Source organism: Choloepus didactylus, chromosome 3 (genome assembly GCF_015220235.1).
Source record: "Choloepus didactylus isolate mChoDid1 chromosome 3, mChoDid1.pri, whole genome shotgun sequence".
Classification (NCBI taxonomy): Eukaryota; Metazoa; Chordata; class Mammalia; order Pilosa; family Megalonychidae; genus Choloepus; species Choloepus didactylus.
In genome coordinates this window covers 204468253-204540341 of record NC_051309.1, presented here as the reverse complement: position 1 = coordinate 204540341, position 72089 = coordinate 204468253, and the positions used below count along the sequence as shown (strand labels likewise).

General features: G+C 36.9%; 1 pseudogene; it reads left to right on the top strand.

Annotated features, from left to right (window-relative positions):
- Positions 1-52619: 52619 nt before the first annotated feature.
- LOC119530623 lies at positions 52620-53295 on the top strand (annotated as a pseudogene).
- Positions 53296-72089: the final 18794 nt, after the last annotated feature.

Genomic DNA, 72089 nt, shown 5'->3' with positions numbered 1-72089 from the left:
AGGATTTTTTGTAGCTGATCTTTATCAGATTAAGGAAGTCTCCTTTTATTTCCAATTTGCTGAGGGTGTTTACATGTATGTCTGTTGGATTTTACAGCAGCTTATTCTACAACTACTGAAAGAATCATTTTTTTTCTATCCTTTATTCTGTTTATACGGTGAAATACATTCATTTAATCATGAATGCTAAACTAACATGAAATTCCTCGGCAAAAACTTATGTTGCTGTAACATATTTTAAAGAGTTGGATTTTACCTGCTAATATATTGTGAAATATATCTGGATTTATGATCATAGGGGATTTTTTTATTAAGATTTAGTCACATACCACACAATCATCCAAAGTATATAATCCATTGATCACATTACCATCATATAGTTGTTCATTCATCACCCCAATCTATTTTTTTTAACATTTTTCTTGTACCAGAAAAAGTGAAAGAATAAAAAGTTAAGAGTAAAAACAGAACACTGAAATTCTCCCCCCCGCCCTATTTTTCCTTTAGTTTTTTTGCCCCCATTTTTCTATTCATCCATCCATACACTGGAAAAGGGGAGTGTGATCCACATGGCTTTAGCAATCACATTGTTATCCCTTGTAAACTCCATTGTTGTACAATTGTTTACAAGATTCAAGGCTACTGTGTTGTAGTTTGATAGCTTCAGGTATTTAGTACTAGCTATTCCAATTCATTAAAAACTAAAAAGTGTTATCTATATAGTGCGTCTGAGTGCCCACCAGAGTGACCTCTCGGCTCCTTTTGGAATTTCTCAGCCACTGAAACTTTATTTCATTTCATTTCACATCCCCCTTTTAGTCAAGAAGATGTTTTCCATCCCATGATGCCAGGTCTAGATTCCTCTCCGGGGTCATATTCCACATTGCCAGGGGGATTTACACCTCTGGGTGTCAGATCCCACGAGGGCAGTGATTTCACCTGCCAAGTTGGCTTAGCTAGAGAGAGAGGGCCACATCTGAGCAACAAAGAGGCGTTTGGGAGGAGGTTCTTAGGCACAATTATAAGCAGGTCTAGCCTCTCTTTCGGGGCAACAGGCTTCCCAAGGACAAGTCCCATGATAGAGGGTTCAGCACACCAAACCACCAGTCCTCAATGTTTGAATGTTTGGATCACAGGGACTATTGATCTCTAACTTTCTTTTCTCATTTTTTTTTTTTTTTTGCTTTTTTGTAATGTCTTTGCCAACTTTTGCCATCACAGTAATGCATGCCAAATAATATACTTAGGTAATACTTCCACATATCCAGTTCTTGAAAAGAGAAATAATAGTGTTTTTTTTCCTTAAGTATTTGAGAATTTTACCAACAAAACCATCTGGTCCTGGAATGAAATCTGTGGAAGGTTTTTAATTTCAAGTTCAATTTATTTAAGATCTAGAACTATATTTCACATTTTTTTCTTATATTTTCTCTTACAGTTTGAGTAAGTGGTATTTTTCAAGGAATTTGTTTATTTTGGCTAAGTTATCAAAATTGGGGAAATAAAGTGATCTTAATATTCTCTTATTATCATGTTGATTTCTGTAGAATATTTAGCCTTAATTCCTCTTCATTCTTGATATTAGTTATTTGTATATGAATTTTTGTATGCTACTTTTTTTTCTTCTTGATTAGTCTAGTTGGGGGTTTTCCAGTTTTGTTGATCTTTTCAAAGGACCAGCTTTTGGTAATGTATTTCAAAGAAATTAGGAATATTTCTATATTTTTAAAAGTTTAAGCTTAATTTTGTATGTTTATATTTCTATATTTACCACATATTTCTGGTGTCTGATATTCTTTGTTCTTTCCTGAAAGTTTGAGTTTTCCTATGATATCAGTTCCCTTGTCATTTAATTATTATTACTATTATTTATTGATTGATTTTTTTTGGTAGGGAAGATTTGTAGTCAACACATTCTCTCAGCCTTCATTTTTCTAAAAATTAGTATTTCACTTTTATTTTCAAATGATATTTATGTTTTGCTGGGCATAGAATTCTAGATTTTCTTTTTTTTTTTCCAGGACTTAATAAATGTTGTTCCATTGTCTTTTGGCTTCCATGGAGTTCTGATAACAAGTCAGCAATATTTGAAATTATTGCTCCTCTATGTGTAATACGTTACTTTTCTCTTGCTACATTTACAGTTTTCTGTTTAACTGTGGTTTTGCCAAGTTTGAATAAGATGTGTCCATTCATGGATTTCTTCATATCTAGACAAGTTTGAGGGTGGCTAACATTTTTAAAACAAACAAAAGTCTGTTTTGGTTTCCTAGACTGCTTAAAGCAAATACGGTGACGTGGGTTGGCTTTCAACTATGGGAGTGTACTAGCTTACAGTCGGAGGCCATGAGAATGTCCAAATCCAGGCATCATGAAGGCAATGCTTTCTTCCTGAAGACTGACAGTTGGTGATCGTTGGTTCCTCTGCCACATGGCAGGGCGCATGGAGGCATTTGCTGGTCTCTCCCTTCTCTTCTGGGTTTTGTTGTTTTCAGCTCCTTCTTTCTGTGACTTTCTCTGCATTCATTCCATTTACAGAGGACCCCAGAAAGAGGATTAAGACCCATCCTGAATAGGTGGGCCATATGTTAGCTGAAGAAGAAGCATCATCAAAAGATCCCACTTACAATGGGCTTATAACCCACAGAAATGGATTAGACTTAAGACATGTTTTTCTGGGGTACAAACAGCTTCAAACCACAATAATATCTCACAAAACAATTGAGAAATACTTGGCCATTATAATTTCACATGTTTTGTCTAATTCTTACCTTCTCCCCTTTTGGAAATACAATTACACATATGTGTCAGACCATTTGATATTATCCCATAATTTTTCTTAGTCTCTCTTCATATCTTTTTCAAGCTTTTCTCTCTCTCCAGATTGGATAATTTAAATTGATTACATCATGTATACTGATGATTTCTTTTGTCATCTCCATTTTGAGCTTACCTCCATCCAGTTAAATTTTAAGTTCAGGTGTTGTATTTTGGCTCTTGAATTTCCATTTAGTTCTTTTTTACAGTTTTTCTTTATATGCTGAGATTTCCTATGTCTTTCTTCATTGTGATAATTTTTCTGTTCATGTCATAAAATATAGTTATAATAGCTCCTTTAGTTGCTTTGTCCAATATCTGGGTCATCTTGGGATTGATCTGCATTAATTTTCTTTTATCTTGAAAACAGTTTCATTTTCCTAGTTCCTTATTTGTCAAATAATTTTCTACTGGATCTTGAACATAATGATTGCTATAATGTGGGGAATCTATATTCTGTTATATTCCACCAAACAGTCTTTGGGTCTTTATTTTAGGTGGCAATTGCCTTTCTTGGACACAAACTTCAAATTTTGTTGCTTGGCCAATGGCTCAAATCCCTCTGTTCATTTATTTCTGTTGCTTTAAAAGTGTGGCCTGCAAATACACAATTCAGGACTCTCTGGCTGCACAGACTTAGAATGATTTCCTAAACTGAGTTTTGGCCCCTGTCTCTGAGTCTTTACTTTCTGGAACTCATTTTTTCATTACTGTCAGGTTTTTTGGTGTTTTGTTTGTTTATATTTTTAGAGCTTGTTGTAATTCCCAGCAGGCGATTCAGACATAGAGAGGGCTGATGCAGCCATACCATGTGTAGACCTACAGAGCTTAAACATTTTTAACAACTAAGCCAAACAGACTAATCATTGTGACTAGTGTGCATTGAATTCTTATGATGTTCCAGGTGCTATGGATGGTGATTTGCTTAGCAATAGGGGATGGTTCCAGCACTGCCCACAGCCTTCCCCCATGACCCACACCCACAAATAAACCCTGCACTCAGGACTGTGAGCCTGGCTCATAGGACATATAATAAATATGGTCTGTTGCATTCTCAGGAGTTCCTGGAGAAGAAACATAGCCCTAACATAGCACAGTCCTTCTCCTGTTATCCTAAGCATATGTAAATATTTGCTGGAGACAATCAGGCTAAGGTGGGCATGTTTCATGACATCCAGCCCATCACACCCTCCTTCCCAGTGGTATATCTGTTTCTAGTGAGGAAGGAGCAGCTTGCCTACATTACATCACAAGTTTTGTGTAGAACAGCTCCCTTGCATCAGCTGCAGATTAAGACCTATTGGCCATGGGACACTGATGCCCTGTACTGAAGCTGACCTTGCTTTGTCTCTTCACCATGTGAGTAAGTGCTTTACCATCCAGTGCCTATGTGAGTCATGCTTTTGCTGCACACCAGAAGTGGGTTAGAATCCCAGGATGCTGCCTCTGGTGGCAGGCACTGTTATGCCCTTTGCTACACTCCATGCAGTGAGACCCCTGCCCTGGGGTGGTAACACGTGTCTCTCTTTCTGATCAATTTCTAGGCACCATTACTAGTGTGCTTATAGTCTGAAAGTCTGACAGGCCACATTGTCTAAAGTTATCTGTACAATTATACTATGTGGAAGTCATCAGTGTCCCCTTTTTATTGAGTAGTAAGTTGAAGAAGATAGTAATTAAATGACTTGTCCATGGTAGCACAAATACATGAAAGAATGGGTTTTTAATTTGTGTTTGTGTGATTTCAAAGCCTATACTTTTACATATACAGTTTCATTTATTTGATTACTAGTTAAATATTTTTAATTCTATGACTAGAAAATTCCAAAAAATATTTTGGGAAGATATATTTCATTAGCTTTTGTGGTGATTTGAAACATCAAGAAAAAAAAATCAAGTGGTTTACAACGTTAGCTAGCACTTGAGGGGAGGGTCACATTGTATATCTTTGTAGGGCTATAATCTTCTAGAATAGAGAATTGAACAAAATAGATGGCTTTAAAAGCAGTACAATAATTATAAAATCATAAAATTATAAAATCTGTAAAAAGAAGCATATTTAGTGGATTTTGAGATCTACCATTTACTAATTTGTGAGTGGCATGTATTTTTATATACATATATATATATATATGTATGTATGTTCCTCAACTTCTTAAGGTAGATATATGGATTACATAAAATAATATAAAAAAGAACAAAGGCCAAGGAAATAGGTCTTAATAAATATACCTTCCAAATTCTATAATAAATGAACTTTCCTTCCAGTTTCTCCACTGCAATTTATATGAGGGAGAGAAATCTTGAGTTAATCATTATCTGACTTTTCCTTAAAACCAATTCTTGTTCAGTTTGATCCACCATTGTGTCAGTCTCTGGAGAGTAAGTGAGAGGCAGTAGCTTCCTAGACAATCGCCATGCAGTGAAGCAGAGCCAGGGAAAAAGGAAAGCCAGCAAGAAAGCCAGAGAAGAGGAAAAGGAAAGTTAAAATCTTATCAATGCTTTGTAGGGAATACTGGCATGATTAGAGTTTATTGAGTATGAAAAACAGCTTTGGGAAGGAAGTTGAGGGAAAAAAAGAAAATTGAAAGTAAGGAGAAAAATCAGAGAAAAACAGGAAGCAATTGTGTAGGGTGATGACAGGGAAAATGGTGTGATTCTGGCAAGGACTGTGTTTAAATTATAGTGCTTTGATAAGAAAAAAACATACATGATGTAATTGAAGCAAAAAGTTCCTGCCTTCCATATATTATGAATTATTATTTTGACACTTATCTATTTATCTGTGATTAATATATTTGGAAATTACAATAAATCACTGCATTCTCTCTATCTTCTTGGTGATACTGTTTCCCTCCACTTAAAAGCTGCTATGATAAATTTTTAAAAGTTCTCCACAATGAGGTACCATTTCACACTCATTAGAATGGCCACTATTAAAAACAACAGAAAACAAAAATTGTTGGTGAGGATGTATAGAAATGAGAATACTTGTTCATTGTTGGTGGAAGTTCAAAATGGTGCAGCCACTGGAAAACTACTTGGAAGTTCCTCGGAAAGTTAAACATAGCATTAAAAATATGACTCAGCAATACCATTACTAGGCACACACCCAAAAGAATTTAAACAAAGGACTTGAATTGATATTTACACACCAGCGTTCATAGTGGTATTATTCACAATTGCCAAAATATGGGAGCAACATAGTGTCCATCAACTGACGAATGGATCAACAAAATTGATACATACCTACAATGGAATATTATTCAACTGTGAAAAGGAATGAAGTTCTAATACATGCAACAACATGGACAAACCCTGAAGATATCATGTTGAGTGAAATAAGCCAGATGCAAAAGGAAAAATATTGTATGATCTCACTCATAAGAAATAACTAGAATAAGCAAACTCATTGTTCTAGTTTGCTAATGCTGCCAGAATGTAAAACACCAGAAATGGATTGGCTTTTATAAAAGGGGTTTTATTTGGTTACACAGTTATAGTCTTAAGGCCATAAAGTGTCCAAGGTAAGTCATCAACAATCAGGTACCTTCATTGGAGGATGGCCAATGGTATCCACAAAATCTCTGTTAGCTGGAAAGGCACGTGGCTGGCATCTGCTCCAAAGTTCTGGTTTCAAAATGGTTTCTCCCAGGACTTTCCTCTCTAGGCTTCAGCTTCTCTCCAAAATGTCACTCTCAGTTGCTCTTGGGGCATTTTCCTCTCTTAGCTTCTGCAGAGCATAAGTCTGCTTTCAAAGTCCATCTCCAAAATATCTCTGAAAATTGCAGTTCCTCTCTCAGCTCCTGTGCATTCTTCAAAGTGTCCCTCTTGGCTGTAGCTCCTCTTCAAAACGTCATTCACAGCTGCACTGAGTTCCTTCTGTTTGTCAGCTCATTTATATGGCTCCACTGATCAAGGTCCACCCTGAATGGGTAGGGCTACGCCTCCATGGAAATATCTCATCAGAGTTATCACCTACAGTTGGGTGGGGCACATTTCCATGCAAACAACCTAATCCAAATGTTCCCACTTAATCCCCACTAATATGTCTGCCCCACAAGATTGCATCAAAGAATATGGCTTTTTCTGGGGGACAGAGTACATTCAAACCAGCACACTCATAGAGTCAGAATCTAGAGTACATGTAACAAGGGGCTGGAATGAGGTAGAGAGTAGAGAGTTAATATTTACTAGGGAGAGTTTCTATCTGGGGTGATGGAAAAGTTTTGGTAATGGACAGTGGTGATGGTAGCACAACATTGTAAATATAATGAGCACCACTGAATTTTATATTTGAATATGTATAAAAGAGGAAGTTTTAGGTTGTATATATGTTACTAGAATAAAAACTTAAAAAAAACACAAACACATAGGACTGTACAACACAAACAGTAGTGAGCCCTGATGTGAACTATGGGCTATAGTTAATTGTACTAAAATTACAATAATACTCATTCATCAGTTGTAACAAAGGTACCACACTAATGCAAGGTGTTAATAATATGGAGAGTATATGAGAACTTTGTTATTTTCTGTATGATTTTTCTGGAAGCCTACAACTTCTCTAACAAAAATTAAATGAAAAATATACGCCACAAGTTGTAAAACATGTGTCATTATCTATAATAGTCCTACAGTTAACTGGTGTAAAGTATATATATTAAAAAAATTTTTCTATTTGAAAATAATTTTTAATTTTGTTTACATAAGTAAACTAATTATTGCAGTGTCAAATGAGATTTTATTTTACTGCACTTCCCTCTACTATATTTTAGCATTCTTGGAAAATTATACATTATTTAGTGCAGTAAATGTCTAGCTCTATAAATCAATATTTTTTTTCAAAAAATCTGAACAGCTTCTATTTTCTTTTTATACAGCATCCTTGCATATATATATATTTCAAAATCACAGACTAAGAAAACTCTCATAGTTACCTCATGGTTTTCCTAATATCAAAATAGAAATTGACTACATTAATAGAATATTTTAAAAGGAAAAATATGTATTGACACAAATTAATCTAAATCTACAAAGAGAATGATTGAGCTCTTTCAAGTTGTTTTAATTGCTTTCATTTTGAATTAAGGGCCTTATAATTAAAAAGGCATATTCTTGTGTTTTGTTTTTCAATTTCCCTAACCTAATCTTTCAGTTTCTTAACATAAAAAAGTTAATTTTCAGCGTGCAATAAATTAGTATTATATCATGGGAACATTTATTTTTGTATATCGTAAGTTTAATAGAAATTCTCTTTTCCCAGGTTTCTATTTACAGAACTACCAAGGACTAAATTGGCAGTTTGGATATATTTTAATATCAAAATTACCCAAAAGGGATAAATGAGTATAAATGAGAAAACATAAGACATAGAACCTTGGGGAGAAAAACAGAGTAGATATGGATTCTGAGAAGCAAACATACTTCTACCTATAAGAAAACACAAGAAATATTGAGGTAATTACAGTAATAAGATTATATTAAGCACCAAGTACCAACATATTGTAACCAATAATGCAAAGATAACCTTGTTTTGTTTCAGTGAGCAGAAGTATCTATTAAACAGCCTGCCGGGCTTTTGTTGTTACTATCACTGCTGTACTCGTGGTGGTAGTTTCCTTAATAAATCTGTATGTATACACGATCACTTTTGAAAAATGACCTAATTTCAAACCAAATGGAACCATAAAATCTGCAGATTTAAGAAAAAATGGAATTTTTGAAAATACAGCTCAGTTATGGTTTTCTTTGAAGGCAAATAAGATTAAAATAAGAAGGCACATATTCATTATCTTAATTGTGATAGTTTTGTGGGTGTACAAATATATCAAAAGTTTTCAAATTGTACACCGTAAATATATATGGTTTATTGTATGTCACTTTTGCCTCAATAAATCTGTGAAAAAAAGAAAAAATGCACACCAGAGTCTAATTTTAATATGAAACTGCCCTGAGCTCTTGACCTTCATAGTCTTGCCCTTCCTTGCCTTTGAAAATATAACAGAAATCTTTGTTATTCACCTATAAAGATCTTTTGACCAGCTTTATACTGAGTTACACATCATTGTGAAGTTTTATAGTTGTGATGAATGAATAAATAATACGGTAATTTGAATACCTTTTTATATGAGGTAATAGTGTCTTGAGTAAAAGTCAGGAATTTTAAAGATTTTATAACAACTTCAAATTCTTTTAAATGAATTATAGTCAGCATGGTCATCTAAAGGCAGATTAGCCAGTGTGCAAGTTGACAACAGTAAAACAATGAACATTTCATTTGTGTAAATAATTTAAATTATTAAAACCCTTGAAGGTATCATGTTGAGTGAAATAAGTCATACACAAAAGAAAAAATGTATTATCTCACTGATAGGAAATAGAATAAGCCAAACTTATAGGGTCAGAATCTACAATACAAGTTACTAAGGGACAGGTTGGGGGTAAGAAATGGGGGTTAAGGCTTAAAATGTACAGTTTCTATTTGGGATAATGCAAAAGTTTTGCTAATGGTTGGGGATGATGGTAGCACAACATTATAAATATAATTAAGAGCACTGAAAAATACACTTAAATATATATATAATATTTATCTATTAAATATATATTACTAAATATATATAATAAAAGGGAAAATATTAGGTTGTATATTATGGTATTAGAATTAAAATTTAAAAGAAATCCATGGAACTGCATAACACAGTGACTCTTAAGAGAAACCATGGACTTTTATTGATAATACAATTATAAAAATGTGCTTTTGTAAGTTGTAACAAATGTTCTACAGTAATGCAAGGTGTTAATAGTAGCTGGTATAATGAAATACTGTATTTTATGCAATAATTATTCTGAAACCCACAAATTGTCTACCAAAAAAATTAAAAATACAAAAAAAAAAACCCAGGGATAATAATTAGTAGACAGTATCTATTGCTACAAATTAGAGAACAGTGGATGATAATAAATTGTGTTTATTTCAACATAAGAGTATTTCTTGAACTGACCAACTTGATTTATGGTGGACTGCAGGAACTCTTGATGAATTTTTTCAGTTTTATGGAGGAAGACAATAAAGCAGGGTTTGATAGACACATTTGTTCTTAGGAAAACATTAACCCTGTATAGAATCTGCTTTATGGAAGTTGGGGATAAAGGGAAGATAGAATACAGGGCCTGAAAGAACATAATGCTATTTTGCAGGTTACAGATCCTGGAACTCATAAATATTGCCTCAAAATCATTTAATTAAGCACACAATTTATGCTTCATGTAAATTTAGAAGATCATATCAGAGATTATGCAAATGGGATTTTAATGTAATTTTGATCAAAATATCAGAATGAACCAAAAAAATTGCCACTTTGGTACATCAAAAATGGTTGGATATTGTCACAGTTCTCCTATGTCCTTGAGATTTAAGAATGACTTAATGACACAATGTGCTTCTTTAATGAAGAACATGACTTCACATCTCCATTTCTATCCACCTATTCATTCTTGCTCCCTCTTACAGAATAAAAATGTGTCCCTTTTTCTGTTTAAGTCTATATCCATTTGTGAATCCTATTCCATTTTGTTTATTCAAGAATATCCTTACACAAGTGCAGGGGACATTTGTCTTCCTTTCTTCGTGGTCACCTAATCTCTGAGTTCCTTTCAATGTTTTGGAAATCCCCATCTTATGAGACAGAGAGTCTACTTCCCTACAATTAAAGATAGTTGCTTTCCAGCCCACAAGGAGATTCTGTAAGGTACTTATAGCTTTTCTTTTTGAAAAAATAATATGTATTTTTAAAAATTTTTCATACATTAAAATTTTGGGTGCATGATTTTATGAGTTTTATAAATGTGAAGAATTATGCATTAACTATTACAAAAAAGAGTCTTAATGGTTCTATTAGCTTCAAAGATTTCCCTTATAGTACACCTTTTTAGTCAAACTCTCCTCCATTCTTAGCCCCTGGAAACCAGTGACATCATTTCCTTCTCTATAATTTTGCCTTTGAAGGAATGTCAGAAAAAACTGGAACCCTGATGTTGTAGTTTGAAGATGTATGGATCCCAGAAAAACATGTTATTAAATTTAATGCATTCCTGTGGATGTAAACCCATTGTAAACAGGACTTTTGATGAGGCTACTTTGGTTTAAGGTGAGACCTACCTCATTCAAGATGGGACATAATTCTCTTATAGGAGTCTTTTATAAATGGAATGAACACAGAAAGAGAGAAAGCCACAGAAACAAAAAGCTGAAAGCAAGGAAACCTAGAAGAGACAGGAGAGACCAGTAGATGCTACCATGTGTCTTGCCATGTGGCTGAGGAGCCAAGGATTAAAGGCAGATGGTCTACACAAAGAAAGCATTAGTTTGATGAAGCCTTGATTTTGGACATTTTCTTAGCCTCAAACTGTAAGCTTATAAATCCTCATTGTTTAAGCCAACCCATTTCATGGTATCTGCTTTCAGCAGCCTATGAAACTAAAACACATACAGTATCCAGCTTTTTTATTCTGGCTTATTTAATTAGAATAATTCATTTGAGATTCACCTACGCAATGGTGGTTATCAGTCATTTGCTCCTTTTATTTCTAAATAATATTCCACTGTACGAGTGAATTATAGTTTCAGTTTTTTTTATCCATTCCCTAGTTAGAGAACATTTGGATGATTTCCAGTTTTTGACAATAATGAATAAAACTCTCATAAACATTCATATACAAGTTAGTATTTGAATGTAGGTTTTCATTTCAGTTAGATAGATACCTAAGACTGGGGTGACTATTAATAAGGTAAGTGTTTGTTTAGCTTTATAGAAACTACCAAACTGTTTTTCAGAGTAGCTGCATCATTTTGCATTCCATCAGCAACAATGAGAGTTACACTTTCTGTGCATCCTTGCCAGCACTTGACATTGTCAGCTTATTGTAGGTGTCCTTATTTTTTGCCATTCTATTAGGTATGGAGTTCTGTTCCAGTTTGCTAATGCTGCTGTTATGCAAAATACCAGAAGTGGATTTGCTTTTATAAAGGGGGTTTATTTGGTTATAAAGTTACTGTCTGAAGGCCATGAAAATGCCCAATTGAAGGCATGAGCACAAGTATAACTTCATCGAAGGAAGACCAATGTCGTCCGGAAAGCCTCTGTGAGCTGGGAAGGCACGTGGCTGGCATCTGCTAATCCCAGGTTGTGTTCCAGCTCCTCTCTCAGCTTCTGCACATTCTTCAAAGTGTCCCTCCTGGCTGCAGCACCTCCCTCCATCTGTGAACACTTTTATAGAACTCCAGTTATCCAATTAAGACCCAACCTGAATGGGGTAACACCGCCATGGAAATTATCCAATCAGAGGTCTCACCCACAGTTGATTGAGTCACATCTCCATGGAGACACTCAATCAAAGGATTCCAACCTGATCAACATTAATACATCTGCCCCAACAGGATTGCATCAAAGAACATGGCATTTTGGGGGACATAATACATCCAAAGTGGCACAAGTACTATCTCATTGTGTTTTTTTAGCTTTATTGAGATATGATTTACATACAATAGAATCCACAAAATTTGAATTGTGTAATTCAATGGTTTTTAGTATATTCACAGAATTGTGCAACTATCATCACAATCAATTTTTGAATATTTTAATCACTCCAGAAAGAAACCATGTACCCATTATCAGCCGACCCCCATGTCCATCTAAACTCCCTCAACCTGCACTAGGCAACAATTTCTGTACAGATTTGCTCTTCTGGACATTTCATACATCAGGAATCATAGGTCTATGTCTTGTGACTGGCTTCATTTACTAACATTGTTTTCAAGGGTCATCCGTCTTGTAGTGTGTATCAGTATTTCATTCATTTTTATTTCAGAATAATATTCCATTGTACATTTTTGTCACTATTTTATCCATTCTTCAGTTAATGGACATTTTGATTGTTTGTGCCTATGGTTATTATGAAAAATGCTGCTATGGATATATTTGTGTACACATTTTTGCATTGACATATATGTCTTCAAAACTCGAGGAGAAGAATTGTTGGATTATATGGGAACTATGTACTTAATATTTTGAGGAACTTCCAAACTGTTTTCCAAAGTAGCTGCACCATTTTATACTCTCACACACAGTGTATGATGGTGTATTATGGTTCCAATTTCTCCATATCCTCACTAACACTTTCTATTACCTATCTTTTTATTATACTAATTTTAATGGATGTGAAGTGGTCTCCCACTATGGTTTTGATTTGCATTTCCTTAATGACTATGATGGCAAGCATCTTTACATGTGCCTTTTGACCATTTACAAATCTTCTTTGGAGAAATGTCTACTCTGAAGCTTTATCTATTTTTTATTTGTTTTTTTTTTTGGGGGGGGGTGTATGTGTGTGTGTGTGTGTGTGTTTAATGAGTTTTGTTTTTCTTTGTACATATTCTGGGTGCCAGTAAGATAAAAAGATATACATACTAGTATATGTGTGTGTGTGTTTATAATATATAATTTGAAAATATTTTCTTTCATTCTATGACTTGTCTTTTAACTTTCTTCATGAGAACCTTTAAAGCATATTTTAATTTTATGGAGTCAAATTTATCTATTTTTTCCTTTATCACTTGTCCTTCTGCTGTCATATGTAAGACAGAATTCCCTAATCCAAAAGGAATTGAAGATTTATGCTTGTTTTCTTCTAAAACATTTATAGTTTGAGCTCTTATACTTAGTTATATGATGAATAGTGAGTTAGTTTTTATATAAGATGTGAGGTGGTCCAACCTTATATTTTTCATAGGGATATCTAGGTTTTCCAGTACCATTTGTTGCAAAGACTATTCTTTCTTTGTTGAGTTCTCTTGGCATATTTGCCAAAAAATATTTGACCATAAATGTGATGGTTTGTTTATGGACTCTTAGTTCTATCCCATTGCTCTCTACATTTATTCTTATGCCTGTACCACACTCTTGATTATTATAGCTTTGTAGTAATTTGTGAAATCAATAAGCCTGCGTCCTCCAACTTTATTCTTTTTCAAGATTGTTTTGGCTATTCTGGGTCCCTTGCATTTCCAAATGAATTTTAAGGTCAGCTTGTCAAATTCTGCACAAAAAAGTAGCTAGTATTTTAATAGGGGTTGCATTAAGTATGTAAGTCAACTTGGGGAATATTGCTATCTTAAAAATATTAAGTCTCCCAATTCACAAAAATGAAATATCTCCATTTATTTAGGTCTTCAACTTCTTTCATTGCTTAAAATTTTCAGTGTACAAGTCCTCCTTTGTTAATTCATGCTTAGTATTTTATTATTATTATTGCTATTGTGAATTCAATTGCTTTCTTAATTTCATTTTCAGATTGGTCATTGCAAGTAAATAGAGATGCAGTTGGTTTTTGTACATTTATCTTGTATTTTGTAACATTTAGTGAACTTGTTTATTAGTTTGTTTTTTCATTAGATTTCTTAAAGCTTTATATATACAATATCATGCTAGCTGCAAAGAGAGATGGTTGTGCTACTTCCTTTTGAAACTGGGGGACTTTTCCTTCATTGGCTTGCCTAATAACCCTGGTAGTACCATTAATACAATGTTAACTGGAAGTGGCAAGAGGAGACATCTTTGTCTTGTTACTGATCTTTGGGAGAAAGCATTCAGTCTTTTATCTTTCACCACTAACTATGATTTTAGCTGTGTGGTTTTGTTTTGTTTTGTTTTGTTTGTTTGTTTGTAAATGTTCTTTATCAGGTTGAGAGAGTTGCCTCCTATACCTACGTTTATTTTTTAGCATTTTTATTAATTAGAGTGTTGAATTTTGTGAAATGCTTTTTCCACTTCTACTGGGATTATCGTGTGGTTTTGTACTGTATTCTATTAATATGGCATATTGTACTAATTGATTTGTGGATGATAACTAACCTTCCATTCCAAGGATAAATTCCACTTGGTCACACATGGCATATAATCACCTGCATACAATACTGGATTAAGTTTTTAGTATTTTGTTGAGGACCTTTTCATCTTTGCTCATAAGAATTACTGGTTTTTAGATTTCTTTCCTTATGATGTCTTTGTCTGGCATTTGATTTGGGGCAATGCTGGCCTAGTAACATGAGTTACAATGTTTTCTATTCTCTTTTATTTTTGGAAGAGTTTATGAAGAACTGGTGTCTTGGTTTTCCAGAGCTGCTATAATAAATACACATGTATTACAAACACACACATATAATAAATAATACACAGTGAAATGGCTCAAACTATAAGCACTTACTTCCTCATGGCTTTGAAGGGTAGAAGTCCAAAATGAAGCTCTTGGCCAGGCCATTCTTCCTCCTGGATTTGGCTGCCTTCTGGTGATGCCAATCCTCCATCACATGATGATCTCTCCCTTTTGGCTTCTTCTGACTTCTGGCTTCTTCTGACCAACTGTGTCTGAATTTCCTCTCTTTCTAGGGCCTCCAGCCATATGAATTAAGACACACCCTGATCCAGTTTGGTCACATCTTAGCTAAAATTATCTTTAAAGCACCTATTTATAAATGGGTCCACACTCACAGGGATCTGCATTAAGACTTAGACATGTCTTTTTGGGAGTACATGATTCAACCTCCAACAATTAGTCTTAATACTCTAAAAAATATTTGGTAGAATTCACCAGTGAGGCCATCTCTGTCTAGAGTTTTTTCTTTGTGGGAAGTTTTAAAATTACTAATTAAATCTACTTAATTATTATAGATCTATCCCAATTTCCTCTTTCTTCTTGAGGAACATACAAATATGGAATGGAGAAAGGCAAGAAAAGTCCTGTTGGGCTGGATTGGAATCAGATTGTATGTTCAGGTTTATATGTGTGTGTTTGTAATATGTGTGTATTTCTGAATGTGCTTGCTTATGCTTCCTAGCTCTGTCCTCAGAAGGCCCTCTGACGCAAATACACTGCTGTGCTAATGAACACACCTCAGGCCCAGATCTTGACCTTGAATACCCAATAAAAGATATCACAGTTCCTCAGAAAAAATGACTGATGCCAGGGCTTGGATAAGATAGGTATAAATAAGGCTGAGAAAGCTAGTTCTGCCAACAAGTAAGAAAGTGCTCAAAAACTGATGAGAGTTTATTACAGAAGCCAGATTGAAGGAGCTCCAGCTGGCCAAATCTGGGGCAATTTGGGCATCAAAATAAGTACGTATGAATCATAAACCTTTGATAAACAGCACTCATGGGTCAATACCAATAAATAGATAAATAAATGAATGGGGGAGAAGTACAGGCTCTTGCTTATAAGAGAATGCTGCAAGGTGATTGGTAATTGTGAAAAAAAGGGCTGGGGTGGAAAATCATTTTGCAATCACCAAGGCAAAGACTGGATTAGGCAAGACTCATTGATGGAAGCTAAATCTAGGGGAAGATTTTGACAAATATAAGGATATTTGCATTGCTTAAAAATATCTCCCCTGTCTGTTTATTATGTTCAAGGAAGAAAAATCAAATAGTAACTATTCAGTGGAGAAATCTGACAACACTTTGACCAGGTGATAAAATTAACATCACAATGAAAGACAGATGTAAATAATGGGCCCTCAGATGTTGTACACTAAGAAAAAAAGCAACACTAATTATTCAATATTTGAGCCAAGAATAAATAACTTCAATCCAATATGGAAAAAAAATTAAGCAAACTCAAAATGAGAAACATTTTATTTCAAATGGGGGAGGGTAAATGCATTCTTCAAAAATGTGAGTGTCATGAAAGCAAAAAAGGCTGTGGAAATGCTCTAAATTAAAGAAGGTTAAAGAGACATGACAAATAAATGCAGTTCCTGGTTCCAACTGGATCCTGAGGGAAAAAATGCTACAAAGTACATCATTATGTCAACTGCCAAAAAATGGAATATGGATGATAGATTAAATTAAAAATGTTATATCAATATAAATTTATGAACTGTATAATTGTCCCATGGTTATGCAAGAGAATATCCATGTTCTTTGGCAATACAAACTGAAGGATTTAATGGTAAAGGGCTATGATGTATAACATTCAAATAATTCAGAAGAAAAATAGAGAGCATGAGCAAATGATAAAACAAATGGGATAAAATATTACTAATAGTTGATTCTTGGTAAAGATTATACAAGGGTTCTTTTTAGTAATTTTATTTTTGAAATATTTGTAAGTTTGAAATTTTTACTAAATAAATTTTTATAGCAGGAACACATAACATGGTCCTGAATGCAAATAATAAATATTGTGAAGATGTCCATTTGTTTCAAATTAACATATAAATATACTACAAACCCAATATATATCCTTTATACTTAAAAAATTTTGCAAAATGATTCCAAAGCTTATCCATGAGAGCAAACAGGCAAGAATAATTTAAAATGTATGTGAGGAGGCGGGGCAAGATGGTGGACTGGTGAGCCATATGTTTTAGTTACTACTCCAGTAAAGTAGGTAGAAAGCCAGGAACTGCGTGGACTGGACACCACAGAGCAATCTGACTTTGTGCATACTTCATACAACACTCATGAAAATGTGGAACTGCTGAGATCAGTGAAATCTGTAAGTTTTTGTGGCCAGGGGACCCGCACCCCTCCCTGCCAGGCTCAGTCCCGTGGGAGGAGGGGCTGTCAGCTCCGGGAAGGAGAAGGGAGAACTGCAGTGGCAGCTCTTATTGGAAACTCATTCTACTGATCCAAACTCCAACCATAGATAGACTGAGACCAGACACCAGAGAATCTGAGAGCAGCCAGCCCAGCAGAGAGGAGACAGGCATAGAAAAAACAGCACGAAAAACTCCAAAATAAAAGTGGAGGATTTTTGGAGTTCTGTTGAACATAGAAAGGGGAAGGGCAGAGCTCAGGCCCTGAGGCTCATATGCAAATCCTGAAGAAAAGCTGATCTCTCTGCCCTGTGGACCTTTCCTTAATGGGCCTAATTGCTTTGTCTCTTAGCATTTCAATAACCCATTCGATCTGTGAGGAGGGCCCCTCTTTTTTTTTAATCCTTTTTTCTTTTTCTAAAACAATTACTCTAAGAAGCCCAATACAGAAAGCTTCAAAGACTTTCAATTTGGGCAGGTCAAGAAAAGAGCAGAGCTAAGAGAGCTCTGAGACAAAAGGCAATAATTCAGTGGCTGAGAAAATTCACTAAACACCACAACTTCCCAAGAAAAGGGGGATGTCCACTCACAGCCATCATCCTGGTGGACAGGAAACACTCCTGCCCATTGCCAGCCCCATAGCCCAGAGCTGCCCCAGACAACCCAGTGTGACAGAAGTGCTTCAAATAACAGGCACACACCACAAAACTGGGCGTGGACATTAGCCTTCCCTGCAACCTCAGCTGATTGTCCCAGAGTTGGGAAGGTGGAGCAGTGTGAATTAACAAAGCCCCATTCAGCCATCAGTTCAACAGTCTGGGAGCCTCCCTACACAGCCCAGCAGCCCAGAACCGCCCTGGGGGGACGGCACTCACCTGTGACATAGCACAGTCATCCCTCAACAGAGGACCAGGGGGTGCACAGCCTGGAAGAGGGACCCACTTGCAAGTCTCAGGAGCCATACTCCAATACCAAGGACTTGTGGGTCAGTGGCAGAGACAAACTGTGGCAGGACTGAACTGAAGGATTAGACTATTGCAGCAACTTTAAAACTCCAGGATCACCAGGGAGATTTGATTGTTAGAGCCACCCCCCTTGCTGACTGCCCAGAAACACGCCCCATATACAGGGTGGGCAACACCAACTACACAAGCAAGCTTGGTACAGCAATTGGACCCCACAAGACTCACTCCCCCACTCACCACAAAGGCAAAGCAGGGGAGAACTGGCTTGTGGAGAACAGGTGGCTCGTGGATGCCACCTGCTGGTTAGTTAGAGAAAGTGTACTCCATGAAGCTGTAGATCTGATAAATTAGAGATAAGGACTTCAATTGGTCTACAAATCCTAAAAGAACCCTATCAAGTTCAGCAAATGCCAAGAGGCCAAAAACAACAGAAAATTATAAAGCATATGAAAAAACCAGACGATATGGATAACCCATGCCCAAACACCCAAATCAAAAGACCAGAAGAGACACAGCACCTAGAGCAGCTACTCAAAGAACTAAAGATGAACAATGAGACCATAGTACAGGAGACAAAGGAAATCAAGAAGACCCTAGAAGAGCATAAAGACGACATTGCAAGACTAAATAAAAAAAAAGGATGATTTTATGGAAATTAAAGAAACTGTTGAACAAATTAAAAAGATCCTGGACACTCATAGTACAAGACTAGAGGAAGTTGAACAATGAATCAGTGACCTGGAAGATGACAGAATGGAAAATTAAAGCATAAAAGAACGAATGGGGAAAAAAATTGAAAAACTCGAAACGCACCTCAGGGATATGATAGATAATATAAAACGTCCGAATATAAGACTCATTGGTGTTCCGGAAGGGAAAGAAAAGGGTAAAGGTCTAGGAAAAGTATTCAAAGACATTGTTGGGGAAAACTTCCCAAATCTTCTAAACAACATAAATACACAAATCATAAATGCTCAGCAAACTCCAAATAGAATAAATCCAAATAAACCCACTCCGAGACATATTCTGATCACACTGTCAAACACAGAAGAGAAGGAGCAAGTTCTGAAAGCAGCAAGAGAAAAGCAATTCACCATATACAAAGGAAACAGCATCAGACTAAGTAGTGACTACTCAGCAGCCAACATGGAGGTAAGAAGGCAGTGGCATGATATATTTAAAATTCTGAGAGAGAAAAATTTCCAACCAAGAATTCTGTATCCAGCAAAGCTCTCCTTCAAATTTGAGGGAGAGCTTAAATTTTTCACAGATAAACAAATGCTGAGAGAATTTGCTAACAAGAGACCTGCCCTAGTGGAGATACTAAAGGGAGCCCTACAGACAGAGAAACAAAGAAAGGACAGAGAGACTTGGAGAAAGGTTCAGTACTAAAGAGATTCGGTATGGGTACAATAAAGGATATTAATAGACAGAGGGGAAAAATATATATGACAAACATAAACCAAAGGATAAGATGGCTGATTCAAGAAATGCCTTCACGGTTATAACATTGATGTAAATGGATTAAACTCCCCAATTAAAAGATATAGATTCGCAGAATGGATCAAAAAAAATGAACCATCAATATGTTGCATACAAGTGACTCATCTTAGACACAGGGACACAAAGAAATTGAAAGTGAAAGGATGGAAAAAAATATTTCATGCAAGCTACAGCCAAAAGAAAGCAGGTGTAGCAATATTAATCTCAGATAAAATAGACTTTAAATTCAGGGGTGTTTTGAGAGACAAAGAAGGCCGCTACATACTAATAAAATTGGCAATTCAACAAGAAGAAATAGCAATCATAAATGTCTATGCACCCAATCAAGGTGCCACAAAATACATGAGAGAAACACTGGCAAAACTAAAGGAAGCAATTGATGTTTCCACAATAATTGTGGGAGACTTCAACACATCACTCTCTCCTATAGATAGATCAACCAGACAGAAGACCAATAAGGAAACTGAAAACCTAAACAATCTGATAAATGAATTAGATTTAACAGACATATACAGAACATTACATCCCAAATCACCAGGATACACATACTTCTCTAGTGCTCACGGAACTTTCTCCAGAATAGATCATATGCTGGGACATAAAACAACCCTCAATAAATTTAAAAAGATTAAAACTATTCAAAGCACATTCTCTGACCACAATGGAATACAATTAGAAGTCAATAACCATCAGAAACTTAGAAAATTCACAAATACCTGGATGTTAAACAACACACTCCTAAACAATCAGTGGGTTAAAGAAGAAATAGCAAGAGAGATTGTGAAATATATAGAGATGAATGAAAATGAGAACACAACATACCAAAACCTATGGGATGCAGCAAAAGCAGTGCTGAGGGGGAAATTTATAGCACTAAACGCATATATTAAAAAGGAAGAAAGAGCCAAAATCAAAGAACTAATGGATCAACTGAAGAAGCTAGAAAATGAACAGCAAACCAATCCTAAACCAAGTAGAAGAAAAGAAATAACAAGGATTAAAGCAGAAATAAATGACATAGAGAACAAAAAAACAATAGAGAGGATAAATATCACCAAAAGTTGGTTCTTTGAGAAGATCAACAAGATTGACAAGCCCCTAGCTAGACTGACAAAATCAAAACATGAGATGATGCATATAAACAAAATAATGAATGAAAAAGGTGACATAAATGCAGATCTTGAAGAAATTAAAAAAAATTATAAGAGGATACTATGAACAACTGTATGGCAACAAACTGGATAATGTAGAGGAAATGGACAATTTCCTGGAAACATATGAACAGCCTAGACTGACCAGAGAAGAAATAGAAGACCTCAGTCAACCCATCACAAGCAAAGAGATCCAATCAGTCATCAAAAATCTTCCCACAAATAAATGCCCAGGGTCAGATGGCTTCACAGGGGAATTCTACCAAACTTTCCAGAGAGAACTGACACCATTCTTACTCAAACTCTTTCAAAACATTGAAGAAAATGGAACACTACCTAACTCATTTTATGAAGCTAACATCAATCTAATACCAAAACCAGGCAAAGATGCTACAAAAAAGGAAAACTACCGGCCAATCTCCCTAATGAATATAGATGCAAAAATCCTCAAAAAAATATTTGCAAATTGAATCCAAAGACACATTAAAAAAATCATACACCATGACCAAGTGGGGTTCATTCCAGGCATGCAAGGATGGTTCAACATAAGAAAATCAATCATTGTATTACAACACATTAAAAACTCGAAAGGGAAGAATCAAATGATCATCTCAATAGATGCTGAAAAAGCATTTGACAAAATCCAACATCCGTTTTTGATAAAAACACTTCAAAAGGTAGGAATTGAAGGAAACTTCCTCAATATGATAAAGAGCATATATGAAAAACCCACAGCAAGCATAGTACTCAATGGTGAGAGACTGAAAGCCTTCCCTCTAAGATCAGGAACAAGACAAGGATGCCCGCTATTACCACTGTTATTGAACATTGTGCTAGAAGTGCTAGCCAGGGCAATCCGGCAAGACAAAGAAATAAAAGGCATCCAAATTGGAAAGGAAGAAGTAAAACTGTCGTTATTTGCAGATGATATGATCTTATATCTGGAAACCCCTGAGAAATCGACAATACAGCTACTGGAGCTAATAAACAAATTTAGCAAAGCAGTGGGATACAAGATTAATGCACACAAGTCAGTAATGTTTCTATATGCTAGAAATGAACAAACTGAAGAGACACTCAAGAAAAAGATACCACTTTCAATTGCAACTAAAAAAATCAAGTACCTAGGAATAAACTTAACCAAAGATGTAAAAGACCTATACAAAGAAAACTACATAACTCTACTAAAAGAAACAGAAAGGGACCTTAAAAGATGGAAAAATATTCCATGTTCATGGACAGGAAGGCTAAATGTCATTAAGATGTCAATTCTACCGAAACTCATCTACAGATTCAATGCAATCCCAATCAAAATTCCAACAACCTACTTTGCAGACTTGGAAAAGCTAGTTATCAAATTTATTTGGAAAGGGAAGATGCCTCGAATTGCTAAAGACACTCTAAAAAAGAAAAACGAAGTGGGAGGACTTACACTCCCTGACTTTGAAGCTTATTATAAAGCCACAGTTGTCAAAACAGCATGGTACTGGCACAAAGATAGACATATAGATCAATGGAATCGAAATGAGCATTCAGAGATAGACCCTCAGATCTATGGCTGACTGATCTTTGATAAGGCCCCCAAAGTCACTGAACTGAGTCATAATGGTCTTTTCAACAAATGGGGCTGGGAGAGTTGGATATCCATAGCTAAAGGAATGAAAGAGGACCCCTACCTCACACCCTACACAAAAATTAACTCAAAATGGATGAAAGATCTCAATATAAAAGAAAGTGCCACAAAACTCCTAGAAGATAATATAGGAAAACATCTTCAAGACCTTGTATTAGGCGGCCACTGCCTAGACTTTACACCCGAAGCACAAGCAACAAAAGAAAAAGTAGATAAATGGGAACTCCTCAAGCTTAGAAGTTTCTGCATCTCAAAGGAATTTCTTGAAAAGGTAAAGAGGCAGCCAACTCAATGGGAAAAAATTTTTGGAAACCATGTATCTGACAAAAGACTGATATCTTGCATATATAAAGAAATCCTACAAGTCAATGACAATAGTACAGACAGCCCAATTATAAAATGGGCAAAAGATATGAAAAGACAGTTCTCTGAAGAGGAAATACAAATGGCCAAGAAACACATGAAAAAATGTTCAGCTTCACTAGCTATTAGAGAGATGGAAATTAAGACCACAATGAGATACCATCTAACAACGTTTAGAGTGGCTGCCATTAAACAAACAGGAAACTACAAATGCTGGAGAAGATGTGGAGAAATTGGAACTCTTATTCGTTGTTGGTGGGACTGTATAATGGTTCAGCCACTCTGGAAGTCAGTCTGGCAGTTCCTTAGAAAACTAGATGTAGAGTTACCATTCGATCCAGCGATTGCACTTCTCGGTATATACCCGAAAGATCGGAAAGCAGTGACATGAACAGATCTGCACACCAATGTTCATAGCAGCATTATTCACAATTGCCAAGAGATGGAAACAACCCAAATGTCCTTCAACAGATGAGTGGATAAATAAAATGTGGTATATACACACGATGGAATACTACACAGCAGTAAGAAGGAACTATCTCGTGAAACATATGACAACATGGGTGAACCTTGAAGACATAATGCTGAGCGAAATAAGCCAGGCACAAAAAGAGAAATATTATATGCTACCACTAATGTGAACTTTGAAAAATGTAAAACAAATGGTTTATAATGTAGAATGTAGGGGAACTAGCGATAGAGAGCAATTAAGGAAGGGGTAACAATAATCCAAGAAGAACAGATAAGCTATTTAACATTCTCTGGATGCCCAAGAATGACTATGGTCTATTAATTTCTGATGGATATAGTAGGAACAAGTTCACAGAAATGTTGTTATATTAGGTAACTTTCTTGGGCTAAAGTAGGAACAGGTTGGAAGTAAAGCAGTTATCTTAGGTTAGTTGTCTTTTTCTTACTCCCTTTTTATGGTCTCTTTGAAATGTTCTTTTATTGTATTTTTTTTTTTTTTTTTCATACAGTTGATTTAAAAAAGAAAAAAAAGTTAAAAAAAAAAAAGGGAAAAAAATATGTAGTGCCCCCTTGAGGAGCCTGTGGAGAATTCAGGGGTATTGGCCTACCCCACCTCAATGGTTGCTAACAGGACCACAGACATAGGGGACTGGTGGTTTGATGGGTTAAGCCCTCTACCATAGGTTTTACCCTTGGGAAGACGGTTGCTGTAAAGGAGAGGCTAGGCCTCCCTATAATTGTGCCTAAGAGCCTCCTCCCGAATGCCTCTTTGTTGCTCAGATATGGCCCTCTCTCTCCAGTTAAGCCAACTTGAAAGGTGAAATCACTGCCCTCCCCCCTACGTGGGATCAGACACCCAGGGGAGTGAATCTCCCTGGCAACATGGAATATGGCTCCCGGGGAGGAATGTAGACCTGGCATCATGGGACGGAGAACATCTTCTTGACCAAAAGGGGGACGTGAAAAGGAAATGAAATAAGCTTGAGTGGCAGAGAGATTCCAAAAGCAGCCGAGAGGTCACTCTGGTGGGCACTCTTACGCACAATTTAGACAACCCTTTTTAAGTTGTAAAGAATTGGGGTAGCTGGTGGTGGATACCTGAAACTATCAAACTACAACCCAGAACCCATGAATCTCGAAGACTGTTGTATAAAAATGTAGCTTATGAGGGGTGACAATGGGATTGGGAAAGCCATAAGGACCACACTCCACTTTGTCTAGTTTATGGATGGATGAGTAGAAGAATAGGGGAAGGAAACAAACAGACAAAGGTACCCAGTGTTCTTTTTTACTTCAATTGCTCTTTTTCACTCTAATTATTATTCTTGTTATTTTTGTGTGTGTGCTAATGAAGGTGTCAGGGATTCATTTAGGTGATGAATGTTCAACTATGTAATGGTACTGTGAACAATCAAATGTACGATTTGTTTTGTATGACTGCGTGGTATGTGAATATATCTCAATAAAATGAAGATTAAAAAATGTATGTGAAATATATAAAGCAATAAGAGAGATGTTAAAAGATATCATAAAGGCCTCATATAAAGACAAGGTTGCTAGCTGTAAATGGAACAGATATTGAGCACAACCGAACGTGTACCTAGCATGTAGAAATAATGTATTCTAAAATTAAGAATGGGCACCATTCATTATCCATCCATTGTGTTTGTGAACTGGATAATTAATTTGAAAAATTTCTAAAGGATTTTTAATCTGTCTTCATAAAATACCATTATTGACTACTTTTTCTTGTAGAAAAGATCATTATTAAACATGAAAAAATCTTATGTGAATTGACTCTCTCTTGTAAAGCATGATGAAAATTTTAATACTTATCTAGTGATAAATACTGCAGCTTCATTCCTAAATAACCATCAGAAATACAGTGACAGAAATAGGTGTTTACCAGAATAGGTAAGGGGGTGATTATGCTATGCAAACAATTAAAAAGTAATTTTCATTAATGATCATGAAAAATCATCATTAATACATATGCAACATAATTATTCTGATAGCTAACCTAGGTACTCCTAGTCAAGTTTGTCAGAACATTATAATTTATCTCAGTAAACATACATTAGTGTCAAATCAATCTTAGGAAACATCCTTATAATGAAGCATTTTAATTAAAAATAGGATGGACCACTTCTCCTTATCTGTTGGTAGATATAGAATTTGGCTAGATTGTTTTTTTTTAATTTCTGGACATGTTTAATATGAGTTTTTTTAAAAAAGTTTCTCTTTATTAAAGTTTAAAGCATAACAATTGAAAAAAAATGAATTTTAGTGTAGTGTCTTACATTACCACTTCAAAGAGGAATGAAATTAACACTTTCAAAATGCTCGGGAATCTAAAGAATTTTCCTTTTCCCCTTTCATTATGAGAAATGATAGGTAATTTACTTAAAATAGCAGCTTTTGTTGTGACTTAAGATTTTTAGTGGGTAGAAATCAACAGTACACATCATTATACTGCAAAAATAATGATAGGTTGTATTCAGTTTTTTACTTGTCATTAATAATGGCCTTTTATTATATGGTCAGGGCTTGATATGCATAAAAGATTTTTCTTTCTGCTTTCAAATTTTTCAAACATATACATGAAAAGGATGCAAAACTGGCAAAAAAAATATACTTATCCCTTTCTTCAACTCCCCCACCCTCGATTATTTTTTCTCTAATAAATATTGAGAGCACAAAATATATTGCAGCTGAAAAGAACTTCTCAGGAAATGGGCAATGTGATACATTAGAATGAAAACCAATAAATTAAAACAGATTAAAACAGAGACTGAAGAAATGTGGGTTCATTTGTTTCAGAAAACATTTTTTAATATTATAGTTTATAATTTAGATGGTTTGCTGTTCAAAAGATTAATGGGCCTGATGGGTTGAGAATAATGGTAATTTTTTCCTCAAAGTAAAATAATAGATTTTTAAAATTGAGTTTGAACTGGGTTTTAGTGGAGGAGTTAAGTAAGGACAGCCCTCATCTGAAAGAAGGAAACATATCCATTAGCTTTGTGTATTTGCCCCAAGTCTTTTTTCCTATTACTGAAGTGTAATGGAATAAGCACACAAGAACACAACTTGTGAGTTTGGGTGGACTTGCTCTATTACCCAAACTAGTTTTCTTTGTTCCCTTAGTTTCATATTTTAGACTAGCTTCAAAGGCCATTGGAAGCTCCTGTCTGCTTCATTTTAATGTATTCTTCTTAAGTATTTGTGTAAGCTTTGCTCATATACTCTTCCTTAGGAGAATAACAAGTTATCTCATTTTAGGGACCTTTGGGAATTAACAAAGCAAATTGTAAATTGGAACTATTTTCCTGAGCATAGTAGAATTAGGAAACTTTTTTTTTATTGTTTTTATTTTTTTATTTTTTTCTAAGTTAAATTCAGTTTTATTGAAATATATTCACATACCATACAACCATCCATTATGTACAATCAACTTTCACAGTACAATCATATAGTTATGTATTCATCACCACAATCTATTTCTGAACATTTTCCTTACATCAGAAATAATCAGAATAAGAATAAAAAATAAAAGTAAAAAAAAACACCCAAATCATCCCCCCACTATCCCACCCTATTTTTCATTTAGTTTTTGTCCCCATTTTTCTACTCTTCTATCCATACACTGGATAAAGGGAGTGTGATCCACAAGGTTTTCACAATCACACCATCACCCCTTGTAAGCTACATTGTTATACAATCTTCTTCAAGAGTTAAAGCCACTGGGTTGGAGTTTGATAGTTTCAGGTATTTACTTCTAGCTATTCCAGTGCATTAAAACCTAAAAAGGGTTATCTATAGAGTGCATAAGAATGTCCACCAGAGTGACCTCTCGACTCCATTTGAAATCTCTCAGCCACTGAAACTATTTCGTCTCATTTTGCATCCCCCTTTTGGTCAAGAAGATGTTCTCAATCCCACGATGCTGGGTCCAGATTCATCCCCAGGAGTCATATCCTGTGTTGCCAGGGAGATTTACATCCCCGGGAGTCAGGTCCCATGTCGGGGGGGTGGGGAGCGCAATGAGTTCAAATTTTGGCTTTCTCTGATCCAGACCCCACCCTGAGCTGGTTCTTAGACTCTAGAGATGATTAGAGTTTATTTATTTGAGCCACTATTTTACATTCGACTAGATGAATGTAGGTACTTGACTTGGACAACAGAGGTCAGTTATGCTAGTGTGATAAGCAGACTGAGGCTGGAAGTTTTGTCATTCTCCTTTTTTCTTACACATATCAAGAAGTTAAAATTATATTTATGTTTTATTTAATAAAAACTAGTACTGTTTTCTGATTAAATGAAAGCCCAGTCATACAGATGAGAATATTTTACATGCATGTGAGTGTAATTCACTGGATTAATCAAAAACAGAAACTAACTCTGTTGTTACCTGAATCTCAGTACATACAAAAACCAGCCTTGATCCCTGCTTGCCCCGAGCGAACTCTCTTCTAATGCTGGAAATGTCAACTCTCCTATATCAAGCACCAAATCCTATATGATCTCACTTGGTAAAATTGTGTTCTATGTACATCATTTAAAAATATGAGTATCTTATTAATATGGAAAAGTCCATAATCATGAGAAAGAAAAGGAAGATCTTAGGGTACCAGAGTGGAGTACAAAACAGTGTTTGGTTAATGCCTTAAGGTTTACTATTTTTTTTTCCCTCCAAGGATTGTAATCCTTAAAGAAGTGTCCAAAATTTTACCAATGAACTAGTGCAACAAAGACACCAAGAAATCAGGCTGAACATGGACCATAAACCACTGATGAGGCCACAACATGCATTTCAGCTAAGAATCATCCCAAGTTATGACTTAAATAATATATCATATTCTCAAATGAGGTGGGGTTTATGGTTTTGTTTGTGTCTATTTGTTTAAGTAGGCTACTTAATGTCAACATCTTAACTACTCTTATTAATTACAATTAGTTTAATTAAATCACTTATTCTTCAACAGCCCTGTTGCCAATTATCTGCTATATGATTGGAAGAAATAGAAGAAAAGGGGGATGTCATTGATCTTGAGAATGTATTATCCTTTTATAGGTACTAAGGTATGTTTATCTATAACAATATGAAAATAATCATTATATGAAAAAGAAATGCCTGGGAAAGAAAGGAGATTCTTATTGGGAACATGAAAAAGGGCTTCACACTGGAGGTGAACTTTGAAACAGGAATTAATCAATGGGTATTTGATTAATCAATTGTATCCACTAGGTGAAGAAGGGAGCATGGATGACCTGGGCTAACAAAAGTAACTAAGTTAAAGGAATAAAATAGTGGCTATAAGAAGATGCCTAAAGAAACTCAATGCAAAACGAAAAATGAAATACATTTTGTGGTAAGATCATAGGTGATTTTGAATGTCATACTAAAGGCTCTGACTCTATTTTGAAGCAATAGGGGTTCTGGAGATGGTGCATATGGCTGTACTGGGCAGGAGAATATAGAGTGTGGATGTGTTCCCTCTTCCCTTTGTTTGGTAAATATGTAATCTGAAAAATGAATCCATATTAATATTAATTAACTAATATCTTATTTTACAGCCCCTGTCTAGTAAAATTTATTCAGTCATCCATTGATTTAATTCATTTATTGAATTCACAATATTGTCCACTGAGATATTATTTCTGTACAAAGAATAATATATTTGTTGCATGTGACTATATATTTATGTGTATTCAATTATGATAAATTTTCTTATATTAAAAAGAAATCAAAGAATCCCATCAATTTTATATGATAGTTGATATATTAAAGGAAGTTAGTTTCCTGAAGTCTACAGTCAATGTGCATGTACAAAAGCATGTAAATATGTGTTTTAGAGAGTTACGCTAATGCTGCAATTCAGTATTTATGTATATCAAACAAGGAGATATGCTGGGGAAGGATTGTTAAGTAAATATTTGTAATAATGGCTGTTACCTAGTTCTCTGTAGATAAAGACAAGTAAAGCAATTGGTGTTTCATTAGTCTGAGAGTACAACAACAACAAGAAAAGCAACGACAAATGCTATAACAACAACTTGAACATTTGCTTTCTTCATTCCATTCTTTTTTGCATGAAAGAAATGGAATAACATAATGCAAACAGCCACATTAAAGACTTTCAAAATGAGACTGGGTGTTAATAAATAGATCAATAACAATAAAAACAGCTCCAAACTTATTTATAAATATTTTTATTACTAAACATTTCACATTTTCCTGTTAATTCATAAAATATGCATTTCTCTTGTGTATCATTAGTTGGATTGAGAGTGCAATGTGCACAAAAGAAAACAGGACTTTGATTGTTTTCCAAAGAAATGTGAGTCACTGTTCAAGTGGCTAAGAGAATATGGATGCAGATGCTGAAATAATAAATACCTTGCATTATTTCATTTAAAGGAGGCTGCATAAATGCCATCATAAAATAATGCACTGTGAAAAATATGTCATAGTCAAATGAATGACTTTTTTTATTACTAGCAGGAAGAACACAGATGGCTTGATAAGCTCATTTTGATATTTATTAAAATAAATTTACCAAAGGGCAGGTAGGTGACTCATTACTTTCAAGATGCATTCACTGTCGTACAAATGTACTGACATCTCTCGCAGAAAACCTGGTCATGACCTACATGACACCATCATCTATTAGGAAGATGTTTGATGGGAAAATGTTTTCATCTGCAAATAATCATAACAAACAGTATGGTTAAAATATTCTGACACCTTCAAATGGAACTAAGGTGAGAAGTTCCAGGAAAAGTTTGTGAAACATGTTACCCTCTTGTGGAGCAGGTTGCTACTTGGTGCTTCATGGGAACACAGGCTCAGGCAAAACAAAGACTATCAGCAAATGACAATTTTATTACTTACACTGGATAAAGGGGAAGTGATCACAGCATGGCCCCTGCCTTGGGAAGGCCCAGGGTCCCTGGATGGTGGCTCCACACAGCCCACTTTACATCAGAGATGAGATGATCTGGGCTCCCCAGGACCTGAGTTTTACACAATCCAGGAGGTGCCCTACTGCTGAGAGTTCCCACTCTGATAAGCAGCTAGAAACGTTTGTTCCCAGTTATGAGTTCAGTCAGGCTGTTTCAATAGACTCAACATCTTCCCCAGATGGCAGAATGAAGCATTTGTACACAGTGGAAAAGGAGGGCAATACACAAGGACTGGGAGATGGCTGCTAAGTGTGTCCCTAAGTTCCCCAGCTGTTCATTCCTTGGCCTCTTAGGCAGCATTAGCTTAGTCCTCCACAATAGCTTTTATAACATGAGTCCATCTCTCACCTCAGACACAAGAGTGGAGATGGGTCAGGCCTAACACCCATGGCTTTCAGCAATGTTGACAGTAAAGGTTTGGGACCACCAGTGGCTGCAGCAAATTAGGAGGGCTTCACCTATGCATCCAAATGCTCCAAGCAAGGTGATCAGGCCTGTCTGAAGCAATGGTTGCTTCCATGCTTTCCAACCCCCAAAGAGTCAGCTGAAGAGGTCCCACATAGAATCTGTTCACTTTGCAGCCAATGGGTTTGTCATTGGATTTTAGTTCACCTCCCGTTCTACCTTCCCTAAGGTACTCACACACATATGGCAGCAGGTGTTAGCAATAGCACATGAGCCTCTTTGCGGGCTGGGAGGAAGTCTGTAGAGAGTCATGTGTTCATTGGTGCTTACTCCAAGCCAGGGCAACAATGATCCACTGAAAGAGACAAATTCAAAATCATTGACATCTCCAGAGTCACCGACACCCCCAGAAACATTGACACATTTGCTAGGGAATATAAACTGGAATGGTGGCTGAGCCATTTGCCAGTTTCATCATATAGGGAATTGTTGCATCAAGACAGGCTGTCCAGGGGTTAGAAGGTAGATTCATCAGTCAGTCAGATTCCCCAAATGAAGGGTTCTCTTCCAAGTTGTTGCTGGGCCAAATCTGTAGAAAACAGAGGGGGAAGCAGTAACTAGTCCTCACAGGGTGGTTTTGCAGCCACTTCCCATGAGAGACACTTTTCTTGGCCTGTTGCAGTAATGTATCTTTTCCCTGTAAGGCCATGCAGTCTGTTTGTCCCTGACCTTGAGATATAACCTCACCCCTTTCCTATTGATCTGAGTGCCTTACCTGTATCTTCTGGCCCACCTCCATCCCTTCCTGATAGATGAGAGTTTTCATTTTAAGATTACTCAAAGGTCTCCCATGACTCTCCTAGGCCTGCCTCCATGATCTCACACCTCTGCCTGGCTACCCTAACCTTCCACCATCCTGGGATATGTAGGGAGGTTGTAATGGGATAAAAAGCAGGATGATCTCCAGACAGTGGCTGAAAAGGAGAGACCCAAGCAGTGTGTTCTTGGTCCCCCTTTCAAGGCCAATCATCATTTGCTGAGTATTTAAGTTTCCTAGGTTCCAGATACAATGCAATGGATTGGCTTAAATGAGAATTTATTAGCTTACAGTTTGAGGCTGAGAAAATGTTCAATTCAAGGCATCATCAAGGTGATGCTTTCTTTCTATAGATCAGCTGCCTGTGATCCTTGGCTCCTCAACCGCATGGCAAGGCACATGGAAGCATCTGTGGGTCTCTTCCAGGTTTCCTTGCTTTTGGCTTCTTGCTTCTGTGGCTTTCTCTCTGTTCTCTCTGTATTCATTCCATTTATAAAGGACTCCAGCAATGGGATTAAGACCTATCCAAAATGAGGTGGGTCACAATTAACTAAAGTACCCTCATAAAAAGGTCCTATTCTAATGAATTTACACTCACAGAAATGGATTAGATTTAAGAACGTATTCTGGGGTGTATAACAGCTTCAAAGCATCACACTCCACTTTCTGAACCCCCAAAAGACATGCTCTTTCTATATGCAAAATACATTCATTCATCATAATATTTCAAAAGCCTTAAGTCTTTTCAGATACATTGCATGGTACAAAGTCTCATCAAAATTGGTTATAGGTGTGTCTTGGGGCACAATTCCCCTCCATCTGTGGACCTGTGAAACCTAGAGAATGTTATCTGGTTCCAATATACATAGAGGGGGACAGTCTTACGATAAACTTTCCCATTTCCGTAGGCAGAAATTGGAAGGAAAACAGAGGCCAAGGGACTCAAATAATTCTGAGGTCCTGCAGGGTATACTCCATTAGATTTCAAGGTCTGAGAGTCATCTATGGAGCAATGTTTTGTCTTCTGGGCCTGATGATGTGGCAGCCGCACCTCCTCCAAGTGCTTACCCAATGGCTATGCTCTCCCCAAACACTGGGTTAAGGTCCCAACCTCTTTAAGCTTCAGGGTGGTGGCCAGACCTCTCCACAATCCCAGGGGAATATGCTCCCCCTCTCTGAAGACTGGGGTGACGGTACTTTTCCTGAACAATGGGGCAGAAGGTCTGCTCGCTCCAAATGCTGGGGTAAATTCACCCTTTCCACACACATGGGTAGGTCTGCTCTCTTTACCCAAGAATATGTCTTTGGTCCAGGTCTTAGTTTCCATGGTCTGCCCTTCAAGTGATTTTCCTTCAATCTATCTCTTTTTCTGTCCCTTTTAGTCCAGGTTGGCAGCGGTTGTTGATACAGATGTTGAAAAAAGCTTCTTGGTTTTGCATTCAGTTCACAGTGATTCAACCCATCAGACAGTAGGACTTTCCACAGATCTTTCTTGGATAATTGCACCTTCCTGACTTGCACCGCAAAGGCTGACTGGTTCCATGTTCAGTTGGACAATCACATGGAGTGCTATTCTCTGGGGACTCACTTTCTGGAAGCTCAGAACTTTCAAAACCATCAATTTCTGGTTTCTCTGTGCCCAGGGGTTCTCAGTGTATCCCTTTTGTCTCTCATTTTACTATAAGCTGCAAGGAGAAACAAGGCTACACTTTCCACACTTAGCTTGGAAATCTTCTCAGCCAAATATCTAAGCTCACTGTTTTCAAATTTTGCCTTCCATATGATATTGGAATTGAACTTTACCAAGTTTTCTGCCACTTTAAAACAAGGGTTGCCTTTCCTCCAGTTTCGAATGACACATTCATCATTTTCTTCTAAAGCCTCATCAGAAATACCTCTAGCATCTACATTTCTATAAATGATCTCATCAAAGCACTCTAGGCCTTTTCTATCAAACAGCTCACAATTCTTCCAGCTTCTCCTACCCATTACTGAATTCCAAAGTCATTTATACATTTTTAGTATTTGCAATAACAGCATCCCACTCTCCTGGAACCAAAATTTGTTTTGGTTTCCTAGCCTGCTCAAAGCAGATACCTTGAAATGGGTTGACTTAAACAGTGGGGATATATCAGTGTACAGTCTGAGGATGAGAAAATGTTCAAACCTTGGCATCATCAAGGCATGCTTTTTTCCCCATGTGGACAATTCGTCTAATTCTGTGAGTATGAGCCCATCATTGGGTGGATTTGCATTAAAGTTGGATCCTTGGTCAGAGATGTCATCTGGATACCTGAAAAAGTGGCAGAATTGCTTTTGCAAGGTACCCCACATGTGTAGAAGGTATGCATGATGAACTGGAAAGGCAAGGCAACAGCTTGAATAGATGTTTACCATGACCAAAGCATAGGGCATAAATTGGGATGGAGGAAAGGGCCAATGTAGTCCATTTGTCATGAGCAACCTCGTGCAGCCCCTTAGGGAATAGCCCCTAAATACTCTTTGTGGCTCAGGCTTGTATATGCATCTCTCACCTTGGTAAATGGCAGATTGGGCCTCTTTTAGTAAGAGAGGTACTCTTTGTTCATGGGCTCATAATTTCATGGATAGGGACTTCCATGTCCAGTTTAGTTGGTGGATCCACCCCATGCGGGAGGCAGTTGTGGGAAATTTAGCTGTTTTCACAAATGTTATTGAGGGTTAAATTTGTTGTCCTCATCCTCTGGGCAGCGTTCATCCTCTGCCTCTCTCCCAGGAGGATCTCTGGCCTCACTGGGGGCAAAATCAGCTCAGTGCATCCTTTATTGGCAAGATAGTTCCAACGATGTTCACCATAATATGGGCTGTTGCTATGTGCATCAACATGGGAAACATAGATGGTGCCTTTCCATGCCACCAATTGTTTCCGAAGGTACTTTCCTCACACTAGTGAACAGCTGATTCTCCATTCTCCCTCCATGAACCTGACCAGACTGCTAAGCTTTTGGTGATGGTCCATGATTCAGCAAACAAGTATATTGGGATGCTTGGGTCCAAGTGTTCCTGGGCTAAGAGGATTGCTCATACTTCAGCTTATTGGGCAGTTTTTCCAGTGCAGAGGTAGTATTTAGTCTTCCTGAGACCAGGAAGCAGTAGTGGCTGCTCAATGGATACCAGATGGCTTCAGCTTGGCTGATCCATCAGCAGACTAGTGCTGACCAACTGGTGAGGCACCCTTGAGTCAGGTTCCCCAAGATGCCAATGCAGGAAGGGAAGGGCCTCATCTGGTTTTGCAACAGGATCACTGTTGGAGTGGGGGTGTCTCCTAACTGCTTATATAAGCCTGCCTCTCCTGGGGGCCCAGGCAAGCACAATGCTTAATATTCCACTTCCATCTGATGATACTTTGTTGTTGGGCACTGCCTGCGTGAGTGTTCTGATTACCTAGGACCCTGGATATGATGGGGATTTCTGGCCTCAGAAGGATCTGGACCTGGGAGCACTCAATGATCCTGTTTCCACCAAAGCCCAATAACACACCAGAAATTGCTTCTTGATGGGGGAGTAGCACTGAGCTGCATCTGGGAATGTCTTGGTACAAAAAGTCAAGGGTCTGCAAATTCCTGTTTCTCCCTTTTTCTGCCAGGGGGTTAGAGAGTCTGGGCACAGATTGCCAGAAACTTGTAGCTCAGAGATCCAGGCTTTATTTTTTTTTATTTTTTTTTTTTTTTTAATCATCATTTTATTGAGATATATTCACATACCACGCAGTCATACAAAACAAATTGTACTCTCGATTGTTCACAGTACCGTTACATAGCTGTACATTCATCACCTAAATCAATCCCTGACACCTTCATTAGCACACACACAAAAATAACAAGATTAATAATTAGAGTGAAAAAGAGCAATTGAAGTAAAAAAGAACACTAGGTACCTTTGTCTGTTTGTTTGCTTCCCCTACTTTTCTACACATCCATCCATAAACCAGACAAAGTGGAGTTTGGTCCTTATGGCATTCCCAATCCCACTGTCACCCCTCATAAGCCACATCCTTACACAACTGTCCTCGAGATTCATGGGTTCTGGGTTGTAGTTTAATAGTTTCAGGTATCCACCACCAGCTACCCCAACCCTCTACAACCCAAAAAAGGTTGTCTAAAGTGTGCGCAAGAGTGCCCACCAGAGTGACCCCTCGGCTCGTCTTGGAATCTCTCTGCCACTGAAGCTTATTTCATTTCCTTTCACATCCCCCTTTTGGTCAAGAAGATGTTCTCCATCCCACGATGCCGGGTCTACATTCCTCCCCGGGAGTCATATTCCACCTTGCCAGCGAGATTCACTTCCCTGGGTGTCTGATCCCACGTAGGGGGGAGGGCAGTGATTTCACCTTTCAAGTTGGCTTAGCCAGAGAGAGAGGGCCACATCTGAGCAACAAAGAGGCATTCAGGAGGAGACTCTTAGGCACAAATACAGGGAGGCCTAGCCTCTCCTTTGCAGCAACCGTCTTCCCAAGGGTAAAACTTATGGTAGAGGGCTCAACCCATCAAACCACCAGTCCCCTATGTCTGTGGTCATGTTAGCAACCATGGAGGTGGGGTAGGCGAATACCCCTGCATTCTCCACAGGCTCCTCAAGGGGGCACTACATCTTTTTTTTTTTTTCCTTGTTTGTCTTTTTTCTTTTTTTTTTTTTTTTAACTTTCCCTTCTTTTTTCAAATCAACTGTATGAAAAAAAAAGTTAAAAAGAAAACAAACATACAATAAAAGAACATTTCAAAGAGACCATAGCAAGGGAGTAAGAAAAAGACAATTAACCTAAGATAACTGCTTAACTTCCAACATGTTCCTACTTTACCCCAAGAAAGTTACATAATAAAGCAACATTTCAGTGAACTTGTTCCTACTACATCCATCAGAAATTAACAGACCATAGTCATTTCTGGGCATCCCCAGAACGTTAAATAGCTTATCTGTTCTTCTTGGATTATTGTTCCCCCTTCCTTAATTGCTCTCTACTGCTAGTTCCCCTACATTCTACATTATAAACCATTTGTTTTACATTTTTCAAAGTTCACATTAGTGGTAGCATATAATATTTCTCTTTTTGTGCCTGGCTTATTTCGCTCAGCATTATGTCTTCAAGGTTCATCCATGTTGTCATATGTTTCACGAGATCGTTCCTTCTTACTGCCGCGTAGTATTCCATCGTGTGTATATACCACATTTTATTTATCCACTCATCTGTTGAAGGACATTTGGGTTGTTTCCATCTCTTGGCAATTGTGAATAATGCTGCTATGAACATTGGCGTGCAGATATCTGTTCGTGTCACTGCTTTCCGATCTTCCGGGTATATACCGAGAAGTGCAATCGCTGGATCGAATGGTAGCTCTATATCTAGTTTTCTAAGGAACTGCCAGACTGACTTCCAGAGTGGCTGAACCATTATACAGTCCCACCAACAATGAATAAGAGTTCCAATTTCTCCACATCCCCTCCAGCATTTGTAGTTTCCTGTTTGTTTAATGGCAGCCATTCTAACCGGTGTTAGATGGTATCTCATTGTGGTCTTAATTTGCATCTCTCTAATAGCTAGTGAAGCTGAACATTTTTTCATGTGTTTCTTGGCCATTTGTATTTCCTCTTCAGAGAACTGTCTTTTCATATCTTTTGCCCATTTTATAATTGGGCTGTCTGTACTATTGTCATTGAGTTGTAGGATTTCTTTGTATATGCAAGATATCATTCTTTTGTCAGATACATGGTTTCCAAAAATTTTTTCCCATTGAGTTGGCTGCCTCTTTACCTTTTTGAGAAATTCCTTTGAGGTGCAGAAACTTCTAAGCTTGAGGAGTTCCCATTTATCTATTTTCTCTTTTGTTGCTTGTGCTTTGGGTGTAAAGTCTAGGAAGTGGCCTCCTAATACAAGGTCTTGAAGATGTTTTCCTACATTATCTTCTAGGAGTTTTATGGTACTTTCTTTTATATTGAGATCTTTGGTCCATTTTGAGTTAATTTTTGTGTAGGGGGTGAGGTAGGGGTCCTCTTTCATTCTTTTGGATATGGATATCCAACTCTCCCAGCCCCATTTGTTGAAAAGACCATTATGGCTCAGTTCGGTGACTTTGGGGGCCTTATCAAAGATCAGTCGGCCATAGATCTGAGGGTCTATCTCTGAATTCTCAATTCGATTCCATTGATCTATATGTCTATCTTTGTGCCAGTACCATGCTGTTTTGGCAACTGTGGCTTTATAATAGGCTTCAAAGTCAGGGAGTGTAAGTCCTCCCACTTCGTTTTTCTTTTTTAGAGTGTCTTTAGCAATTCGAGGCATCTTCCCTTTCCAAATAAATTTGATAACTAGCTTTTCCAAGTCTGCAAAGTAGGTTGTTGGAATTTTGATTGGGATTGCATTGAATCTGTAGATGAGTTTGGGTAGAATTGACATCTTAATGACATTTAGCCTTCCTATCCATGAACATGGACTATTTTTCCATCTTTTAAGGTCCCCTTCTATTTCTTTTAGTAGAGTTATGTAGTTTTCTTTGTATAGGTCTTTTACATCTTTGGTTAAGTTTATTCCTAGGTACTTGATTTTTTTAGTTGCTATTGAAAATGGTATCTTTTTCTTGAGTGTCTCTTCAGTTTGTTCATTTCTAGCATATAGAAACATTACTGACTTATGTGCATTAATCTTGTATCCCGCTACTTTGCTAAATTTGTTTATTAGCTCTAGTAGGTGTATCGTTGATTTCTCAGGGTTTTCTAGATATAAGATCATATCATCTGCAAACAATGACAGTTTTACTTCTTCTTTTCCAATTTGGATGCCTTTTATTTCTTTGTCTTGCCGGATTGCCCTGGCTAGCACTTCCAGCACAATGTTGAATAACAGTGGTGACAGCGGGCATCCTTGTCTTGTTCCTGATCTTAGAGGGAAGGCTTTCAGTCTCTCACCATTGAGTACTATGCTGGCTGTGGGTTTTTCATATATGCTCTTTATTATGTTGAGGAAGTTTCCTTCAATTCCTACCTTTTGAAGTGTTTTTATCAAAAAGGGATGTTGGATTTTGTCAAATGCTTTTTCAGCATCTATTGAGATGATCAATTGATTTTTCCCTTTCGAGTTTTTAATGTGTTGTAATACATTGATTGTTTTTCTTATGTTGAACCATCCTTGCATGCCTGGAATGAACCCCACTTGGTCATGGTGTATGATTTTTTTAATGTGTCTTTGGATTCGATTTGCAAGTATTTTGTTGAGGATTTTCGCATCTATATTCATTAGGGAGATTGGCCGGTAGTTTTCCTTTTTTGTAGCATCTTTGCCTGGTTTTGGTATTAGATTGATGTTAGCTTCATAAAATGAGTTAGGTAGTGTTCCATTTTTTTCAATGTTTTGAAAGAGTTTGAGTAAGATTGGTGTCAGTTCTTTCTGGAAAGTTTGGTAGAATTCCCCTGTGAAGCCATCTGGCCCTGGGCATTTATTTGTGGGAAGATTTTTGATGACTGATTGGATCTCTTTGCTTGTGATGGGTTGGTTGAGGTCTTCTATTTCTTCTCTGGTCAGTCTAGGTTGTTCATATGTTTCCAGGAAATTGTCCATTTCTTCTACATTATCCAGTTTGTTGCCATACAGTTGTTCATAATATCCTGTTATAATTTTTTTAATTTCTTCAGGATCTGCAGTTATGTCACCTTTTTCATTCATTATTTTGTTTATATGGGTCTTCTCTCTTTTTGATTTTGTCAGTCTAGCTAGGGGCTTGTCAATCTTGTTGATCTTCTCAAAGAACCAACTTTTGGTGATATTTATCCTTTCTATTGTTTTTTTGTTCTCTATGTCATTTATTTCTGCTTTAATCCTTGTTATTTCTTTTCTTGTACTTGGTTTAGGATTGGTTTGCTGTTCATTTTCTAGCTTCTTCAGTTGATCCATTAGTTCTTTGATTTTGGCTCTTTCTTCCTTTTTAATATATGCGTTTAGTGCTATAAATTTCCCCCTTAGCACTGCTTTTGCTGCATCTCATAGGTTTTGGTATGTTGTGTTCTCATTTTCATTCGTCTCTATATATTTAGCAATTTCTCTTGCTATTTCTTCTTTAACCCACTGATTGTTTAGGAGTGTGTTGTTTAACCTCCAGGTATTTGTGAATTTTCTAAGTCTCTGATGGTTATTGACTTCTAATTGTATTCCATTGTGGTCAGAGAATGTGCTTTGAATAATTTCAATCTTTTTAAATTTATTGAGGCTTGTTTTATGTCCCAGCATATGATCTATTCTGGAGAAAGTTCCGTGAGCACTAGAAAAGTATGTGTATCCTGGTGATTTGGGATGTAATGTCCTGTAGATGTCTGTTAAATCTAATTCATTTATCAGATTGTTTAGGTTTTCAATTTCCTTATTGGTCTTCTGTCTGGTTGATCTATCTATAGGAGAGAGTGATGTGTTGAAGTCTCCCACAATTATTGTGGAAACATCAATTGCTTCCTTTAGTTTTGCCAATGTTTCTCTCATGTATTTTGTGCCACCTTGATTGGGTGCATAGACATTTACGATTGTTATTTCTTCTTGCTGAATTGCCCCTTTTATTAGTATGTAGTGGCCTTCTTTGTCTCTCAAAACATCTCTGCATTTGAAGTCTATTTTATCTGAGATTAATATTGCTACACCTGCTTTCTTTTGGCTGTGGCTTGCATGAAATATTTTTTTCCATCCTTTCACTTTCAGTTTCTTTGTGTCCCTGTGTCTAAGATGAGTCTCTTGTATGCAACATATTGATGGTTCATTTTTTTTGATCCATTCTGCGAATCTATATCTTTTAATTGGGGAGTTTAATCCATTTACATTCAACGTTAAAACCGTGAAGGCATTTCTTGAATCGGCCATCTTATCCTTTGGATTATGTTTGCCATATTTTTCCCTCTCTCTATTAATATCCTTTATTGTACCCATACCGAATCTCTTTAGTACTGAACCTTTCTCCAAGTCTCTCTGTCCTGTCTTTGTTTCTCTGTCTGTAGGGCTCCCTTTAGTATCTCCAGTAGGGCAGGTCTCTTGTTAGCAAATTCTCTCAGCATTTCTTTGTCTGTGAAAAATTTAAGCTCTCCCTCAAATTTGAAGGAGAGCTTTGCTGGATAAAGTATTCTTGGCTGGAAATTCCTCTCACTCAGAATTTTAAATATATCGTGCCACTGCCTTCTTGCCTCCATGGTGGCTGCTGAGTAGTCACTACTTAGTCTTATGCTGTTTCCTTTGTATGTGGTGAATTGCTTTTCTCTTGCTGCTTTCAGAACTTGCTCCTTCTCTTCTATGTTTGACAGTGTGATCAGTATATGTCTTGGAGTGGGTTTTTTTGGATTTATTCTATTTGGAGTTCGCTGAGCATTTATGATTTGTGTATTTATGTTGTTTAGAAGATTTGGGAAGTTTTCCCCAACAATTTCTTTGAATACTCTTCCTAGACCTTTACCCTTTTCTTCCCCTTCTGGGACACCAATGAGTCTTATATTCGGACGTTTCATATTATCTATCATATCCCTGAGGTCCATTTCGAGTTTTTCAATTTTTTTCCCCATTCTTTCTTTTATGCTTTCATTTTCCATTCTGTCATCTTCCAGGTCACTGATTCGTTGTTCAACGTCCTCTAGTCTTGTACTATGAGTGTCCAGAATCTTTTTAATTTGGTCAACAGTTTCTTTAATTTCCATGAGATCATCCATTTTTTTATTTAGTCTTGCAATGTCTTCTTTATGCTCTTCTAGGGTCTTCTTGATTTCCTTCATATCCCGTACTAGGGTCTCATTGTTCATCTTTAGTTCTTTGAGTAGCTGCTCTAGGTGTGTCTCTTCTGGTCTTTTGATTTGGGTGCTTGGGCTTGGGTTATCCATATCGTCTGGTTTTTTCATATGCTTTATAATTTTCTGTTGTTTTTGGCCTCGTGGCATTTGCTGAACTTGATAGGGTTCTTTTAGGGTTTGTAGACCAGTTGAAGTCCTTATCTCTAATTTATCAGATCTACAGCTTCGTGGAGTAGACTTTCTCTAACTAACCAGCAGGTGGCGTCCACGAGCCACCTGTTCTCCACAAGCCAGATCTCCCCTGCTTAGCCTTTTTGGTGAGTGGGGGAGTGAGTCTTGTGGGGCCCAATTGGTGTACCAAGCTTGCGTGTGTAGTTGGTGTTGCCTGCCCTGTATGTGGGGCGTGTTTCTGGGCAGTCGGGGAGGGGGGGGTGGCCCTAACAATCAAATCTCCCTGATGATCCTAGAGTTTTAAAGCTACTGCAATAGTCTAATCCTTCAGTTCAGTCCTGCCACAGTTTGTCTCTGCCACTGACCCACAAGTCTTTGGTATTGGCGTATGGCTCCTGAGACTTGCAAGTGGGCCCCTCTTCCAGGCTGTGCACCCCGGGTCCTCTGTTGAGGGATGACTGTGCTATGTCACAGGTGAGTGCTGTCCCCCCAGGGCAGTTCTGGGCTGCTGGGCTGTGTTGGGAGGCTCCCAGTCTGCTCAAATGATGGCTGAATGGGGCTCTGTTAATTCACACTGCTCCCCCTTCCCAGCTCTGGGACATTCAGCTGAGGTTGCAGGGAAGGCTAATGTCCACGCCCAGTTTTCTGGTGTGTGCCTGTTATTTGAAGCACTTCCGTCACACTGGGTTGTCTGGGGCAGCTCTGGGCTATGGGGCTGGTGATGGGCAGGAGTGTTTCCTGTCCACCAGGATGGTGGCTGTGAGCGGACACCCCCCTTTTCTTGGGAAGTTGTGTTGTTTAGTGAATTTTCTCAGCCACTGGATTATTGCCTTTTGTCTCAGAGCTCTCTTAGTTCTGCTCTTGACTTGACGTGCCCAAATTTCAATTCTTTGAAGCTTTCTGTATTGAGCTTCTTAGAGTAATTGTTTTAGAAAAAGAAAAAAGTATTTAAAAAAAAAAACAAAAACAAAAAACGGCCCTCCTCAGAGATCTAATGGGTTATTGAAATGCTAATAGACAAAGCAACCAGGGCCATTAAGGAAAGGTGCACAGGGCAGAGAGATCAGCCTTGCTTCGGGATTTGCATATGCGCCTCAAGGCCTGATCTCCGCCCTTCCCCTTTCTGTGTTCACCAGAACTCCAAAAATCCTCTGCTTTTATTTCGGAGTTTTTCGTGTTGTTTTTTTTCTATGCCTGTCTCCTCTCTGCTGGGCTGGCTGCTCTCAGAGTCTCTGGTGTCTGGTCTCAGTCTATCTATGGTTGGAGTTTGAATCAGTAGAATGAGTTTCCGATAAGAGCAGCCACTGCAATTCTCCCTTCTCCTTCCTGGAGCTGACAGCCCCTCTTCCCCCGGGACTGAGCCTGGCAGGGAGGGGCGCGGGTCCCCTGGCCGCAAAAACTTACAGATTTCGCTGATCTCAGCAGTTCCACGTTTTCATGGGTGTTGTATGAAGTATGCCCAAAGACAGATTGCTCTGTGGTGTCCAGTCCACGCAGTTCCTGGCTTTTTACCTACTTTCCTGGAGGAGTAACTAAAACATACAGCTCACCAGTCTGCCATCTTGCCCCGCCTCCAGATCCAGGCTTTAAAGGTCCTAGAGGCAGGCAGCTGAAATAACTGTTTTTACCTCCTGCAGAGCTTGTCCCTCCTCCACTCCTCAGGGGATAATACCTGCTTTTCATGTCACCCAATATAGGTGTGCTAGGAGGATATCAAAATGAGAAAAATGCTGGCACCAACAGGCAAAAAGCCCAATCATCCCCTGGGCCTCTATTTTGGAGTTAGGTGACTTTAGGGACAATAATTTGAACCATAATGGGTCAGGAATCCAGTACTCGGCTCTGGCCCATATACTGTCAAAAAGTGGCCTGCTGGGCTGGGTCTTCTATCTTGTCAGGATTTAAGGCCCAGACAGACTGTTGAAGCCCAGGTAGCAATGCATGAAATCCCTACATGGTTTGTTCCACACTCTGGCCCATAAACATGATGTCATCAATATAATGGAATACTTGTGGTCCTGTAGGCAGTGGTAGCTTACAGAAATCTTGCCCTATCCATTAGTGGCAAATAGTGTGGGAGTACAATGAAGGTATTCTGGAAATTGATCCTGGTCCTCCTCCCAGAGTAGGATGGAGAAAAAGCATTCACCACGTCAACAACTGCATACTAAACTCTGGTGGTGTTCATAACGAATTCTGTGAGTCACAATATCTGATGCCATGTGTACTAAAGAGGACACATCTGTATGCAAGTCTGTAGTCATCCACCATGCTCTACTCACCTTTATCTCTAGCTACACTGAGCTATTGTACACAGAGATGGTGAAGTGGAGGACATCTGCAGATAGAAGGTCCTTTATGAGTTAAGTAATGTCCTTTCCCCCACCAGGAGGCAATTTTGCTGCTGTTGGACAATGCAGTGAGGAGAAGGAAGCACTGGGATGTTACGGTGCACCATTTGCCCAACTGTGATGGCCAAACTTCATTGGGATGTGGGAACATATCCTCACAGCTGTCACTGGGATATGCAATGGTGCAGGATGTCTATCCTTATAATGTATTCTCTAGCAGGAAACATGACCACACATGCCTCCAAGGGGCCGAAAGGACCAACCCATAGGGTAGTGGTAACCTCCCATTCCCAAATTCATGAGGAATACCCCAAATCTCCCATACTTATCACCATATCCCCTTTGCATCTCCCATAATGATGGTGACCTGGGTGCCTGCATCCAAAAGCATCATAAAGGTTTGTTCACTGCCCCCATATTATACATGCACTGAGACATATGATCTTTGGTCCCCTCGGGGTGGATGAGCCCCACGGCCCTACAGCCTCACCCAGACCATTTTCAGTTTAGTCAAGTTGAGGTAAAGAAGTTCTTCCTAGGGGCAAGCCTCCTCATTCAGGGCCAAAGGTAGAGGCAGAAGATCATCAGGAACTTCTTCTTCTTCTAGCATCCATATCTGAAGATTGTTGGGAATGGGTGCGGTAGGGGCAAATTTTTCCTGTTGAGCCCATTGCACTCCGTACGGTTTATATTTCTCAAAAAGTTCTCTTTTGGAGATCCCATTTATGGTGTCCTTCAGGATCCCTTGCTCTAGTAGTCACAAAAAAAATAGCTTGGTGAGTGAGGTCCCTGAGAAGAAGGGGTGACCACTGACTCATCTTGCAGTCTCAGGATTTGCTGGCTTAACCAGAAGGAGCCTACTGCCTACCAGCCTGCTACTTGGTCTGTTATCATTGCGGCCATCTTTCTAATATAGGAGCCCTTACCTCAAATATGGGGGATATGATAAACCTGCTCAATTGCATCTATCCAGGACGAGGAGGATAAAGAGCATTTTGCCCCATTCAGGTTGCTCCTTTCTAATAAAATCATCAATGCCTTGCATGAAATGGAAATCTGTGAGGGGCTACATCCCTCTGATGAGGGTTGATTACACATGCACCAACACCTGATTGTCACACCATGACCACAGCTTCTTTTGCATTACTCCAAGACTTAGTTGGAATTCAGGGGAGGTCACCAGTGTAGGATATGCTCATCCAACTCCTTGAAGTATCCAGTCAAACAGAGTATACAGCCACAGAATGGGAAGGGCTGCACCATCAGCCACTCCTTCCCAAATACCTACCCCTTCCTCCCTTAAATCCAACTAAGAGCTTGTTGGAGAATGGGGTTGTATGTGAAGTAGCCAAGACTCCTCAATTTAGCCTGGTTGATTGGGGAGGTAGGGCTTCTTCATCATAAAGTTGAGAAAACCATGAGAGGAGATCCTCTCCAAGCTTCTGTCCATACTTCTTTCGTATCCTATATCTCCTTCTCTGTGAAAACTCACACTTTTGTTTTCACCTCTGGGTCCCCATCTTCAGTTCCAGTAGTCTCCTGAATAATGACTGGTTTCACAATAATCCAAGGTCAGTCTGGGTGGCCTGAGTATGGGTATGCCTGGTTCCAGAATGAGAAAGGTATAAGAGACCATGAGCCAGGCAAGTGTAGGCCAGGCAGTGGAAGCTCCAACCTCATTGATTTAAGCATGGAGCCAACTAGCCAAATCCCTGGCATTCATGGGGGTAGTCTCAAAGACCCATTTATTGCCACCCTTACCCCAAAGGACAGAGATACATGCCTAGGTCCCTCAGCCATGAATCAGTACTTATATATGGGCTGGTAGGGCAACACATCCATTTAGCCCACAAAGCCATGACCCCTTTGTTGCCCAAGACACTCTATTACAAAAAGAATGCAAGAGCTATGAAAAGATCTACTCAAGAGCCAACCCACTCCATACTTCCCCGTACACCCTGCTTACCACACCAAAATTCTGTGGAATGAGTTGCTACATGGTGCTTCATGGGAACACAGGCTCAGGCATAACAAAGACTTTGAGAAAAGACTATTCTATTATTTAAACAGCACAAAGAGTCCAAAAGATCAGGGAAAGAGATCCCATTGTGGCCACTACCCTGGGGAGGCCAACTGCTCAAATCATGGTTGGTGGATGGCAGCTCCACACACCCCACTTCATGTCAGAGATAACAGATGATCTGTCCTCCCCAAAACAGAGTTTTAAACAATGCAGAGGGAGGAGTCCTGTCACGTAGAGTCCCCACCCTGATAAGCAGCTGGAAGTGTTTTCCCCTGTTATTTTGTTTTTTGTTTTTTTGTTGTTGTTGTTTTGTTTTGTTGTTTTTTTGATTCAAGATTCCATCATGTGGTTTCATTAGATTTAACATTTCACGCCTGTTCTAGTTTGCTAATGCTGCTGGCATTCAAAACACCAGAGATGGATTGGCTTTTATAAAGGGGCTTTATTTGGTTACACAGCTACAGTCTTAAGGCCATAAAATGTCCAAGGTAACACATCAACAATGAGGCACCTTCACTGGAGGATGGCCAATGGCATCCAGAAAACCTGTTAGCTGGGACGGCACGTGGCTGGTGTCTGCTCCAAGTTCCGGTTTCAAAATGGCTTTCTCCCAGGACATTCCTCTCTAGGCTGCAGTTCCTCAAAAATGTCACTCTTAGTTGCTCTTGGGGCATTTTTCCTTTCTTAGCTTCTCTGGAGCAAAAGTCTGCTTTCATTGGCCATCTTCAAATTGTTTCTCATCTGCAGCTCCTCTCTCAGTTCCTGTGCATTCTTCAAAGTGTCCCTCTTGCCTGTGGCAATCTTGCTCCTTCTGTCTGAGCTTATATAGTGCTCCAGTAATCAAGGCCCATGCTGAATGGGTGGGGCCATGCCTCCATGGAAATTATCTCATCAGAATTATCACCTACAGTTGGGTGGGTAATATCTCCATGGAAACACTCAAAGGATCCAATCTAATCAGCACTAAAACATCTGCCCCACAAGATTGCATCAAAGAATATGGCTTTTTTCTGGGGGACATAATACATTCAAACTGGCACAGTGTCCCACCACCCACCCAGCCTGGAATGGAAACATTGAAATATCTTCACACAACAGAAAGGGAGGAGGCATAAGTGAAGACTGGGAGACAGCTGCTAGTTGTGCCAGTGAGCCCCAAGCACTTATCCATTTTTTTCTCCTTACAATTAAAAAAAGACAGAAATACATATCTTACAATTTTCCTGTCCACACTTTACTTATAAACTAAGGAATGGCCTAAGACAGAACTAATTTTTTTTTGAACCAAAGATATATGACCAGGGTTTCTACTTTCAGCTCTGTTTGCTCTTGAGACAGGCATTTCAATCTTCACAGTGCAATAAACTCTACAGAGAAAGAGATACTTTCCACACTTTTCCAGCTTGCCATTATTTCAGCTCTTTTATGAATATCTTCATCAGTTCTAAATAAAATAATCTCTCCTCTATTTCACTCACATTTCACTTATTTCTTTCTCTCAAGATTGTGTTGCACACTTTTATCTTTGATTTTAAATGATTTATTATAATACAACTGAACTCTATATTATCTTTTTCTTAAAATAAAATGAGATAAAATATGAGGGCTTTCAGTCAACCAAGATGGTGGCATAAGAATCTCTGAACAACTAACAAAACCTGGCAAACCCATCTTTCTCAAAACCCAGGAAAACAGAGAGTTGCAAGAAACTATGTGAATGCTAAGTCAAGAAAATGAGCTTTAAAAAAATGGTAGTAGAAAAACAAGGCTCACTTGCTGGCCCTCCTTGAAACACTTCTCAGGAAGATGTGGGACCAACTCATACTCTCTCTCATTGTGGCTAACTGGTCCAGTTCTAGAGGAAAAAAGAGTCAACCCTATGCAAATATTGGGGTGCTTTTATGTTAGTACCAATCTGTCAGGTAGCAGCCTAAAGACTGAGCAGGGACACTCCTCTCTGACTTACCCTCACAGAAACTGACCTGCAGGAGAGCAGTTTGTGGACAGCAAAAGCAGTGGATAAACAAATAAGTCAAAGCAGCATAAGGTAAAGGATTACCTGCTTTAAATCACACAATAGAGCACCTTGGAGAGGGGAGAGAGTCTATTTCATTGGGAATAGATGGGGCATTCAAATCTATATAAATGGGGAAACCCCTAAGGTCATGAGCAAGCAAAAGACCAGGAAAAGATGTAGGCTCAGGAAAGAGAAAACACTGACTTTCGCATTCACCTCAGGCTGTTCTTCCTGATAGGAGGACTAAACTCTGAAGGTAAGTAACAGCCAACACAAAGGTAATTTGCAAAGACTGTGAAAGGTGTTTTTATATTTTGTTTGTGTGTTTGTTTCTGTTAGCTTCTGGCACCCAAGCAAATCTCTCATTAAACTATCTAGATCCGAACTATGACACAGAGAGCTCAGGACCAAATCCAATAATTAATGCATGAAAATATTAAAATATACCATGTGAAAGAAAAGATTATAATACAAAAAAGAAATAGGAAATGATGACCCATCCAAAGGAACAAGATAAAAATTCTAAAACCATCAATGAAGAAGACCAGACCTTGGACATACCAGAAAAAGACTTTAAAAAAATGATATTCAAAATGCTCAAAGAGATACAGGAAAACATGAAGAAATAACAGATTTCAGGAAAATGAAGAATGAGCAATATGAGAATATTGATAAAGAGAGATAAATTTTAAAAAAGAACCAACCAAATATTTCAGTTGACAACCCAAAAACTGAAACAAAAAATTCCTAAGAAGCTTATCAAGAGCTGAATGGCAGAGGAAAGTACCAGTGAAATCAAAGACAAGACGATTAAAATAATTAAATCTGAGGATCAAAAAGAAGAATGAAAAAAGGTGAACAAAGCCTAAGAGACCGTGGGACACCATCAAGCATATCAATATACAGATTATGGGAATCCCAGAAGTAAAAGAAAGAGAAAAAGGGGCAGAAGAATTAATCAAAGAAATAATGGCAGAAAACTTCCCAAATTTAACAAAAGAAATGAATAAATGTATTTAAGAAGCCCAGTGAATCCCAAACAGGACAAAATTGAAGAGAAATATGAACAGGAATATGATAGTAATATTGTTGATTGCCAAGGACCAGGAGAGGGTCATGAAAGCTGCAAGAGAAAATCAACATGTCATGTACATGGGAGGCCCAATGTGATTAACTACCAATTTATCATCAGATATCATGGGGCAAGTGGGCAATGAGATAAAATAAGCTAAAAGAAAACAATTGCTAGTCAAGAAATTTATATTGGTGAGACTGTCTTTTGAAAATGAGGGAGAGAAAGAGACATTCCCAGAAAAACAAAAGCTGAGGGAGATTGTCACTTCTTGACCGGCTCTGCAAGCAATGCTAAAGGGAATTCTTCAGGCTGAGAGGAAAGGCACTAGAGAATGGATCAAAGCAGTGTAATGAAATAAAGACTCTGGTAAAGGTAACCATACAGGCAATTATGCCAATACTACTGTATTGTATTTGTTCGTATGCAGCTCCACTTATTACTTCTTGCAGGTGCTAAAATGCAAAAAAAAAAAAAAACATAAAAAGGAATGACACATATCTGGTTTTTGAAATGCAATTGCAAAGATATATATGCTAAGTACAATTAAAAGGTGGGAGGACTGAGGGGTATAGGGGCAGTATATATGTATGCCATCGAAGTTGAAAGGTATCAAATCAAATATGATTGTTATAGATTTAGGATGCTAAAATTTAAATCCTTTGGTAACCACAAAGAAGATATATAAAAAATACATTCAGAAAGAAATGAGAAGAGATTCAATATGATATAATGCAAAAATCAAATAAGTATGAAGGTCAAAATTACTGAAAGAATTGTGGGATAAAAGAAGGCATAAGACTTAAAAGACCAAACAACAAAATGGTAGAAGAAGGTCCTGAATTATCAGGGGTTGCTTTAATGTAAATGGATTAAACTCCCCAGTCAAAAGGCTGAGATTGACAGAATGAACTATATGCTGTCTATAAGAGACTCACCTTAAATTCAGAGACAAGTAGGTAAAGTGCTAGGATGGAAAAATATATACCAGGGTAACTAGTAACCAAAAGGGAGCTGGGGTAGCTATAATAATATCAGATAAAATTGACTTTAAGTAAAAAACTGTTCTGAGGGACAAAGAAGGTCACAATATACTGAAAAGGGGTGAATTCAACAATAAGATGTAAAAATTTTAAATATATATGTATCTAATGGCAGAAATCCAAAATATATGAAGCAAATAATGACAAATGTGAGGCAAGAAACAGACAGTTCCATATTAATAGGGGAATTCAATAATGAACTACTTTCAATGATGAACAGAACATTTACACTGATCAACAAGGAAATGGAAGACTTTAATGCTGCTATAAACCAACTAGACCCAACAGACACATATAGAACATTTTGCCTAACAGTATCAAAATACATACTCTTCTCTAGTGTACATGGGTCATTCTCCAAGATACACCATATTTTAGATCACAAAACAAGTCTCAAAATAAAATGAATTGAAACCATACAGTGTATCTTTTCCAATCATGAGATAAAGGTAGATATCAAGAGGAACTGGAAAAATCACAAATATGATGAAATTAAATACCACAATCTTAGACAACAGATGGATCAATGAAGAAATCACAAGAGAAATTACAAAATATCTTTAGGTGAACGAAACTGAAAGTAGAACTACCAAAACTTATGGGATGCATGAAAGTGCAGAGAGGGAAATTTATAGCTCTAAATGCCTAGTTGAAAAGAAGAAAGATTTCAATTCAGAGACCTAACCTCAGAACTGGAGGATCTAGAAAAAGAAGAACAAACTAAACCCAAACTGAAGATAAGGAAGGAATACCAAAGATTAGGGAAGAGATAGATGAAATAGAGAATAAAAAGACAACAGAAAGAATCAACAAAACCAAAGTTGGTTCTCTAATAAGATCAGTAAAATCAATTACTCTTTAGTTAGACTGACACAGAAAAGCAAGAAAGGATGAACATAAATGAAGTCAGAAATGAAAGAAGAGGCATTACTACTGACCCCCACAGAAATAAAAAGGATAATAACAGTATACACTGTGAACATATGTATGCCAACAAATTAGTTAGCCTAGATGAAATGGACAAATTCTAGAAACAAAAAAACTTCACACATTGAATCAAGAAAAATAAATGGTCTCAACAGAACAATAAGGAGTAAAGAGATTGAATCAATATAAAAAACCTCCCAACAAAGAAAAGTCCAAGACCAGTTGGCTTCACTAGTGAATTTTACCAAACATTCCAAGAAGAATTAACACCAGTCCTGTTCAAAAAATTGCCAAAACATTAAGAAAGAGGGAACACTTTCTAAATACTTCTGAGGCCAACATCACTCTAATACCAAAGAAAGGCAAAGACACCACAAGAAAAATAAAAGTACCATCTAATATCACTTATGAATATAGATACAAAAATTCTCAAGAAAATACTAGCAAACCAAATCCAACAGCACATCAAAATAATTATAACCATGATTAAGCAGGGTTTATTCCAGTTATACAAGGGTGGTTCAACATAAGAAAATTGATTTATATAATACATCACATTAATAGAATGAAGACAAAAACATATTATCATCTCAATTGATGCAGAAAAGGCAATGGACAAAATTCAGCTCCTCTTCTTGAAAAAAAAAAAACACTTAAAAAACTAGTTATGGAAGAAACTTCCTCAACATAATAAAAGGCACTTAAGAAAAGCCCACACATATTATCATAGTCAATGGCAAAAGAATGACAACTTTCCTTCTAAGATCAGGAAGAAGACAAGAATGCTTACTGTCACACTGTTATTAAACAATTGTGCTAGAATTTCTAGCCAGAGCAACTAGGCAAGAAAAGGTAATAAAAGGAAACCATATTGGAAAGGGAGAGGTAAAATTTTCCCCATATATAGAAAATCCTGATAAATCCATAAGAAAGCTACTAGAACCCCAAATGATACAAAATCAACAAACACTTTAAAAATGAGCAGTGTTTCTAAGCACTAGTAATCAACAAAGTGAGGATGAAATCAAGAAAAAATATTTTACAATAGCAGCTTAAAGAGGTAAACATCTATGAATAAATTTAACTACGGATGTAAAGTATCTGTACATGGAAAACTACACAACATTGCTAAAAGTAATAAAAGAAAACCTAAATAAATGGAAGGACATTTTGTGTTTATAGGTTGGAAGACTAAATATCAATAACTTGTCATTTCTACCCAAAGCCATTTATTGATTCAACACAATCCCAATCAATATTTCAACCACCTTCTTTGCAGAAATGGAAAAGCATATCATCAAATTTAAATGGACTAGTAAGAGACCCAGAATAGCCAAGACTATCTTAAAAAAGATAAATGAAGCTGTAGAACTTACTCTTCCTGATATAAAATCTTATTAGAGGCCAGATGTCTTCACAGAGAGTCGCCAGGATTTCCTGCTTCAACAATGCTTGAACGGAACTGGTGTCACCTTCCATCAGCCGGCCACTCCGAGCAGTCCTCTGCCACCGCTCAAGCACCCCCCAGCCACCACCTCCACCTCTCCTCAGCCACCACCATGACGACTGTGTCCCCATCACAGGTGCAGCCAGAACTACAACCAGGACTCAGAGGCCGCCATCAACCACCAGATCAACCTGAAGCTCTATGCCTCTTATGTTTACCTGTTGATTCCTACTACTTTGACTGTGATGATGTGGCTTTGAAGAACTTTGCCAAATATTTTCTTCACCAATCTCATGAGGAGAGGGACATGCTGAGAAACTTATGAAGCTGCAAAACCAACGCGGTGGCCAAATCTTCCTTCAAGATATCAAGAAACCAGAATGAGACGACTGGAAGAGTGGGCTGAATGCAATGGAATGTGCATTACACTTGGAAAAAAGGATGAATTACTCATTATTGGAACTGCACAAACTGGCCACTGACAAAAATGACCCCCACTTGTGTGACTTCATTGAGACCCATTACCTGAATGAGCAAGTGAAGTCCATCAAAGAACTGGGTGACCACATAACTAACTTGCACAAGATGGGAGCCCTGGATTGTGGCTTGGCAGAGGATCTCTTTGACAATCACACTCTGGGAAACAGTGGTGATGAGAGCTTCCGTGGTCACCACAGCAGATGCTTGCAGGATGGGTTTATCTCTACCTTTTCTATAAGTTGTACCAGCATTCACCAGGTTCTTTTATTTGTACCATTCCTTCAAATAAATTAATTTGGTACCCCCTCCCCCCCAAAAAAAACTTATTAGAAAGCTACAGTTATCAAACCAGGATGCTACTGCACAAGGATAGGCATATAGACCAATAGAATCAAGCTAAGCATTCAGAAATATGGGCTTATATCTATGGCCAATTGTTTTTTGTGAAGGGTACCAAGTCTGTTTAATGGGAAAAGAATAGCCTCTTCAACAAACAGTGCTGAAAAAACTGGGTCTACATATGCAAGATAATGAATGTGGAATCCTATCTCACACTGTCTACATAAATCAAGTCAAAATGAAACAGAGACCTAAAAATAAGAACCAAAACTATAAAACTCCTAGAAAAAGGCAGAGGTAAACATCTTCAGAACCTTTTATTTGGCAATGGTTTCTTCAACTTTATATGAAAAGAACAAGCAACAAAGAAAACATGGATAAATGGGACTTTATCAAAATTAAAATCTTTTGTTCATCAAAAGACTTATGAAAATAAAATGACAACCTACATAACAGGAGAAAATATTTGGAAACCACTGGGAAGAGAGAGAGCAGAAAAAACTCAGTGTGATACCATTTTATAACCATTAGAAAGGTTACTCTTAAAAAAAAAACAGAAAGTTAAAAGTCTTGGAGAGGATGTGGAGAAACAGAAACACTCATTCATTGTTGGTGGGAATGTAAAATCATGCAGCAATTGTGGAGAACAATTTCACAGTTCCTCAGAAGTTAAGTATAGAATCCCCATATGGCTGGGCAATCTCACTTCTAGTTATATACCCAAATAGAGACTCAAATAGAAATTTGCACACTGATGTTTATAGGGGCATTATACACAATAGCCAAAAGATGGAAGCAACCAAAATATCCATCACCAAATAATGGGTAAACAATATATGGCATATACAGATAATGGAACAATACTCAGTCATAAAAAGGAATGAAATTCTGATACATGTGACAACATAGATGAACTTTGAAGACAGAATTTTGAGCAAAATAAGCCAGACACAAAATGACAAACATTATGAACTCAGTAATAGGAAATTTAAAATTAAGCATTTTCTTGGTCAGAAACTAGAATGTAGGTTACCAGGGCCCAAGGTGAAAGTAGGCAATGGAGAGATAATCTTAATTCATCCAGAGATTCTGTTTGGGGTGATGGAAAAGTTTTGGTAATCGATGGCAGTGATGGCAACACAACACTGTGAATGTGATGAACACCTCCAAATTATATATTTGAATGTGGTAAAAGGGAAAGTTTTAGGTTGTACATATGTACATAGAATAATTTTTAAAAAAACATAGGACTATACAACACAAATAGTAATCCCTAATATATACTATGGACTATGTTTAATAATAACTAATATTTCTTCATCATTTGTAACAAAAGTACTACACTAATGCAAATTTTTTATAATGGGTAAAAATGCATGTGTTGGGAGGAAACATGGGTACTCTTATTTTCTGCATTATTGTTCTGTAAATCTACAACTTCTTAAGTAAAAAAAAATTAAATAGAATGCCATTTTTGAAAGTAAAAATCCAGAAAAACTATGAAATGAATGTGTTGCTTCTGAGTCTTAACCCATAAATTTATCCTTTTCTACCCTGGGAAAAATAAAGCAATAGTTTTAAAATGCACTGTTGAATTTAAGAACAGTTGAATATATAAATCATTAATGTGTTTTGGCTTGGATTTTTTAGATAATTGCCTCCATTTCATGGTTCCCTGAAGTACATGTTCATAGTCAAAAACATACATTGCATTTTATGCTCATGGGATTTGAAGTTTAGTAGTCATTGATCAGGGGAAAAAAAAAAAAACATAATGGTTTAAAATGATTGAAGTGCCCATCTGTGAACATTTGTGATACAAGGTGTGCTGGTTTATATATATATATATCTTATGTCCCCCAGAAAAAGCCGTATTTTTTAATGCAATCTTGTGGGGGCAGATTGATTAATCTTTTTGATTAGGGTGTGACCTCTTGATTGAATGTTTCCATGGAGATGTGGCTTTGCCCATTCAACGTGGGTCTTGATTAGTTTACTGGAGTCCTTTAAAAGGAGACCTAGATGCTTGCAGATGCTTTGAGATACTAGCCCAGAGTTTGCTCCAGAGAAGCTAAGAGGACAAAACACCCCAAGAGCAGCCGAGAGAGACTTTTGGAGAGACACTTGGGAGCTGACATCTAGAGATGCTTGGAGATGTTTGGAGATACTAGCCCAGAGTTTGCTCTAGAGAAGCTGAGAGAGTCAAGCCCAGAGACATTTTGGAGAAAGCCATTTTGAAACCAGAACCCAGGAGCAAGGGAAAGCAGATGCCAGGTACGTGCCTCCCTGGCTGACAGAGGTGTTCCGGACACCATCAGCCTTTCTTCAGTGATGACGTCCTTTTGTTGATGCCTCAGTTTGGACACTTCTATGGCCTTAGAACTGTAAATTTACAATGAAATAAATCCCTTTATGAAAGCCAATCCATTTCTGATATTACGCATAATGGCAGAATTAGCAAACCAGAACACAAGGGATTGTATACAATTAATTACGAAGATTTAAAATTATTTTTTAGGCAATAATGGTTTTTTTTTTGTTACATGTACATTAATACCAAATTTGATGCAGTTTAAATTCAGTTTTTCTGGCCTATTTATGAAATAAAGGCATTCTTATACAACATTCTGAATAAATGCAGTTATTCTTTTCATTTTATATATTTACTAAGCAAGAACACAATTTTGAAAGAATTACACCATGATATAAAGCATCAATGATGATTTATAAAAACAAACAACAAAACAAAACAAAACAAAGCAAAAAAAAACAACTCCTAAAGACCTTCCTCACTTCCCTCCATGTTTTGACTTCCGAGGTTGATCTGAGATTAGAGCTCTTCTTATTGATACTACTACTAGATGCATATTTGATGACTAATTCATAATATCATTCTAATGATGGAAACACAATTTTTTATGATGTAGTATGTATTTAAAGCACTGGTTCTTCAATAGTAGTGACAGAATATGAACAAAGTTTAATCCATTGGTAATTCAGAAAACCCTACATAACTACTAAGTTTAGAACATCATGACAACGAAAAAAGATCTAATGTACTTCTGTTGTCTGCCAGCATTGGTGTTCATTTAGTTACTATCTCAACTGGATAACCAGTATATATCAGTACTAAAGGTGTTCACTTTATAAAAAGCTAAAAATCATTCATTAGAGTAAAAAAAAAAAAACTAGGCTTATTGAATTTAACTTTTTCAAATTTCAAGTTCAAAAAAAGTAAGCTCTTTCTATGGAGGATGAATGGTTAGTGCAGCAGGTTTCTTTTTTTAAAGGATTTAAAAATAACATTTATTTTCTTCCAAACTTTTAAGTTAATTGTGCAATATAGAAAGCTGAAAAAAAAAAAAAAGCAAAGAACACAAAAGTCATCCAGAATCACAAGCAGTTTACAGTTTGACAATTCTTTCTAGGTCCTTTATGTCTATACACACAACTGAGCATATATTTTTATGTGGTTGAGATCACACAGAATGTATCATGCTTTTTCATGAATATTTAACAATTCAAAGTCTCAAAGCCATGAGTATTGGGATAACCAAGAATACATGACACCAACTCAATCAGGGGTAAAAATATATTCCTGCCTTTTTGGGGACAAAATAATTCATAAAAGACAAAAATGGCAACAGACCTCTATAGATATTGGTAGAGTTACAAATTCTGCATTCCCTTTATGCTCAATTTAAAATGAGACATAAAGTGAGGGCACGATAAGTATAATGCATCTAAGAGAATTCATTGTCATTTCTATATTGAAATAATAGCAAGCTTCATTTTCATTGAATCATTTAACAATGTTTTCCTATGGTACAGCCAAGAGATGTGCATGCACAATGGTTTCACCAAAATGGAAATATGAGCACATCTGCAGACATCCCTCCCCCTGCACTTTCTTCTGCCCTCTGCAGCCAACCTAATAAACAAGCTCTGATGCCTACTGCTCAGAGGTGGTTTAACAATTCCATGTCAAAGATGCTTCTTTTCTACTAACAAAAAGATATTTATGAATTCATTAATTCACCAGCTCTACTTTTTATCATACACTGTCACCTCAAGATATCTAAAAAGCTTAGATGTTATAAAATAAAGAATGAAACTTATCCTCAAAAAACACAGGTATTTTACCAAAGATGCACAGAGAACTATGGTAATAATCTAAAACTGTCTTCTGGATACAGGGATACTAACAAAGAGCCCTTCCCTTTGCCCTCTCTCTTCTTTCTCTTCTCCTATTTCAGTGACTAAGTGCAGAAATGCATCCAGCTCCAAGAGGTGGGTTAGCAAAGGCCACTCCCAGAAGACAGTCCTTCCTGTAAACCAACACAAGGACACTTATAGAGGGATTATTTTACTACCTCTATTTTTAATACACTTTGGACATTAGGATTCATCCTTTAATACACAAATACACAGCAACAACTAAAATGCCCATACAGAACAATGGTCAGACGATCTGAACTTGTCTAACAACTCACAGGCAAAGACCCCTTCCCTCTGCACTTCCTTCCCTGCCCCCCCACCACCCCCTCCCCACCTCAGCACACTGCTCCAAAATATCCAGTTCAACAGTCCCTTCTCCAAATACAGCCATTCCTATTTAGTAAAAGAAAAAAACATTTAAAGTGTTACTTTATACTCTCTACTTTTAACATATATTGTTTACTTCCAAGCCTCAAGAAGAACTAGATGTTTCAAATAAGGACTTAAATTTGTCCATGATATACACAGTAGCATTGAATAAACTACATGCATGTAGCAAAGGATATAATCTGAAAGTGTCTTCTAAATAGGAACATTCTGGCCTAGAACCTTTTCTCTTTTCACCTCTATCAACCCAGTGGCTGCATCTGCAATGCTTAGAGGGGATTTAATAATTTTGCTTCTACAAGTAAAATTTTGTCATTTTCAGGATAAAGTCTTCCCTATAAATTTTAACAGAAAATGCACAAAATGTATTAGTTTATTAACTCTACTTCTGTCATACACTGGTAATTTCTTTAATATCTAGAAAGACTAGATTATATAAAATTGGGACATTTTTATCCATCATATGCACTATATACACAGCAAAGGAAAACAAAATGCATGGAACATATAGTGTGATGGTTTATGTTGTCCAACTACACACTTACTGGCGTAGGGCCCTTGGCACTTCCTTCTCCCTTCTCCCTGAAACAGCACAAATGTAATGTGTACTGCTCCGGAGATCATTTGACCATTCCATTTTGGAAAGATATTTCATGTGAATTTTAACAAAACAATGTCTATGAAATGTGTTATTTTACTACCTCTAGTTTTAACATGTTTTCTGCACTTCTAAACATCTAGAAAGACTCGCTGTTTCAAATAAGGACTTCAATTTGCACACTATATACACAGTAATGCTGAATCAACTACATACATGTAACAATAGTTATATCTGAAAGTATCTTCTGAATAGAGACATTCTGGACTAGAGCCCTCCATTTCTCCTGATTCCTTCTCTCCATCACAAATCCTGTGGATTACTTATAGGCACAGAACAGCAAATTTAATAATGCATACAACATACAGGACAATGGATGATCAGAAATTTTCTAGTACACACTAGCAAAATATCGCCCTCTTACTTCCCTCAAACCAATGAACAAGTATGAGAGTACAATGTTCAGAGGTTGTTTAACAATTACATTCACAAAGACAGTATTTACCACCAATTTTTAAAAGCTATTTACAGTGTTATCCTACTATCTCTATTTTTAAACACATCAAGCACTTCTAAACATTTAGAAAGACTAAATAGTCAAAATAGGAACTTGTCTCTATATACATAGTATTGTTAAATAAAACTGCACACACATAACAATGGTTATAATCTGAGGTATCTCCTAAACATGACCATCTTGGCCTTAAACCGTTCCCTCCTCATTTCCTTTTCTCTACCACCAGTTCAGTGGACAAGTGTACTGCCTAGAGGTGGTTGAAAAAATTCATCCCCAAAGTCATTTACAGAATACAAGCTTTCAGTGAATTTCAACACAAAGTATACAAAACGTGCCAACACTTAAATGTTGCAAAAATAGGATTAATTTGCCCATTATATGCACTATATATACAGCCAAACAAAATGCACAGAACATACAGAAACCTGCAGCTGCCACCCTTGGGACAGCCCGGGGAGGGGAGGGCAGGGTTCCACTGCTGCCTCAGGGCCTGGGCCTGTCCAGTGGGTGCCCCGGTGAGGACGCTGGGTCTCTGCAGAGCAGGGACCCCAGGGTGCCCCCGGGTCCCCCAGCTCACCTGCCCGCCCGGGGCCAGAGGGCCTGGAGAATGCTGGCTGTACTTTTTCACCACGGTCTTTCACCGAGCTCTCTGCCCTGAACTTGGTAGGTTTCTTTTTAAGAATCCCAAGTTTCTTTCCAAGGAAAATGTCCTTATTGAACAGACAATCAAAATAGTATTTTCCTTATTCATGTTTCATTTTCTCAAGAGTTTGGATAATGGTTGTAGAAAAAAAGCACTTAAATTTATTTACCTTATAAATTTGCAGATATTTAATATCTAATATCTGATAACAAAGAGGCTCTAATGATGTCAATGGATTTCACAATTCATTTCATTAAAATTAAGCTAGAATAGTAATTTTACTCAAATTAAAACGTGATGATAGTTGAAAACAAATGGAAAAGATTGTAAATAATTATCAGTGTGTATAATACCATTTAAGAAAATTAAGGAAATGATGGCAAAAACTATCATCCAAATCTTATTTCCCTTAACTGCCAAATTACATATTTATAGCACTCTATAATTTCATATTGATATCGATTCTAAATTTTAACTCTATCACATCTTCATTAGCAGTTTTTAATGTTTTCATATTTAATAGATGTAAAAATGACACTATCATTTATATGAGCAGCTATAACATGCAAGGCACTGAGGATATGTAAATTAAAAACCTATTCTCAAAAAGCTTTATATGTCCCTTTGTTCGTGTGTTTACTTGAATTATTTTTTCTTAAAAAATCCTGCAAATATTTTACCTTCAATTTTAAAAAATAAGCTTTTTATTTTGAGATCATTGTGTATTCACACGAGTTTGTAAAAAGTAATATAGAGAGATCTGGTATACTTTACCCAGTTTCCCACAGTGGCAAAATCTTGCAAAATGAGGATATTGGCACTGTACAATCAAGGAGCAGAACATTTCTATCCTATTAGGATTTTTCATGTTGCCCTTGACGAGTGGTACCTTGGTACTCATTGTCAATTGGTTCCAGGAGGTACAATGAGTACCAAAAACAATTAGTACCAAACAAATTTTTCCCATGAGGAATAATGTGAATAAATTTAATGTGTTCTGAAACCAAAGACAATACACATTTTTTAAGGCAATATGTAAAAAGATATGGTGGCATATCATTACCTTACATAATAAAGAAACCTAAAAATTAATAAGTACTTAGATAAAATAAAATAAAAACTCCACTTTACCTGTCCTGAGAGGAGTCCATGCCTAATGGGATGGTGGGAGGAGGGTGGTGAGGAGGAGACATGAACATGGAGTGTTGCTTGGAAAGAGAGTCCCCTCCAAAAGAACATCGGGCATCTGCACTTCAGGTGTTCTTTCTCTTTTCTGCCTTTTTCCAACTTGCTCCACAGGCTCTGACACGATTTTTGTCACCTTCAGTAAAAATTGATCCAATGAGGACTGCTTCTGTCTTCCTTTCAGAATTTCTCAAAAAATGTGAAATTGTTTGGTCATTCAATAAATTCACATTTCTGCTTGTTGGAGCTTTGTCTGGATAGTACTTCACTGCAAAGTTTTGTACTTCTGCCCATTTTGCACACAGTTCTTTTATCAAGGAACTGGGGCCATCCTCCCTTATCTCCTCCTCACCTGAAAAAATCTCTTCAGCCACCTCTGTTGCTGTGCCTTCTGTAGTTCCTGCAGCTCCTCCAATGTTTGGGAACACTGCTTTGTTACTGCTTTAACTACTTTTGCAACATCAGCCTTTTTTATCACTTCTCTATTCTAAATGATGGTAGAGACCATTGTTCTAGACATACCATTTTTCCCTAGCAAGATCAGTAATGTGAATACTGCTCTCATATTTGCCTATTATTTATTTTTTTGCTCAATGCTGTTGTGAAGTAATTTTCTTTTCTGCTTGGGGCTGTCAGTGCTTATTTTCTTAGGGCCCATGATGAGAAAAAAAGTACAAAAATACACAAAATGACCACAGAAGTTAAGACTGCAAGGTGATGTGCACAGGGCAAGAGCTACCACGTGACTAATACATGACCCTTTGTCTGGACTGAAAAGGGTAGAGAGTCACAAGGTAAGTGACACCAACAAGTTCTAGCTTGCACATCGAGTACCAAACAAGAGACCAGAACTGGGACAAAATTTTCGCATCAAAATGCATTGAGTACCTAATTTGATGAGTTTCAAAGCAGTTGAGTACCTAGGTACCACTGTAATTGCCACAGCCACTTCTCTCCCAGCTCCTTGACTCCTGGCAACCACTAATCTGCTCTTCATTCCTATAGATTTATCATATGAAGAATGTTATATAAATAGAATCATATAGTATGTAACTTTTTGGGATTAATTTTTTTAACTCAACTAATTCTTTGGAAATTCATCCAAGTTGTAGTGTGTATCAACAGTTCATTACTTTTTATTGCTGAGTAGTATTCCATAGTATATGGTACCACAGTTTTTTTTTTTTTTTTTTTTTTTGACCATTCACTCATTGAAGGACATCTGAATTATTTGCAATTTTTGGCTATTACAACTAAAGCCTTTATAATGTTTATAAAACACTACAGGTTTTTTTTTGTGCACATACATGTTTATTTTTGTGCACCTAAGTCTTCATTTCTCTTAGATAAAGTCTGAGGAGTGCAATTCCTGCATTGTATGGTAGTTACGAGTTTATTTTTAAAGGAACTAACAAACTGTTTTAAGGGTGGCTGTACCATTTTACGTTCCTATAAACAATGAATAAATGATCAGGCTTCCTTGTATCCTTACCAGCATTTGGTTTGTCATTTTTTTTATGTTAGTTATTCTGATAGGTTTGTAGTAATATCTCATTGTGGCCTTAATTTGCATTTCACTGATGGCTAATGCTGAGTCCCAGAATCAGAGATTCCCAGTGACAGAAGGGAGCTTACAGGTCCTCAAGTCTTGGGAAAATGGAATAACCATCTGAAAGAAAAAAGTTAGATACCTGCTTTCTGATGGATTAAAAATCTAAGCACAATTGTCCTTTCATGACAATTGCCTATTTTCTATTGGCTTTTCCTTTTTTACTATTAATTTTGACAGTTCAGAATTATACAATACCAAAAATTCTGTGGTTTATAAATATTTTCTCCTAGTCCGTAGCTTGATTTTTCATCTTCTTGACCTATGCAGAGCAAAAGGTTTAATTTTGATTAAATAAAATGTATCACTTTTTTCCTTTTAGTTAATTTCTATATAAGATATAAGTGTTAGGTTGAGCTTTTTTGGGGGAGTCTAACTTCCCCCACTGAATTGCTTTTGCATCTTTTCAAAAGTCAGATGGGCGTATTTGTGAGGTTCTATGTCTGGATTCTTATTCTGTTCCATTGTTCTATATGCCTACCCCTCCACAAATGCCATGAAGTCTTGTTTACCGTACTTATATAATAAATCTTAAGATTGGACAAACTGATTCCTCCTACTTTACTCTTATTATTCAAAATTGTTTCAGATAGTTTGTGAATTCAAATTTTTTAATTGTTATGGGGCTATTCAAACTGTATATTTCATATTTTTGCAGTTGTGATATTTTGTGTTTTTGGAATTGGCACTTTCATCTAAGTTGTTAAACTTGTTTGTGTAGTATTGTTTTTAGCATTCCATTATCATTTTCATGTCTTTAGGGTTTGTAGTCATATTATTTGTTTCATTTTTAGTACGTTGTTTTTGCTGATGTGTGTCTTCTCTTTTTTCCTTTGTCAGCATTGTTAGAGGGTTGTCAGTTTTGTGATTTTTAGAAAGAACCAGCTTATTGTTACATTTGTATTTCTCATTGTTTTTGCTTTCAAATTCATTGTTTTCTGCTCTTAGCTCTGTTATTTCCATTGTTCTACTTGCTTTGAGTTTATGTTGTGTACATAAGTCTTCTTTGCTCTGAGTTTATTCTGTTCTTTTTTTCTAGGTTCTCAATGTTGGGGCTTTTAATATTGATATGCTAGTTCTCTTTTCTAATGTATGAATTTAGTGCTGTAAATTACCCATTCAACACTACTTTTGTTGTATCTTTGATATGCTGTATTTTCATGTTCTCTTAGTTTTGTGTATTTTTTAAATGTCCCTTGAACTTTCTTGTTTGACCCAGGGATTATTTAGAAGTGTTATTTAGTTTCCAAGTATTTGGAGATTTTTCCAGTTATCTTTCTTTTACTGACTTCAAGTTGAGTACATTGTGTTTGGAGACCATAACCTGTATGATTTCAATTCATTCAAATTTATCGAGTTTGTTTTATGGTGCAGGATGTGGATCCATCTTGTGTGTGATCCCTGGGCACTTGAGAAGGATATGCTTTCTGCTTTCATTGGGAAGCATATTCCATAAATGTTTATTTGATTCTGTTGGTTGATAATGTTGATTTCTCATATATTCTTGCTGATTTTCTGTGTATGTGTTTTATCCATTGTTGAGATAGGAGTGTTGAAGTCTCCAGGTGTAATTGTGGATTTGTCTATTTCTTCTTTCATTTCCATCAGTTCCATTGTTGCTTTCGGATTGTTGTGTCTGCTTATTTTTTCTTTCTCTGTTGTCTTTGGGCTTGCCTTCTGTGGGTTACTTGAATGTTTTTTTGTTTTGTTTTATAATTCCACTTGAATTTATCTGCACTGTTTTGTGAGTGTATCACTTTGAATATCTATTGAGATAAGCATGTGATTTCTTGTCTTTCATTCTCCTTAAAAGGGTATATGATATTGATTGATTTTTGTTTATTGGACCACCCTTGAATTGCTGACATAAATCTCATTTGGTCTTTATGTATGATTCTTTTAATATGCTGTTGGATTCACTTTGCTCATATTTTGTTGAGAATTTTGCATCTATATAAAGGAAATCAGTCTGTAATTTTCTTCCCTTGTTATATCTTTACCATGCTTTGGTATCAAATGCTGACCTCACAGAATGAATTAGGAAGTGTTACCTGCTCTTGAATTTGTTGAAGTTTTCTATTACTTCTTGAGTCAATTTGCACATTTCTTAGAATTTTTCCATTTTGTCTAGATTATCAAAGTTGTTGGTGTATAATTGTTCCTAGTATCACCATTCCCATTTCTGATTTTAGTCATTTGCACCATTTTTAACCCTGTCAGTCTAGCTAGAAGTTTGGCAATTTTATTGTTTTTTATTTTTCAAAGAACCAAACTTTTGTTTTGTTTATTTTCTCAATTGTTTTATATTATTTATTTCATTTGTCTGTGTTCAAATCTTACTGAGTTATTTTGCTAACTTTGGGTTTATTTTGCTCTTCTCTTTCTAGTTACGCAAGATATGAAGTTGGGTTAATTAATTGAGATCTTTCTTCTTTTTAAATATATACATTCATAGTTATGAATTTCCCTCTAAGTGACCTCCTTGCTGCATCCCATAAGTTTTAATATGTTGTGTCCTTGTTTTCATTCATCTCTTAAATATTTTTTAATTTCCCTTGAAATTTCTTCTTTAAATCGCTGTTTAATTTCCACATATGGGTAAATTTTCCAGTTTTCCATCCGTTATTTTCTTCCATTGTGGTCAGAAAAGTTACTTTTTATGATTCCAATATTTTTTAATTTAGTGAAATTTTGCTTGTGATCTAACATATGGTCTACCATGGAGAACGATCTGGGTGCAGCTGAGAAGTATATGTATTCTGCTGCTGTTTGGTGAAGTGATCTATACATGTCTGTTAGATCTAGTTGATTTATAGCATTGTTCAGGTTATCTATTTCCTTGTTAATCTTCTGTCTAGGTGTTCTATCCAATATTGAAAGTGGTGTATTGAAATCTCCAAATATTATTGTAGACTTTCTATTTCTCTCTTCAATTCTATCAAAGTTTGTTTCATATATATTGTTAGGTGTCTATATGTTTGTAATTGCTAAATCTTATTGATTTGACCCTTTTTCAATAGATAATGTCCTTCTTTGTCTCTTATAATAGTTTTTGACTTGAAGCCTATTTTTTCTAATATTAGTATAGCTACCCCAACTCTCTTTTGATTATTATTTGCATGTAATAATTTTTTCATCCTTTCACTTTCAGCTTATTAGCATTTCAGTTGAGTTATGGGGAGTTGTATTTCCTAAGAAAAATTATTTCCAGAATCTTTTATGTGTCTTTCATTAGTTTGGATACAATTAATTCCAAGATATTGTTTAAAGATATGAAGTTTAGAATTCTGGTTGCATAGCTTATAAGCTTTCAATACATTAGCTTCTAGACTTAAAATTTTTATGAAATCAAGGAAAATGAAAGATAATGTATTTGGATCATCAAACTGTGAAATAGTGATATCTATTAGCCCATGGACACTATATTTTGAGATTTCCAAGATTACTGTTCCTAGTTGGAAAATAAAATATATGGAAAATATGGTAATTGAAATAGAAATCAGTTATTATAGGCAATATTCTTATAAAATATCTATAATGGGCTTGGAAATAATTGAGGTGGTATAACACATTGTTCAAATTAAAAACAGTTCATATTTTTGTAAATTCTTATTCTACAGCCATTCTTGTTATTTAAAGCAAATAGACCTTTTTTAAAAGATAACTGTCAAATCTTAATGCCATATGTATGCATAGTTAGTAAATTTTAATCATAAATTTTGGATTGAGGCAAAGGACTGTTTCTATTAATGAAATTGCTAACTGATCCTTCTTTAAAACAAATAAAATTCTTAACATTTTCTTGCATGAATGTATCATGAAACTAAAATCAGAGATTGTGCTTTAATAGAGATTTAGGAAGTATGCTTTATTAAATAAATTAAAACATTTTAACTATGTCATTGATTTTATTATGTGTGATAACTTTTAACTACCTGAGAATATCTGAAGACAAGTAGTGCTTCTTTCTAAAATCTCTTTATTGTAAATTTATGCTTCAGAAATAAAATTTGATAAGAAAATTAAGCAATACTTCCCAACTAACACCTGCTCAAATATTCCTAATGAGCAAAGAATGGCATAAAAAATCAGGAGGTTTGTTGTAAGATTACATGAATTAAGTGAGCTGAAAAAATTAAAATATTTTTGTCAATTTCCCTTAAACTGTATTTTAAATAAGCCTAGACATCATAAAAACTAAATGGTATGTATTTCAAACAATATTGCTCCTGATGAACTAAATATTCAGCCTGCTATTTGCATTCTAACTCCTTATACTGGAAAATAGCTGCAAGGTAAGTTCATTTCCATGCTAACCCAAAGTTGGCAAGCTCCCTTACTGTTAAATCAGAAATGGACAAGGAAGCTAAATCAGAGCTTCAATTATAACACATTTTGCTATATTTAAAGTTTGAGAAACATGAATAGAAATTACTTCATATATTTTGCATAGCAAAATGTAATATAAATCACTCTCAGTAGTCAAGAATATTTTTCACTGTTGTTAACAGAAATGGAAATTGATATAATACATAAACACATCCAGATAGAGAGTTACCTTTTGGTTTTTATGGAAGGTGCCTACAGGTTTTTGATTCCTGGATTTGTTGTTTGAAGCATTTGGAATAGCTTCTCACATTCTGAGCCTCATTCCTACTCTGCAAACTCAGTTCTCTCTGATGTATAGTTCATATCCTTGGAATACAAAATAATAGAGGAGGGAAGATTTCTGTTGAGGACAAAACTTCCTATAGCTGAGGTTGGGAATATAGATATTCCTTCAACCAACTATAGAAAAGTGTTTTAGTCGAGTTCATATTAGCATTTATAGTTTGGCTGTTAGATGAGCTGAGGGCTAATTACTGCTTCATTGGGCACATACCTGATATACACAGGGATTGGACTGAAAGAACAGAAAGGAATTATTCTGCTCAGGAACTCTTGAAGCCATAGATAAAGTAAGTGTCAGGATGGTAATGCATCTATTACCCTGACTGTCTTAATATACTGACTTTGAGCTTCAATAAAGGGAATAATTATGACAATATCTTGCAGTATAGATTTATGAGCATAATTGTGAGACTTTGACACAAATAATGTTGCTGAAAGATAAGGTAACAAATGATGACATCAAGTTTTGGAGTCAGTCACTGTGTCCCTCATTCTTCCACAAAACCTGGCATTGTAGGTAGCGGGGACCATCTTTGGCTCAGAAAAGCAACCACAGATTATTGGAGAAGACTGAAGGGATGTGAAGCTTCCCTGTCATGAAAGTTGGAATCCATTCTGTTGGCTATACATTCCAAACATATCCAGTTTCTGATTACTTTTGTTAGACCAGAATTTTCCAGTGGATATAATGCAAGCTATGTATGCAATTTTAAGTTTTCTAGTAGCCATATTGAAAGTACAAAGAAATAGATGAACTTCATTTTAATATGTTGCATCTAACTCAAAATATCCAAAATATTACAGCTTTACCATACAATTAGTTTACAGAAATTATTAATGAAATACTTTACATTCTTTTTTCATATTGATTTTGAAATCTGGTGTGTTTGACACCTAGAGCACATCTCAATCCAGACTTTCGACATTTCATGTGCTCTGTAGGCACAATAAGTTAGTAACTCTATTTGGACAGCACAGTTCTAAACAACAGCATTCCAAGATGTCCATCTTCTACATTTGTCTCTGAAAATTTATTCTCAGTACACTAGTGTTTTAGTTTGCACAACTGCTATCACAACTACCACAAACTGGTTTTGACTTAAGAACAGGAATTTATTGGCCCACGGTTTTGAGGACATAAAGACATTGGTAAGGATTGCTTTTCCTCATGGTTGGTAGCTTTTTGGTATTGACTGCCACAATCTTTTGGGTTCCTTGCCTTGCTTCTCTTCCACCTGTCACATGGTGATGGCCTTGCTTTCCTCCTGTGTGGCCTTCTCTAAATTCAGCTTCTGGCTTTTTCTCTTATAAGGCCTCCACTAATATATATATATTAAAACCATCACTCATTCAACTGGACATAACTAAAAATAACATCTTCAGATGGTCCTATTTACAATGGTTTCAAAGTCACAGGAATGTAGGATGAGATTAAAACATGTCTATGCTGGGGTATATAATTCAGTCTATCACAACTAGCCACATTAAGCTTTGTGGAACAAATGCCACATCATGTCACTCTCCTTAAAACCCTTCACCTGCTTCTGATCTCATCTAGAATAAAAGACAGAGTTATAGAAATGTTGCAAGGCATCCATAGTCTCTCTTGCTACCAATTCTTTACCCGTCTCCTACTATCTTCACTCTTGCCTGCTCTGCTCCAGGTATCTGTTCTCTTTATTCTTCCTCAAACATACTTTATATGTTCATGTGTCAGTGCTTACTTCCACCCTTCCTTCTGCCTGGAAGGCTCTTTTCCAAAGTATCAGATAACCATGTGATCCCTCACTTCCTTCAAGACTTTGCTCAAATTCCATTGTGTCTGTGAGATCTTTACTGACCATTCTATATAAAATGTTAACCTCACTAAACCATCCCTCCTATATTTTCCTCTACTATTATCACAGCAACCTTCATGCCCTTTACCTCCTTTGTTTTCTCCTTAGCTTTTGCATGATCTAACACTCTATATAATTCACTATATATTTACTCACTTACCTCTTTTTTTTTTTTTTTTTTTAAATCATCATTTTATTGAGATATATTCACATACCACGCAGTCATACAAAACAAATTGTACTTTCGATTGTTTACAGTACCATTACATAGTTGTACATTCATCACCTAAATCAATCCCTGACACCTTCATTAGCACACACACAAAAATAACAAGAATAATAATTAGAGTGAAAAAGAGCAATTGAAGTAAAAAAGAACACTGGGTACCTTTGTCTGTCTGTTTCCCTCCCCTACTTTTCTACACATCCATCCATAAACTAGACAAAGTGGTGTTTGGTCCTTATGGCTTTCCCAATCCCATTGTCACCCCTCATAAGCTACATTTTTATACAACTGTCTTCGAGATTCATGGGTTCTGGGTTGTAGTTTGATAGTTTCAGGTATCCACCACCAGCTACCCCAATTCTTTAGAACCTAAAAAGGGTTGTCTAAAGTGTGCATAAGAGTGCCCACCAGAGTGACCTCTCGGCTCCTTTTGGAATCTCTCTGCCACTGAAGCTTATTTCATTTCCTTTCACATCCCCCTTTTGGTCAAGAAGATGTTCTCCGTCCCACGGTGCCAGGTCTACATTCCTCCCTGGGAGTCATATTCCACGTTGCCAGGGAGATTCACTTCCCTGGGTGTCTGATCCCACGTAGGGGGGAGGGCAGTGATTTCACCTTTCAAGTTGGCTTAGCCAGAGAGAGAGGGCCACATCTGAGCAACAAAGAGGCATTCAGGAGGAGACTCTTAGGCACAAATACAGGGAGGCCTAGCCTCTCCTTTGCAGCAACCGTCTTCCCAAGGGTAAAACTTATGGTAGAGGGCTCAACCCATCAAACCACCAGTCCCCTATGTCTGTGGTCATGTTAGCAACCATGGAGGTGGGATAGGCGAATACCCCTGCATTCTCCACAGGCTCCTCAAGGGGGCACTACATCTTTTTTTTTTTTTTTTTTTTAACTTTCCCTTCTTTTTTCAAATCACCTGTATGAAAAAAAAAGTTAAAAAGAAAACAAACATACAATAAAAGAGCATTTCAAAGAGACCATAGCAAGGGAGTAAGAAAAAGACAACTAACCTAAGATAACTGCTTAACTTCCAACATGTTCCTACTTTACTCCAAGAAAGTTACATAATATAGCAACATTTCAGTGAACTTGTTTCTACTACAACCATCAGAAATTAACAGACCATAGTCATTTCTGGGCATCCCCAGAACGTTAAATAGCTTATCTGTTCTTCCTGGATTATTGTTCCCCCTTCCTTAATTGCTCTCTACTGCTAGTTCCCCTACATTCTACATTATAAACCATTTGTTTTACATTTTTCAAAGTTCACATTAGTGGTAGCATATAATATTTCTCTTTTTGTGCCTGGCTTATTTCGCTCAGCATTATGTCTTCAAGGTTCATCCATGTTGTCATATGTTTCACCAGATCGTTCCTTCTTACTGCCGCGTAGTATTCCATCGTGTGTATATACCACATTTTATTTATCCACTCATCTGTTGAAGGACATTTGGGTTGTTTCCATCTCTTGGCAATTGTGAATAATGCTGCTATGAACATTGGCGTGCAGATATCTGTTCGTGTCACTGCTTTCCGATCTTCCGGGTATATACCGAGGAGTGCAATCGCTGGATCGAATGGTAGCTCTATATCTAGTTTTCTAAGGAACTGCCAGACTGACTTCCAGAGTGGCTGAACCATTATACAGTCCCACCAACAATGAATAAGAGTTCCAATTTCTCCACATCCCCTCCAGCATTTGTAGTTTCCTGTTTGTTTAATGGCAGCCATTCTAACCGGTGTTAGATGGTATCTCATTGTGGTCTTAATTTGCATCTCTCTAATAGCTAGTGAAGCTGAACATTTTTTCATGTGTTTCTTGGTCATTTGTATTTCCTCTTCAGAGAACTGTCTTTTCATATCTTTTGCCCATTTTATAATTGGGCTGTCTGTACTATTGTCATTGAGTTGTAGGATTTCTTTGTATATGCAAGATATCAGTCTTTTGTCAGATACATGGTTTCCAAAAATTTTTTCCCATTGAGTTGGCTGCCTCTTTACCTTTTTGAGAAATTCCTTTGAGGTGCAGAAACTTCTAAGCTTGAGGAGTTCCCATTTATCTATTTTTTCTTTTGTTGCTTGTGCTTTGGGTGTAAAGTCTAGGAAGTGGCCTCCTAATACAAGGTCTTGAAGATGTTTTCCTACATTATCTTCTAGGAGTTTTATGGTACTTTCTTTTATATTGAGATCTTTGGTCCATTTTGAGTTAATTTTTGTGTAGGGGGTGAGGTAGGGGTCCTCTTTCATTCTTTTGGATATGGATATCCAACTCTCCCAGCCCCATTTGTTGAAAAGACCATTATGGCTCAGTTCGGTGACTTTGGGGGCCTTATCAAAGATCAGTCGGCCATAGATCTGAGGGTCTATCTCTGAATTCTCAATTCGATTCCATTGATCTATATGTCTATCTTTGTGCCAGTACCATGCTGTCTTGGCAACTGTGGCTTTATAATAAGCTTCAAAGTCAGGGAGTGTAAGTCCTCCCACTTCGTTTTTCTTTTTTAGAGTGTCTTTAGCAATTCGAGGCATCTTCCCTTTCCAAATAAATTTGATAACTAGCTTTTCCAAGTCTGCAAAGTAGGTTGTTGGAATTTTGATTGGGATTGCATTGAATCTGTAGATGAGTTTGGGTAGAATTGACATCTTAATGACATTTAGCCTTCCTATCCATGAACATGGAATATTTTTCCATCTTTTAAGGTCCCCTTCTATTTCTTTTAGTAGAGTTATGTAGTTTTCTTTGTATAGGTCTTTTACATCTTTGGTTAAGTTGATTCCTAGGTACTTGATTTTTTTAGTTGCTATTGAAAATGGTATCTTTTTCTTGAGTGTCTCTTCAGTTTGTTCATTT